The sequence below is a fragment of the Panthera leo genome, chromosome A1, assembly GCF_018350215.1.
Source record: "Panthera leo isolate Ple1 chromosome A1, P.leo_Ple1_pat1.1, whole genome shotgun sequence".
Lineage (NCBI taxonomy): Eukaryota > Metazoa > Chordata > Mammalia > Carnivora > Felidae > Panthera > Panthera leo.
The window spans coordinates 29,388,654-29,460,742 of record NC_056679.1 but is presented as its reverse complement, the minus strand read 5'-3'; the positions used below and the strand labels follow the sequence as shown (position 1 = coordinate 29,460,742).

Genomic DNA, 72,089 nt, shown 5'->3' with positions numbered 1-72,089 from the left:
TTTTTGCTATTATGATTGGTTCATCTATCCACCTGCTCTATTAAGTGTCAGTCAGATGAGACCTGGTTCTCAGCCTTGAGATTGGGATCAAAGACGGCCTTTTGGATGGGAAAGAACAGAAGTTCTGTAAGATTTCTGTAAGCACTCCCAAACTCATGGGAAATCCCAACAGGCAAGGAGGGGCCAGGTCCAGGGTGCGGGGAGGGGTTTGCCTTGTGCCGCCGTGCACTCAGTTGCAAGGTAGGAAAGGATGGGGGATTCCTGACGCGTATAGCTCTCTGCTGAGACAGGAGACACACTGGCACGAGCTTCTACATCTTGCCCACTGGTAATGGTAGTGTGACAGAAGAGAGTCAGTCGGCAGGACTTGTCTGGAGAGGTTTTCCGAGCAGGCCACGTAAGCCTAGAACAACAACCTTATTTATAGGCAAGTCCAACAGCATGAGCAATGGAGACTCAGCTCTGGAGACCGGATCCTGCCAACAATGCATCTGAGGCAGAAAAAAACCAGATGTAAGGTCGGTTCTGGAAAGAGCAGCAGTTACCAAGGTCAGAGCAAGCCAGGATGGATGCATGTTGTGTGTGGATTCTAAGAGCAAACTGAGAGCAACAGCATACCCTGTAACCAGAAGTAGGTTAGGAACCAAGCTGGGTGTGGAAGGACCTGGGTGTGCCTGCCTGAGGGGAGGGAGCACTGCAGGCGTCTGTTCCTGCCAGCTGCCTTGGGTATCGTCTCACCCTGCGAGAGCCGGGCCGGCTTCTAACACACCGTCAGAGTAACTCATAGCTTATTTGGGAGTTCTTACCACATGGCAGGCTCTGTGCCGACCACTTTGCACACATAATCCCAATTTAATCCTCCCTGAAACCCCACCAGGAAAGTGCTATTATTAGCCCCATTTTATAGATGAGAAAACTGAGGGACTCGGAACCTTACCTGAGGACATTTACTTAGGAAATGTTGAAGCTGCCAAACTCAAAAACTTTAATCTGGAGTCTCACACATAATCACTGCTGCTTCAGTAAAAGTTTGCTGACTTTCCTTGAACTGGAGAAGGAGAGATGTATAGGCGGGGAGAAAATGGTCAGAACCCAATTTGACCAAATTCACAAATATCCTGTTGAGGTTGGACCTGGGGAGAGGAGGGTGGACAGCGACAAGAACGACACCGTCAACATGGGCAGTGGCGCCCTCCCAGAGATGACTGCTTGTGCACACAGGGACCTCCCCCAGAGACCTGGGCTGGGGGGTGGGGGGCGAGGCTCACAGACGCTGCATTACTTCTGAGAGAAAGGAATCGTTCTTAGGTACAGAAGGTGCTGTTACCATGGCGACCACAAATCTTGGCCCAGTCCTAGGGCAATAGCTTGACTCCTAATTCAGAGAGGCTTGGTTTCCAGAAAAAAATTAAATTGAATTAGAAAGAATCTGAGCGTCTGTCCTCCACGGCAGCCTTGCACAAAAGGACAGTGTCTCTGCCGGGCTCAAAATCTAAACAGATAGACCGCAAATGCCCAGAGGCCAATGAAAAGCACCGTGCAGAAGGTGAAGCGCCCTTTCATAGCTGCCCGTGTCCCAGCTGGGGCTTAGCACGGATTTACCAACAAGCCTGCCAGAGTAAATACAACACCTCTGGGACAGGATCCACATTCCAGTTGTGGGCTTCCTGCAACAGCCTGCCGTTGGTCCCTCACAATGCTGGCTTTTTCCCTCCCAGTCAACCCTCATTTATGGGACCAAATGAAGCCCTAAGAACAGAGGCTGGGTTGTCATTCCTCTCCAATGATAGCTCATTTAGTCTGGAAGAATTCGGGGTCAGCATAAGGAATCCAGATGCCACCACCCTGTCCCCAGTGGTACTTGTTCCCGGACCCCACCCCACCACCAGGCACATGTACATGTACTATATATACCCCCAGGAGGGTACTGCGAAGTCTTAGGACCGGGAAACCAAATGCGGGGGCTTTCCTTCCCCATCAGGATGAAACACCACCACCACCACGCTGTTCCAGGACACAGCACTCCCAGAAACTACACAAACCGGGTCCTGTGTTTCCATCTTTTACCCCAGCACTGAGGTGCCAACAAAAGTACTTACGGCCTTGAATGGATAAAAAGCAAAAACAAAAGCAAACAAACAAACAAAAAACCTTGCCCAAGTCCTAAAATTTCCTGCACCTCAGAAGGACTCAAAAATAGTAGAGCCAGCTAGTTAGAATCCCTTGACAGCAGGCTCCATGTGCTTTATTTTATATTTCAGTCATGCAAGAATTATTGAAACATTAAGCAGAATTCTAAATAGGTACAAGAAAATCTTTATCTCATTTTTGGGTCCCAATGCAGTAAACTGCTCTCATTTGTCTGCATTCAGCTGCCGTTGCATTTTCGTCTTTCCAGAGAACATCTATTGTTATAGCTCATCTGAAGTTTAACTTAGCACATGAGGAGGGTAGGGCAGGCATTATTAGCCACCATTTTATAAAAGAAGCCCAGACATCCTAATCAAGGTGTGGGGCTCAGCTGTTCTCTCAAGGTCAAGATCAGAGCACAGTCTTAGCAAGTCTAGATCTAGGGCTCCGGCCAACTTTCCAGCCAACTTTCTAGAATCTCTTATGTATCAGCAGACTCTTGTCCTAAATTGAACCCAGGCTTGACTGGATTAGGGAGATAAGTTTTCTTTCATAACCAGTAACAGTGATTGCCTGTTAAGAGGGAGAACCACGTGGCTGAAGCCATGGGTAAGGGGAAGACTTTCCTTTCACTGTATACCTTCTGTGCCTTTGTTTTTTTTGTTTTGGTTTGGTTTGCTTTTCATTTCCATTTATTTATTTTAGAGGAAGAGAGAGAGAGCACACACAAGCAAGGGAGGGGGGCAGAGAGAGAGAAAGAGAAAGAAAGAGAGAATCTCAGTCATGCTCCACACTCAGCTCAGAGACCGATGCAAGACTCAATCCCATGACCCGGGGATCATGACCTTAGCCAAAATCAAGAGTTGGACGCTGAACCAGCTGAGCCACCCAGGAGCCCCAACCCTTCTGTGCCTTTGAATGTGTACCATATACATGACCCAGCTATTCAGAAAATAACTGACATTTAATTTTAAATGTAATTAGTTTAAATGTAAGTAAACTGTTACTTTTAACAGTAGTTAAACTGTTAACTAAAATTAGTTAAACTGTAAGTAGTTTAAATGTAATTTAAAATTTGGATGTAATTTTAAATTTCCTTTTATAAATTAACTTTATCCTTCCCCTAAATTAATGTCACTGAAACACACACTGTGATTACTGTGATCCTTGTCTTGTTAGAGCCATGTCTGGATAAGCCCACAGCCAAGTTAAAACGGAACAGACTTAGACGAGGGATGCTGGACACAGTCACTGCTCTACACCCAAAGCTGCAGAGTTCAGTGGAAGTGAAATAGCCAGCTTGCAATTATCTGTTAGTGAAGGAAAGTCATGGGGTAGGTACTTTAAAATGTGAGTAAAGATTAAAAGTTACATTTAATTTATAGTTAGCATTGCGATGTGTTTGTACACTTGGGGATATGGATCTGTTTTATTCCATGAACTTACAACACTGCAAACTAAATAAACCCCAAACATTGAAGTATTGGGAAACTGTCCATATTGTCTCTCTGTATCTGTTAGAATGCTTTTGGCTGCAGGAAACAAAAATCCTGACTGAAGCTGACTTAGACAGTAAGGAAATTGTCACACAAAACTGACAGGCCAGGGTGTCAGGGTTTGTTGGTCTAGCAGCTCAGCAATGCCATTGAGGTCCCAGGTCCTTCCAAGCCTCTATGCTGCTTGTTCTCAGCACTGGCTTCATCCTCAGGATCATGGCAATATGACAGCAGGGCTTCTAGGCACTTTCACCAGCCATGACAAATCCAAGCAGAAAAATAACTTTTTTTTTTTCCATAAAACAAGGGAGACTCGCAGAATTCTCTCACTTCTACCCCAACCGCAGACATCACTGCATGCCTTATTTCATCACCTGTCATTCCAGAACCTATCACTAGCCAGAGAGTGGTGTAACTGCAATGGACTGAGACTAATAAAAGGGAGGGGAATGGATATTAGCCAAACATAACATCCACTACATATACCATCATTCTCCCAAGAAGCACCTTCCGGCAGTCACTTGGTAAGAGGCATCACAGGAGAACAGACTGAGGGTTTTGACTAATCCTGAGCATGTCTTTACAGAGAGGTACCTGACTCCCACCTCCTTCCTTTTGAGTTTACTCCTGCTGAGAAGTGGTGAGAAACTAACTTTGTATTTTAGTTTCAGGTTCCTTCTACTTGTGTACCGTGTGTAATAGAAATAAGTATAAACAAAGATAATGCTCACGTCACTAAAAGACAACATAGACTGAGTAGGTGGGAGTTCAGTAAGCCATTCAAAGCAAGATTCACCATAAGGGAACACCATAATAATAAGCAGCCAGCCCATGTTCAAGGTGAATGTGTCTATTAGCATGGGTACTGTGTTCATTATTGTCCTTTCCAGAAATCTCCATGAGCCAAAGGTATTGTTCAAGGCTAACCATCAAACGAAGTGTGTAGGTTACAGGTGTCAGGGAAGAGTCTCATTGACTCACATGTTCCTTGTGCAGAGGTTTCACCCTTGGCTACTGCACCTGCCCCAGCAGCTCAGAAGTGGACACTCAAGGAGTGTTCTCATTAAAGATATACGATCCCACAAGGGAAGGGATGGATTGATGTCACTAACTTGCTGAGATAATAACCACCTCGGCTGCACAAAGCCCCAGTTGGAGGTTAAGAAGAGAATTGCCTACAAGCAATTTACACAGAGCAGCTAAGAAATAAAACAGTGTCAGATGGGCCACTGAAAACCAGCGTGGGAATCTGTTTCTTTCTCTTTTTTTTTTCTAGAAAGAAACAGAAGGTACAGCCACTGGCTACATTTATTTTTGGAACAGAGAAAAGGGAAAAAAAGATAAGTAGATAGAAAAAGATATAGACATATGGACTTATCTGATTCAGCCCTAGAGAAAAACATCCATCTCAGCATGTCAGGGTTAAGAAGGGCCATACACTTGTGACATTGCCATCAGAAATGCACAGTTTAATAGCAGAAAGGGCAAGAATGCCAGGATGGGATAATTCTAGAATCAAAAATTGAAAAAAGCAAATGCCTGATTCATCTTACATCTTACACAGCCACACTCTAGAGCAGTGTTGCTCAAGCTTCAGTGAATCACCTGGGGACCCTGTTCAAGTGCAGATTCTCACTCAGAAGCTCTGGGGTGAGTTCCAAGATCCTGTATTTCTATCAAGCTCCCAGATGTTGCTGCCAATCTGGGGACCACACTTTGAATAGCCAGATTCTAAGCTATCTATGACAGAGCATAAGGCTTATTGAGTTAATGGTTGGTATGGTTTTAATGTGGTTTTTTTAATGTTTATTTATTTATTTTGAGAGAGGGAGGGAGAGCGAGGGAAGGGCAGAGAGAGAGAGGGAAAGAGAGAATCCCAAGCAGGCTCCACACTGTCAGCACAGAGCCCAATGCAGGGCTCCATCTCACGAACCGTGAGATCATGACCTGAGCCAAAATCAAGAGTCAGACGCTTAACCGACCAAGCCACCCAGGCACCTCAGTGTGGTTTTAAGATGTACAAATGTTGGTGCGACTCTTGATCTCCGGGTCATGAATTCAAATCCTACATTGGGTGTAGAGATTACTTAAATAAATAAAACTTAAATAAAAATGATGTGTAAGTGTTAAGACAGAAAGGAACCTTAAAAGTCAGATAACAACAATTAATATCCAGAGCATATAAAGAACTACAACTCAACAACAAAAAGGACAATTTTAAAATGGCCAAAACATAAAAAAACATTTCTCCAAAGAAGAGATACAGATAGTAGATAAGCCTATGGAAAGATGTTGAACATCACTAACCATTAAGGAAACGCAAATCAAAACCACAATGAATACCACTTCACATCTATTAGGATGGATATTATAAAAAATAAGTAAATAACAAAGGTTGACAAGGATGTGGAGAAAGTGGACTTCGTGTGCATTGCTGTTGGGGATTCACAGAAAATAATTGGTAGTTCCTCAAAAATGAAACCTAAAGAGAGGATTCTGGGAAGATGGCAGGGCAGGAAGGACCAGGAATTTGTCTCCTCAGGTAGACAGCAATTTTACTGGCAGAATCTATGTGATACAACTATTTTTGGAAACTCTGGAGTCCATTGAAGGTTGGCAACTTTAGACTTAGATAATAAATTAATTAATTTCAGTCAATTCCAGCTTTTAGAGCAGTAGCGGCTACCCATACCCCTCACCCCCAGGAATGTGGCAAGAAGCTTTGTGTGTGTTCCTGGAGCAACTGAACACACAGCTTGCTGGAGCCATTGTAGGCCAAAAGAACCCTGTCCTTCAGATATCAAGGATCTGTGCTCCAATTGCCGGTTGCTGCTTCTGATCAGAGACCAACAAAGAGGCAGGCAGCCATTGTTGTTGCACCCGCCACCATTGCTCCAAGCCACTCCCCCTCCAACTAAAGTGATTTCAAGGGATTTAAAGTGTTGACATCCCCCCCGCTTTATTTTTCTCTTTTTCCCCTTTTAAGAGTCAGACTTCCAAAAGTTTATAGAAAATGTATAGAATTGCCATATCATCCAGCAATTCCGTGTATGGGTATACACCCAAAAGAACTGAAATCAGGGTCTCAAAGAGATATTTGTACACCCATGTTTATAGCAACATTATTCACAGTGGGTAAAATGTGGACACAACCCACCTCCCATTGACAAATGAACAGATAGGCAAAATGCGGTATAGACACACAATGAAATATCATTTAGCCTTATAAAGGAAGGCAATTCTGCAATATGTTACAACATGGATGAACATTGAGGACATTATGCTAACTGAAATAAGCCAGTCACAAAAAAAGACAAAAACAGTATAATTCCACTTATATGATGTACCTGGACTAGTCAAATTCATAGAAACAGAAAATAAGATGCAGGTTGTCAGAGGCTAGAGGGCGGGGAGGAATGGGGAGCTAGTGTTTCATGGGTACAGAGTTTCGGTTTGGGAAGATGGGGAAGTTCTGGAGGTGAAGGATGGTGATGGCTGCACAACACTGTGAATGTACTTAGTGCCACTGAACTGTACAACTAAGAGCAGGTTAAATGGTAAATTCTGTCGTATATAATTTACCACAATTTTTTTTCAAGTCAGCTAATTTAACCATCTGGTTTCATAGATGAAGAAGGTAAGACAAAGGATTACTGTGAGTGAATAAGCAGAGGGGCACAGCTGGCTGGTGATGGAGACCGGATAGAACCCCTGAAACTAAACTCCCGACTCCATGTTCTTTGACCTTGGAATTCTGACACGAGGCTGATCCGGAATGAGCTACAGATGCAAAATTGTATGGAGAAGAATGAAGAAAAAAACCTAGATCCTAAGCATAATTCTGTCACCCGTGGCTGTGACACTTTAGATGAATACTTAACTTTCCTAGGATTAGTCCTCTTGTCAGCAAAATGTGGAGATTGATGATACTCTCACCAGTAAAATAAAGAAGTTGACTCTCAAAATATTTTTCTTGGAATACTAGTCTCAAGAGAGATCTGTGGGAGCAGGGATATAGTTTTGTAGGCAATTATTTGGGAAATATTGCAGAGTGACTGTCCCTCTTAAATAGTCGCAAAGCACATTAGCATAGTAAAGGCTCTGGAAAGTTCTACAGTAAAAACATTTGTTCATTTTTTTTCTTTACTCAGTTATCTTACTTTGGGCTCCTGAAGCAGAAGCTGAGACAAGGATTTGAGTGCAAGTAATTGATTTGGGAAATGAAGGGAAACACAGCAAGGAAATTGGGAAGCAAGGCAGAGACGGGAAGGCAGCCTTGAAGAACGCACTATTAAGACAGCTGCCAGCGGGGGCAGCAGCTGGAACCCAGTCCCCCTAGGGAAACTGCAAGATCCAGCGGAGAGCACACGCCACAGTTATCCCACCTGAGGGGCAAGACTGCAGGGATGTTTATATGCCAGCTCTCACGAGCCAGAGTTTAAGGGCTGTTTTGGGTGGACGTCAAGCCTCTGCCACCCATGGCCCATGATGTGAGGACAGATGGGCCTTCCATGGCTTCAGGAAGAGTCTGAGACACGCTGACAAGAGTTGCTGGGAGTCAGTCTCTCGTGCTGAAGCAGGACACCGACAGCAGCTGCTACATCCAGCATTTCTCAGTCTTACACAGCCATGGAACGCCTCCCTCCTTATTTCTGAACACCTAAAAATATCCTGCAGAACTTTGGGAAACAAGACAATCTCTGAGATCCCTTCTGGACCTAATGTTCTAATGCGCTCTAATTTGAAATTACTTAAAAATTATTTACAATGCCTATTCAGAGCTGAATTGCCATTGCTATTTCTGAGCCTTGACCTTAACTCTCACACACTAGGCAAGGCTAGCCTCCTGCCAGGGCCGGTAGAGAGACAGACTCTGTCCAGGCCTGGCAGGTGGAAATCCCAAAGACTGGCTCTGCTCCCTGCCATCCCTCGGATCCATCCATGGATGTCTGTTTCTCAGTCTTTCCTCCCAAAAGTGAATGGAGAGAGCTGGCATTCTTTTTTTTTTTTTTTTTTTAATTTATTTGAGAGAGAGAGAGAGAGAGAGAGTAGAAGTGGGGGAGGGCCAGGGAGAGAGGGAGAGAGAATGAATCCCAAGCAGGCTCTGCACCAACAGCACAGAGCCAGATGTGAGGATCGAACTCATGAACTGTGAGATCATGACCTGAGCTGAGATGAAGGGTCAGACCCTTAACTGGCTGAGCCACCCAGGCACTCTACAGCATTCTTATCTTTATTATTTTTTTTAATGCTTATTTATTTTCGAGAGAGAGAGAGAGAGAGAGTATGAGCAGGGGAAGGGCAGAGAGAGGCAGACACAGAATCAGAAGCAGGCTCCAGGCTCTGAGCTGTCAGCACAGAGCCCAACACGGAGCTCAAACTCACGGACGGTGAGATCATGACCTGAGCCGAAGTCGGACGCTTAACCGACCGAGCCACCCAGGCTCCCCAAGCATTCTTATCTTTAAACACACCCATGCCTTTGAAACACAGAGTTCTAGAATAGGCTCCCAGGTTTGCACATTTGATTTTAATTTTTTCCAATAAGAAATAGACCACCTAAAATATTTTCTTGTGTTCAAAAAGAGAACCCTTGTCTGAACCTGCAGAAAATTTGAGGTCAGAGATTAATCACTCAGGTCTAATATCACAACTGTAATGAAGAAAAGAAAGAAGAACAAATCCTTAACCAAGAAGCTCGGCCAAGCCCTCCAGACAAATGGGTTGTCTTTAAAGAAGTATCCTGATGAAAAGTCCCCCAACCGTATGCTGCTGGCAGCGGTCTCTCTCAGAGCCACGCACTTTGAAGGCTTGCCTTGGGTGGAAAAAATTACATTGGCCTTGGTTCAAATCTCCTCACTCTCTTTAGTTGACACATCTTAAGAAGAAATCAAGAACCAGAAAGAATTAGAGGTTTGCCTATTTTTTTTTCCATGTCACAGGCTTTACTTCTTCTAGGATTCATCTTGAATTTCTACTTCCGATCTTTTCCCTTGTACAGACACATCAGTAGTTGTTCAATTATACACATGCCTGAGCTATCTTTACAAATATGAGCATGAATTATTAGGCGAATGGTATCAACAGTGTGAATAAATATAAGTTTCTAAATATAAGTGAAAAAATATATAAATACAATAAATATGTGTTCACGTGAAGCAGCAAATCAGCCAGTTTCTAAATACTGAATGCAGGGGCGCCTGGGTGGCTCAGTCAGTTGAGCGTCCGACTTCAGCTCAGGTCATGATCTCACAGTTTGTGAGTTCGAGCCCCGAGTCGGGCTTGCTGCTGTCAGCACAGAACCTGCTTTGGATCCTCTGTCCCCCTCTCTCTCTCTGCCCCTCCCCCCACACATTCTCTGTCACAAAAATAAATAAACCTTTAAGGTAAATTAATAAATACCAAATGCCAGTATGAATTCAAATCAATTCAAGTCGGTCCAGCCGCAAGCCAGGTACCATGCCGAGGACACAGTAGACCAGGCACAGTGGCACTGCCAGTTTTGCAGGCAAAACAGGATCAGATATTGCCATTTGAATATGATTCAACCTCATACAAAAATGAATGACAAGGGGTTTAGGGTTCAGGAGGAATGATTAATACATTAAACAATCAAATTGAAACAAGAACTTAAAAAGGTACAAGCAATGTGCTAAGGGGCTGAGGGGGGTAACCAGAGAGATGCCCCAAGGAAGCAGATTTCCAGCTTCCTGTAAAAAAAAAAAAAAAATCAAATATTACACATGCACCAGAAAAAGGAAAAGGTCGCTCATAGCCCTACCCTCCAAAGATAATTTACATTATCAATTGTTTAGTGTATTTCTACACTTTCCCTATGCTTATGCTTTTATTTTTTTCTATTTATGTTTTAAGGAAATTTGTTCATACGTTCCATATTGTTTTACAACCTGTTTTGGTTTTTTTCCCCCCCCATTTAACCATATATCGTGAATACCTTTCTGGTTAACCAATCAATCTCACTTATTTCAAACTGCTACATGGCATTCCATTGTGAGGAGCTATAATTTCTTTCCATCTCCCCAGTGAATGGACAATCAAGTTGTTTCCATTTTTTGACATTTCAAAGAAAGTTGCAATGAATGTCCTTGAACTTAAATCTTTGAATCCTTCATATCAGTGTTTTCTAGCTTATCCTACAAGTGGAATTGTTAAATTGAAAAATCCAAACCTTTTACATCTGACGAACATTGTCAGATTAGAGGAAATAAACTTTAAACTGGCCTTGAGGATCAGGAGGAAAAGGGGAATAGGATTTTCAGACTGAAGTCAGTGCATGAGAAAGGACGCAGAGCTGTAAGAGTAAAGCAGCAAGGTGTTTCCGGTAACCTACAATTTAGGTCAGTGGCAGATGAGGCCAAAATGTAGTTTGGGGACTGATGGTGTTTAGAAGGACCAGACAGCCAGAGCGCCTCATCACATCTCAGCTTCCATCCTTGTGATTTTTTTCTCAAACTCACACCCGTCATTGTTGTAGGTGACGGAGCTGCGATGGTGCTGAGGACAATGGATGTGGCTATAGCCCTGTGTGAAGTAGTGTCTCTCTACTTAAGGCCAAGTCATGAGGAGGGCACTTCCCCTTCCTGCTACCCAATTATGAGCCACCTGAAGACTGGTTCCGGGCTGCCCACCTGGAACCAGATGGCCGGGGCTTGAATCCAGCTACAACACTCATTCCCCAGTGTGATATTAGGGAAGCCCTCTACCTCTTCTGTGTCTCGACCGATAAGTGGGGACAACAGTAGCCTTACACCCATCGTGTTGCCATGAGGACGAAATGATGTCGTACTACAAAGCCTTCAGAAGAGGGCCCGGCAAGTACAAGAGCTCCAGGACTATCAGTTCATGTGATTATTATTATTCTGTGGTGGGTCATCTTCAGCCGCTCTCCTTTACAATGACAGTGATCGAACACCTCTCCATGTGTGAGAAAAGGAAGAGCATGGGCTTCAGCATCCAGTGGCTTCAAATGTAAAAGAGAGATAATACTGTCTACCTTCAGAGTTGTTGTGAGATTCAAGATGAGCTATGTGAAGGTCCTCGCGCCCAGCTGGAACTCAATAGCTACCGCTGATGTTATCAGAAATGCCAATACATTGGCATACGTGTGTCTCCTTCGTCTTCAAAGGGCATTATAATTCCTTGAGCCTCTTTAAGGTGGCAGACAGAACCAGAGTCCATATGGGATACCACTGATCAAGTAATAGAGCAGGAAGTGCTTAAGGTGGACAAGAGCAGTTTGGAGATCATGGAGGCCGTCATAGGAACAGAAGCAGGTTAATTTTTTGTGTCAGCCTGACTGGGCTAACCAAATAGCTGGTAAAACATTGTTGCTGGGTGTGTCTGTGAGGGTATCTCCAGAAGAGATTAGCATTTGAATTGGTACACTGAGTGAAAAAGACCACCCCCTCCAGTGAAGGTTGGTACTATTCAATCCCACAGCTTGAATAGAACAAAAAGGTAGAAGAAAGGTGAATTCCATCTCTCTGCTTGAGCTGAGACATCCCTCTTCTCCTGTCTTTGGACACTGGACGTTGGCACTTCTGGTTCATCAGATCTTCGGTCTCAGACCAGGATTCTTGGACTTGGACTTACATCATAGGCTTTCCTGGTTCTTCAGCTTGCAGAGAGCAGATCGTGGGACTTCTTAGCCTCCATAATCCCATGAGCCTGTTCTTATAATAAATATCCTTTTATAGCTGTCTGTATCTATATCTCTATCATACCGGTGTCGTTTCTTTGGAGAACCCTCACTAATACAAGAGCTATAGACAATAATGATAGAATTAACAGAGACAGGTGGAAACTTACTTTTGTTTTTGCCCTGTGTAAAGGGCGGTCCCTTAAATTTGAAGTCAGAGAAGGTGTTGGGAGAGAAGGAATGCCCTCAAAAGCAGAGAATTTGAGAGCCAAAGCATATGTGAAGAGCAGCAATCTTTAAACCTTCAAAGCCTTTAAATAAAGGCTTTCCAAAGGATGTGTGGGCACAGACAGTTCAGAGGGAATTAAGTCGCATGACCTCCATGTCCATGCAAAGTCTCTCCTAGACTATTCCCGAGAACATGTGGCCAAATGTCCTGGACATTTTCCTTCCCCACCTTACCTTTAACAAACACCCACCCCCTATTTTTAGCTATTACTTTCTTGTTCTTGTTGACCATTCCCTAAGTGCATAGATTTTCTACAGTGGGGTATGATTTTTCCCAGAGGGGAGTCTCACAAGATTCTCGTGGGGAGAGCAAGAAAAGGACACATTTGGTAAAGTCAAGAAACTGGGAAAGGTCTCCTAACCTCCTGCGTGTGGTGAAAGATAATCAGATCAGAGCTCTTTACACCCCGTCCAATCTGTGTATCAGAAGGGATCCCAAAACACAATGGGCTGTATTCTGTAATCGATGGGAAGTTGTCAAAAATGATTTTTTAAATGAATTGCTTAGACATTGTGCCTTGAGAAAAATGGCCCCGTATTCAGGGGGAAAAAATCTCATTTTTTAGAGAGGCAATTCTAGTAGCTAAATATTTGAATGTAGTTAAATATTTATAGATTCACAACGTTAAATATTCAGGTTACCTCTGGTAGGCAGATGTTTCATATCATCAGTCAGAGCCTCACAAATGCATGTATCTCTCATTACCTGCTTCTTTAGTTATTCTTTTAAGCCCTTTCAAGTCATCTAATTGCTCCAGCAGCCAGGACATTTTTATCAACTCCTGTTAATTAAAAGGCTTAGCTTCCAATGCTCCATGCCTAGAGCCAGAATTAGTCTGGAACGACAATCTTCCCTTTAGCTTGGTCCTTTGCCCACCCCATTCCCTACTCCCACCCATCACCAAAAGCACCACCGGCCCCAGCCCTCACCTGCCTGTGCTTTGCTCCTTCCAATGCTCCTGCTCTCCCCACAGCCCACCTGGAAAAGAAAGGGGCAGGCTGTCCCTGTGGGGCTGCTGGCTCTGCAGGAAGCAGAGGACACAATTAGGAAATGTCCTACAAATCTTACAGCTCGGGTCAGAAGTAATAGGACCGAGCTCTGTCGTCCACTTAATCATTTTCTGTGATCATACATGACCCAGATGAGTCCATGCTCCTTCATCTTTTTCACTGTTTATCCTCCCACCTTCCCTCCGAGTTAACTCCCAATAGAAACAGGTTGAGATGGAAACAGTTTCTGCACAACACACAGAGCTGTTGACCCCTGCCCCTGAGGTCCCTGGAACTGCCCCAGGTATCTCATCTTCCTCTTCGCTTCTGCAAACTTGTGTCCTTCCAATAAACCCCTTTGTTGTCTAAGCTGGATCGAGCTGGATTTTCATTCTCACATGTAATAATCAACGGACATTCATACAATATATAAATTTCTAATCCTTTATAATCACATTGGTAGAACATCTAAGGGCCCTGTTTGGGGCGCCTGGGTGGCTCAGTCGGTTAAGCGTCCGACTTCGGCTCAGGTCATGATCTTGCGGTCCGTGAGTTCGAGCCCCGTATCGGGCTCTGTGCTGACAGCTCAGAGCCTGGAGCCTGTTTCGGATTCTGTGTCTCCCTCTCTCTCTGACCCTCCCCCATTCATGCTCTGTCTCTCTCTGTCTCAAAAATAAATAAACGTTTAAAAAAAAATTAAGGGCCCTGTTTTATTTTTCTACAAAACAATAAGGCTGTTCTGGAGCACCTGGGTGGCTTAGTCAGTTGAGCATCCGACTTCAGCTCAGGTTATGATCTCATGGTTCATGTGTTCGAGTCCTGCATCAGGCTCTGTGCTGACAGCTCAGAGCCTGGAGCCTGCTTCAGAATCTGTGTCTCCCTCTCTCTCACACCGCCCCAGCTCACACTCTGTCTTCTCTCCCTCAAAACTAAATAAAGAAACATTAAAAACAAACAAACAATAAGGCTGTTCTGAGATGCCCTACAGGTCAGGAATGCACAGACAGATATGATGTCCACTCACCAGATTCAATGGACGTTTTGAGTTCCTGAATAAGTCACTGCCCTCACGAGCTTGCTACCCAAAGAAGGCACTCACCACTAATTCTGAAAACTGGCGTAAGACAAGGACAAAACTCTCGCCATGATGGTTCAAGATAGGAACAATGAGATCCGATTTGGGGACAGGAAAGGCTTTGTAAAAGAGGACCCATTTTCACGGCATTGTGAAGGACAATGAGAGTTCCAGCAGACTAAGATCCCAAAAAGGAACATTCAAGCCAGAGGACTAGAAGTGAAAGCAGAGAAGCCACAAAATACAGAGCAAGCTCGCAGCCCCCAATCTTGGCCGAAAAGCCAAGTGAGTGAGTGTGAGCCACAGAAGAAAACCCAGGACAAGAAGTTGTGGCCACTTGGTGTAGGCGGCTGCCTCGCCAGAGGCCAAAACAGTGTTCTCCTAATTTAGTAAACAATAGGAAGAAGTCACAAAATGTTTCTGAGTCAAAGAATGACATGATCTGAGCTACACTTTAAGAAGATTAATCCAGCAGCATTATGTGGGATGATTTCAAAGGCAGAGAGAATGCGGGCAGAGAAACTAGTAATAAAGCTGAGGAAATCATCTTAGGCAGGAGATAATGAGAGATTGAATTAGGACAGTGGGGATGGGAAGGAGGGAATTGATGGATAGAAGACACACGGCAGAGGTGGAAAACTGACAGGATTTGACAACTGCGAAGATGAAATCCTTCACAAAAGTGTGTATCGTTCTTATTTGGTGTTACTTAGGGTAGTCAAGATTGTAGACCATCTGTCATTGATGCTAAGAAGGAAGACAGATTTTATCCCCATTGAAAGCAGTTTGTTGGGCACTCAGAGGCCCCGTGCTTACAGGGCTGTGTGCAGCAGGGGAACGTCACAGAGCCTGGCATTTCCGGGGCCAACCGCCTACTAAGTGCAATGCCTGAGACTACATCAGGCCCCGAGACCCCCCACACCTCCCGGAGTGGAGCAGCCCAGTAGGTCCCTGAACTATCGCTGCAATGCTGAAGTGTTCAGGGGTCCAGTCTGGCTGCACCGCACTCAGGGACAAGCCTGCCTCAGAGTTCTGCCTGGTTATGCTCTCTGCCCAGGGCTCAGGTCAGGGACCACTGAGGAGATATACACTTTAGAGGACAGTGAGGAGGGCTGCCCGTTTCTCACTGGTATCCCTAGCACCTGGCAATCAGCCAGCTTCCATATCATATAGACACACGATAACTGAGTGCATTTGGATTTCTAGAATGTTCAACCACTTTGTGGAGGCCCCCAAAGCCACCACCCCTCTCCTTCCCCTGGCATCCTGGTGGCCCCTACTCTTCTTCTGAGGCACCCCAGAAAAGCCGAGCTCATCGTGGCTTCAGCCACAGGCAGAGAGGTGGCAGAGCATGACCCCAGCCCCACGGGAGAGGAGAAGCAGGGAGCAGCTGAGAGGGATGGAGGAGGAGGGGCTGTGGAGCCGGGAATCGAACGCTGCCTCACTCCCACCAGCCTGGAAGGCCATTACAATCACTCTCTCAGGAGCAGACAGAACAACTGAATACATTAAATAATCATTTTTTCATTTGAGTCGGGAAAGCATTTGGGAATATCCACAGTGTGAACAACCCTCACAACCAAACAACATTCCAGGCGGCCACCATGGCGACTGCTTATGTCTCAACATTTGTTCCCTCCCTTATCATCTCTCTATTGCTTCAAGCCACGATTTGATGAATCTCTGTGCCAGGAAAAAACAACACTTATTAAAATTATGCTGTCAAACTGTTATAATTTTCCTTTATCTTGTTCTCTGCTATTTAAAAATATATATATTCCTTCCCCAGGCCTGGAGCCCGAAGCTTGGAAGCAATACCTGTCTCAGGCCCTCCTCCTTCTTTCTTGCACAAACAATAGGGTCTCGTGTAATATTGGGGGTCTACAAGGGTCCAGAGAGAGAAATCACTTGCTGTTCCCCCCTCCTCTGTGTGTTGTCATTATATATGCATGAGGCATTTTGAAATTGAGACATTATAACGATCCGAATTCTGCCCTCACCCCCACCCCCACCCCCACCCCCACCCCCCCCCACACACACAAACACACACACGTTCAGGCAAAAAGTCTTGACCTCTACTGGGCTGTGGTCATGTCAGTGATCCTGGCCCTGCAGATGAGCTCAGTGGAAGCAACTCTGGAATTCCAAAGTTATCCTACATAATCTTGGACTGCAGAAGGTGTGGGGGCTGCCAATCTTCTTTGGGTGACAGAGGGCCTTCACCAAGGGCACCTTTCCTGGAGATCCTGTGGCCTGGTGAGCCTCAGCCTTTGTGCCCAATTAAATGAAGACTACAGAGGTAGGACCTGCCTCAAGAAGTTGCTGGTGAAAGCATCTCTGGGAAACACTTGCAGCCACGGACTGGGAAGAAAACCAGAGGCCTGGGGGCCTGGCAAGCAGTAGCAGCCATACTGGTGGGGGCCAGAACTTTACCGAAACTAAGATAAGGACTCAACTCCCTTTGATCCCATTCATATCCTCAGCTCTTGTATTTCTGCGTTGTTTGCTTTCGATTCGTGTTCCGTGCACTTCCTAAAAAGATTCTTTTGGGGACAGTCCAACCTCACTTTAGCTGAACTGAGGGAAGAAAGGATGCAGGCGGCTGGACTAATGTCACCAACAGGGATCAGGCCACTGCTTGTCCCCTTGGAGGAGCGGCAGCCTGTGGTGGAGGCAAGGAGGATGGGTAGGAGAGAAAAATGAAATGCAGGAGCTAGAGATCAGAGACCCCTGCCCCCTACATCCCTTCCCAGCTCTAGTCTCTTACCTCCATTGGCTGCACCGGAGAGTGTGGCTGGGGACAGGGGAGAGAGGGGCGTTGAAATCAGGGACTTGCATTTGGACAGAATGGGCTCAGTAACTCACTCTGCTGGGCTTGGCTGAGTGACGTTGGACATGATAGTGAATATCTCTAAGCCTCAATGTTTTCATTTGCTTAAAGGGAGTAACATTAGGACCTACCTCAGGGCAGGTTGTTGTTGGAATTAAGTGAGATACTCTACGTAAAAATTGAGCAGGATTTCACTGCCCACCTTCCCTGAGAAAAGCACCCCTCTTCTTTCAGGAAACTGCCTTTCCCCAACACTTTACTCTGGTGGCCACATGGGAGATGCTACCTTCTCCCACGACCTTGACCACAGTAACTGGTGGAGAAGCGATGGCCCTTTTCAGATATGCCATGCATAGCTGAGGTCCTACAACTAGTCTTTGGTCCAGGGAAGTGTCCTGAGCAAGTCACTGGGAGAACAGGGAATACAGATGTTGAAGTCCCTGGCTCTAGTCACCCCGCCCTTCTGTGAGTTGGCTATATGTTAATTCAAACCGTATCACATGCAACAAAAAGAATCCTATAAAAGCCAGAATTGGGACGTCTACAGTGACAGACCCTAAAAAGGGACACTGGCAGAGTGAATATCAGGATAGTGATTATGACATATGTCTGCAAATTCTTTGACACTCCTTCCATCGAGGGGTGGTATTTGCCCCCTCCCTTTGAAATTGGGCAGGCCTTGGTGACTGCCTAGATGAACAGAGTGGGGCGGAGATGACACTATGATTTCTGAGGTTAGGATAGAAAGAGCCATGGAGCTTCTGCCAGTTTATCTAGGGACACTCATCCCAGGAGCCTTCAGCTGCCATGTAAGGAGTCCAGATCCCTGAAGCGGACATATGGAGAGACCTTGAGGAAAGAGAACTGCCCAAGGAGCCCAGCCATTGGAGTCTTCCCAGCCAGGTGCCTTTTGTGGGATGAAAAAGCCTTTGAGAGGACCTGAGCCCCAGCTGCTGTCTAAGACCACAACTGAGAACTACCTGGCTGAACCCAGTAAGTCTCCAGAACCATGAGCAAAATAAATGATCATTATTGTTTTCACCACTAACAACTGAGGCAGTGTGTTGTGCAGCAACAGATTAAGCAGAACAGTAAACGGAAGGCAGTCAGGATCCCCTCACTCTGACAGAGATCTCTGGTAAGAGTCCCTTAAGCTGTTTGTTACATGATTATCTGCCATGTCTGGAGACTCAGCCCACTGAGACCAGAACTCTAGGGGCTTGGGTAAGTTGAGAAAGATTAACTGTTTGTATTACCTGTAAGTTTCAGAATCGTAAGAAGCTACATCTAGAACTAATGAACAGGAATGATATATAGGCATGGACCTGACTTTGGATCATTTTGGAACACTAAGGAAATAAGCATATCTGTGGTTTTGCACACACGGTGCATGCACACACTCTGGTACTGAATAGCCACCCCAAGGCCTTCCCCAGCTTTGTTCATACCTGAGCCGGGATGGACATAGTGGGGTTGAAGGGAAAGACTCTTCTTCTCTAGAATGGAATCTGTAAAGATGGAAGACTGTGTCTGACAGTAGTTATGGTTCTAGCCTCAAGAAGAACGAAGCCAGCCCACAGAGGAAAGATTTGCTGCAAGATTGGGGAAGCCCATCTGGTGCTTGAGTACCTGCTTTTCCCATCACTATTTATATTGGCCAAAAATTCACTGCCGAAGCTGTTTAACTCAATCATCTGCAACCAAAAGAATCTTTAACACAATTCCAGGGACATAGAAAGCAGCTAATAAACACTTTTCACACTTAGCCGCTGCCCACTGCTGTGCTTCTAGTAAAGAGAGAAGTCAACTACGCATGAGGAAAGTATTCAAGGCCACACTCCACTGGGACTCAGTGGGCCATGAAGTCAGCTCACCTCATCACCCTACCGGGAGCCCCTAAAATATAGGAATGCCTAGATCCCACCCTAGGCCCCTTAATGAGAATCTTTAGGGATGGGACTTGGGTGTCTGTACATTGTTAAAATTCCATGATTGGACTTCTGATTAAATAAACACAGGTGTTTATCTCTACTTCGTCCTAAAAGCTGATAAAATGACAGCAAAAGAATTAAAGAGCTAAAAATATACAAACAAACAACAAACAGAAGAAGACTCAACAAATGAAAAATGTCAATAACGTTTTGAAACATGGAAACTGTATGGGAGAGACAACAAAGAAAGCCAAATTGAAGTGCCTGCAGAAGAAGGCAACCAGAGGGAAACCTATTTGTACCCCAGGACCCCCGAAAGCTCAGGAATTAATAATACTAGGTAGTCCCGAAGGCAGAGGCACAAAGCAGGGCTGAAAAGACGAGGGTTGATTGAAGGTCCATATGAGGAGGTCTGTGTCCCAGGTGCCTGCTCGATCTACGTAGCCAGACAACAGCCCTTACACTGCCACGCAGAAGAGGGGGTTCGCTCAGAGAGGATCAACAAGCCAGGTGCTGGAGTATGAGGCTTAGGCACAGGTAAGGGCAAGATGAGCTACATCCAAGAAAAGAAGAATTAAAGAAAATACTGCACAGACTCTTAGATACAGAGAACAAACCAGTAATTGCCAGTGGGGAGGGGGTGGGGGCATGAGCAAAAAAGATGAAGGGGATTAGGAGGTACAGTCTTCCAGTTATAAAATAAATAAGGCATGGGGATGTAACGTACAACAAAGGGAATATAGTCAATAATACTGTAAATTGTGTCTGGTGATAGATGGTAACTGGACTTACCATGGTGATTATTTCTATGTTGTACGCTGAAACTAAAATAATACTGTATGTCAATTATGCCCAAAAAGTTTTAAATAAAAATAAAGAAAATACTACAGGTTGAAAGGAGAGAACCTTCTGCCTCTTTCTCTTCCTGCTCCCCAAATACTGGAATGTAATCGAAACACTCAGGACAAGAGTAGATAGAGGATTCCTCTCTGAGGAAACTACTAGGATCCAGGGAAAGACCAACAGATAAAAATATTTGTATATCCTGGGGCACCTGAGGGACTCAGTCGATTAAGTGCCTAACTCTGGCTCAGGTCATGATCTCATGGTTTGTGAGTTCAAGCCCTGTATCGGGCTCTGTGCTGACAGTTCAGACCTGGAGCCTGCTTCAGATTCTGTCTCCTTTTCTCTCTGCCCCTCCCCTGCTCTCTCTCTCTCTCTCTCTCTAAAAATAGACAAGCATTAAAAAAATTTTTTTTAAATATTTGTTTATTCGTGAATAAACACTTCTCCAAAGAAGACATCCAGATGGCCAACCAACACATGAAAAATGCTCAACATCACTCATCATCAAGGAAATACAAATCAAAACCACAATGAGATACCACCTTACACCTGTCAGAATGGCTAACATTAACAACTCGAGCAACAACAGATGTTGGCGAGGATGCGGAGAAAGAGGATCTCTTTTGCATTGTTGGTGGCAATGCAAGCTGGTGCAGCCACTCTGGAAAACAGTATGGAAGTTCCCCAAAAAATTAAAAATAGAACTACCCTATGACCCAGCAATTGCACTACTAGGCATTTATCCACAAGATACAGGTATGTTGTTTTGAAGGGACACATGCACCCCCATGTTTATAGCAGCACTATCAACAGTAGCCAAAGTATGGAAAGAGCCCAAGTGTCCATCGATGGATGAATGGATAAAGAAGATGTGGTATATATATACAATGGAGAATTACTCTGCAATCAAAAAGATTGAAATCTTGCAACTACGTGGATGGAACTGGAGGGTATTACACTAAGTGAAATTAGTCAGTCAGAGAAAGACAAAAATCATATGACTTCACTCATATGAGGACTTTAAGAGACAAAACAGATGAACATAAAGGAAGGGAAACAAAAATAATATAAAAACAGGGAGGGGGACAAAACAGAAGAGACTCAGAAATATGGAGAACACACTGAGGGTTATTGAAGGGGTCGTGGGAGGCGGGATGGGCTAAATGGGTAAGGGGCACTAAGGAATCTACTCCTGAAATCATTGTTGCACTATATGCTAACTACTTTGGATGTAAATTTTAAAAAATAAAAAATGAAATAAATTTAAAAAAAATAAAAAAAGAAAGTATTTGTATGTTTGAAACAAAAAGCCAAGTCCACATCTGTTGACCATACCAGCTCTCAGTCCTGCCATGCACACAGAGCTTCCATTTAGCTTTTCAGGGTCTCGCACTTAAGTATCAATGACAGCCAAGCATCTCAGTCAAATGAGGAAAACCACTACAGGAAAAGAGAGACCAGAAGCAATACACTGGACAAAGAAATCCGGAATAAATAAAGACAGTGCAGGGAAGAGAAGAAAACCTCTTTAAAAACTGCAATCAATATCCCTAAAGACATAAGAAAAGATATTATACCAGTGAAACTAGGAAAAATGTTATTTTTTAATGCTTTGTTTGTTTGTTTGTTTGTTGATAGAGATAGAGACGGCACAATCAGAGGAGGAGCAGGGAGACGGAAAGAGAGAATCTCAAGCAGTCTCCACAGTGTCAGTGCAGAGCCCAACACAGGGCTCCCACTCACAAACTGTGAAATCACGATCTAAGCTGAAATCAAGAGTCCAATGCTTAACCGATGAGCCACCCAGGTGCCCCCAAAAATGCTATTTTTAAGAGTTGTGAAAATCTCACAACTCTATCACAAAGAAAGTCAAACTGAAGTACCCGCAAGGGAAGGCAACCAGAAGCAAACCAATTATACTCCAGGACCTCGAAAAGCTCAGGAATTAATAATACTAGTCCTGAAGGCAGAGGCACAAAGCAGGGCTGAAAAGAGGAGGGCTGATTAAAGGTCCTAATTAAATCATTAGAATTTATTCATGGAAAATAAAGATCAACTGGCCATTCAAAAGATATTCTAAAAAGTGAACACATGGAGAAAGATATTGACCCCCCCCCAAAAAATAAGAACCATTTTTAGAACTAAAGGACCCACATTTCCCTTTTATAATGGTAGGAAGGGGAAAACCAAATCTCAAAGCCCCCCCCAAAACACTGGATGACTAATAATTTTGTAGTCACAATATTTCTATTCACAGGAAATACATGGGAATGATAAAATAGGGAGTACTTACTGAGGGCTTACTCTATACCAGAATTATATTTTCCATGTTTTAGATACCTTATTTGTCATTTGACCTTCATGGCAACCCTAGGAAGTAGGTACTGTTGTTTTTTCCACTTGCAGATGAGAAAACTAAGACTAACGAAGTAAAGTAATTTGGGGGCTATGATTCAAGCCAAGGCTGGCTGGCCTTCTAGCCATTAGGCCATTCTGCCTCTCATCTATCCATACCAACTGCACACACATGCACACTTGCACACACACACGACTCAGACCTTTACCCGCCCACTCCTTCCTCTCACTTCTTGGGTGGCTGCTAACAAGTTCTACTATCTGCTCTCCTTGGTTGTTATTTTACTTTTCAGAGAGACTTAGCCCTCTGTGCCACTTCACATTCTCAATTTTCAACTCAATTGGCCATTTTCTGCTTTTCACTTGGGAGCTTTGCACACATAAATGTGGAAAATAGGTCAGTCCTTGAGTCGGCCATACCAGCTCATATGGCCCTTTGACCTTCCCATCATTCTTTGGAAGTCAAAATCCTCTAGAAAAGAAATATCTTCTTTTGTCCCTGTTTAACTAGGTAAGGACCTGCTAAGGAGGACTCTGCAGGGATGTAGACAAGCACAAATGCTGATACCTGACATCCTCTGTGAAATGCAAAGACCAGCTTGGGAGCCAATATTGATAGATCTTGGGATAGGAACAAGACTGCCTTTCACCAAGGAATGTTTTATTTGAAATTGCAAAGATAATGTCAACAGTGCCTGTCCTTGGGCTTTTTCTAAAGAAAGAGTATATATTCAGCCGAGCTGAGCCAACCCTCTCTGAATAAAAGCAATGACAGAAACTTTCAAGACACGTTGGCTCTTATTCGAACAGTGCCTATCACACAGTGGCACTGAAAACCTCAAAAAGCACCCATAAAACGCCTCAAAGGCTACAATGTTGCTGCACAGCAAGAAGAGGATCTTCTTCAAAGATGCAGATTTATGCTATTTCTTAAATTCTATCTGTCCATCTACGTGTTCTCAACTTGTCAGTTTCCATAGTGTTTCTGAGGCTCCCCTCCTGCTCCACAAAGATTCTGCATAACTAATGCCCAACTTCTAGCAGAGATCACCCTTCCAAAAGAGCAATGAGGAAATTACTGTTGGCTCCAGGCCAACATGTGCCAGTTATATGTTGCTGAAGCAGACAATAGAGCGATTAGGAAATGGGGACGTAACTACCAAAAGGAGAAAAAGCAGATACAGTGATGGGCCAGCTTTCAAGAGGTGGTTGTCCTGGGAAGTAGTTGAAAACAACTCCGTGGTAACATGAGAACATAGTTTTCTTAAGCCACCAAATTATATTTAGGCCATAAACCACTTAAGAGATTATTAGAATATTAGAAATCATCTATAGATCGAATTAAACAAATGGCAACATTCAACAAGCAATAGAAATCATTAAATCATCCCAAAGTGGATAACACTCAAGCCATTTCACTTGGATATTTTGAAATTAATTTTTCTAAATTGCTAAAATAATAAAGTCTTTTGCCCTATGCCTAGTTTTTTTTCACATCATTTCATTTTGAGCTTTGCAATACCTTTAGGGAGTGAATAGGTCTGCCATTACTCTTCCCATATTACAAAGAAGGAAACTGAGGATCAGGAGAGCTAAGAGATTTGTCCAAGATCTCACAATTAGCAGGAATAGTGGCTAACTCAGTACAGTACTTTATAAGACACAAAGCACTTTCAAAAACATCACACCCCATGGAGACCTCCTAACAATCCTGTGAGAATAACGCTACTAGAAGGCTCATTTCTCAAGTAAACTGAGACTCTGATAGGTGAGAAAGTTTTCACATGTGTTAACACTGTCCATGTAAGACCCATACCCAGATCCCAATCTCACCCTCTTTCCACTTGATCTCAAACCCAGGTCTATTGACCACAAACCAATTGCACTTTCTGGTAAGTCATCTGCCCTTGAAGAAGATAAAGAAATAAATCTTCCTCCTACTTGACTGCCAATTGTTGAGCCAAATATTTTGAAAGCCTTAGCATCCTTCAGCCCTATGTAGATTCTTCCAGCTCAGTGATTACTGGAGCAATGGTCTACCCAGCAGTCATTTTAAACTGATTTACAAACAGAGGATGCCTGAGAACCTGTAGAAGTCTTAACATGTCCATGGATAGCACAATATTTGGCATTTTACATTCAGCCAAGAAAGGCCACGGCTTTAGAAGAGCTAAGTGTGTTACGCATCACCAAGCCCTAAACCAAGCCAATGTACTTGAAAAAGGGTGTGTGAGGCAACATCAATCAATGCAATATCAAGTGGCCACCTACAAAATGTCCACTTGTCTGTGTGCTCTAGACACCATCTCCTTTCACAGTAATCTAAATCAGGGGCCAGCTGGGAGACAAGAGTGTATCTACTAACAAATCCCAAAGGTTATTAGTCTTATCTTGGCATTTGGTCACCTATTTTTCATTCAAAGCTAATTTGGCACTGATTTTGGTGTCCAATGTATTTTCTTTTTTTTTTTTTAATGTTTATTTATTTTTGAGACAGAGAGAGACAGAGCGTGAGCAGGGGAGGGGCGGGGGCGGGGGGGGGGGGGAGACGCAGAATCTGAAGCAGGCTCCGAGCCATCAGCACAGAGCCCGATGCGGGGCTCAAACCCATGGACCGTGAGATCGTGACCTGAGCTGAAGTTGGACGCTTAACCGACTGAGCCACCCAGGTGCCCTGTATCTTCATTTTTCAAGCAAAATTTAAAGACTACCATTTCTAGGGCTGCCTGGGTGGCTCAGTAGGTTAAGCACCCAACTCCTGACTTCAGCTCAGGTCATGATCTCACAGTTCGTGAGTTCGAGCATTGGGCTGTCAGTGTGGAGCCTGCTTAGGATTCTCTTTCTCCCTCTCTCTCTCTGCCCCTCCCCACCCTCTCACTCTTTCTCAAAATAAATAAACTTTAATAATAATAATAATAATAATAATAATAATTTAAAAAGACTACCATTTCTATGCTCCTTGTCCCTAATGAGAAACAGCTTTGGTGACAACTTTTTAATGAAAGTTCCTCATGACCAAACAATAGTACTTCATTCATCTGAGTTGAAAGACAAGGTTGTCAGAAAATCTATAAGCTGTTTCCACACAAATCCCCAAGTGCTGTGAATAGTAGATCTGTCCAGCTCCAGCTTCCGCACAAAACTTGGCTCAGTGGATTTCATAAACCTAGTCTTCAGATGCCATAAATGCCCAGTGGGTTTTGTGTTGACTCTGAAAATACCATACACTGTATTTAATCTTTCCATGCGACATGCTCATTAGTTTAGTTTCCACATGCCTGAAATATCAGAAGCTCCTTGTGTATTCAGGGTACACTTTTGAGAAATCAAAACAGCTTATTGCTTTTTAAGTTTTGTGTAAATAATAAGTATTACTTCTCCTTTCAATATTTTTACTTTCCTACACAAAGTGAAGGCAAAAAAAAAAAAAAAAAAAGGAAAGAAAGAAAGAAAAAAAATCTTAATACTGGTTTGCAGAAAGTCCAAAGTTTTTCTGTTTTAGTTTATCGAATTCTGATGTAACTAGGGAAGTAGTCTTTGAATTAGTACTGAATCTCAATGTCAGTGGAAATCTTGGTCCCAAGAGAATTGCTGGGGATTTAAAACAGAAAATAGTTCACATGATACATGTAGTGGCATAAATCTGAGAAGCCAGCTTATTAGGGAAGCATCTCTTTGAATTGCAGCATGAAAGGCTGATCTAGTTAACAGAGAGATCTTGACTTAAGAGAGAGAAGGTAGAGCAGGTGCCTATGGTGATTCTCAGATTATGCATTTGATTTTTTTGCAATTAAATCAAAATTTAGGAGCCTCTTGATTGCTCACGTTTGCTTTAGTTACAGCTGCTCCCGGGAGAAACGGTGTTTTCGCCATCTGTAAATTGGCAGTAACTCCCAGCTTTTCTTTACGCTGTGGCATATGGGCATATGTTATCAGCAGTTTTCTGTTTCACGTGCACTGGATATGCTCCTTTAAATCCCTACTTAAAACTCACTTTTCCTGTGCTTCCATGTGTTAAAGCTCACCAGATTGCTTCAGTCTGTCACCAGTGTGCACCTCTATTTCCTTCTCATTTAATTCTGTACCTACTACATGCCCAATCATATCCGTGCTCTCAACAACCTTCGGGGATAGGTTTTGATGTCTCGATTTTACAGATTTTACAGAACTGAGGTCCAGAGAGATAACAAGTAACGCATCTACGGTCACACAGCTTGTCAGTGGGAACAGTGGGATTTGACCCCAGGGCTACTGACTGCAGAGCCTGCCTATCCATTCCAAACGTCTATATTTTAAAGGATGTGCCACATCATTCCTGGAGCAGGAAACAGCACGTGCACATCTAAGAGCCTCAACGACGACATGTATATAAAGGTCACGCCGGTCATGGGTGAGACTCATAGATTCAGCACATCTTTAAGACCATCCAGTTAAAACTTCTACCCCAAGTAGCAACTCCCTCTACAACAGTCCAGGTAAATGTTTCCCAGCCTGTGCTTGAGTTGTTTTTAAATGAAAAATAAAGTGGTAAATCGCTGTGGATATAATCAAATATATATATAAATATTCATCCAGTGGTTGAGTTTCCGCAGCAACGTTCTGCTTGGGAACAATGTGCAAACAGCCGTGCTCAGGTCGGATCTGAGTAATTCCCACCAGCAGAGCCAGGCACCCAGGAGAGACCCGGCAGTGGGGCATGATCGGGAATTGCACTCCTCATTGCTGTTTATGTGCCTTCCTGGGACCAACACTGTCGAAAATGGTCCCAAAAAGGGCTAAGCAGCATTCTTTCAAAACTGCACAAACAACGTGAAAAACACTAATTCCAGAAGATGAGGAATCCCCCCACAATCCCACCAGCCGAACTAATCATCTGTTTTCATTCTTCTTGCTTCCTGCTAGTCTTTGCCCACATGTAAACATGATTTTTAGAGCTGTAATCAAGTATATGTGCAATTTGCTCGGCGTGCTTGACATTATATCATAGGCATTTTCTGTTGCTACACAGTCTGCATAATTATAATTTTGAGTGACTGTACGATAGTCCATCAAATTGACACAACGTAATTTACTTAACTACTCACTCTTGTTTCTAGGTTTTCTTTATTATAAACTACTCCACAATGATCATCTTGATTTTTATTGACTTTTCCCCCTTCTTTTGGATTATTTCCTTGGAGTCAAAAATTAGCATACTCTTTAAAAAATAAAGTCAATGTGAATGGATTCTGTTTTGAATTTTGTGACAATCAAAAATATGCCCATCCTTAGCTGCATTAACAGCAGGTGTGGCTTTCATGTGTTAGTATTTAGGTGTCTAACAACTTTGTGTCCTAGAAAGATATTCTGCACTCAATGAGCAATACTTTCTCAAAGAAAATAAAAAGAGAACTTTTTAAGAAGAGTAAAATAATTTTCAAGTCCTCCCACTAAAAAAAGTTTTTAAAAATTTTTATCTTTCCCTTTTTAAATCTGCCACATTCACCTCATATACTCCACGGATATGGGTTTTTAAGTAGGAGGTTGGGATCATTGGATTTGTTACTCAAGCAGATCTCTTTGTCCCCAACATGGGGGACCTAGACAGAGTGGAGGCATAGCAGGGGTCTGGTTGGAAGACCCCAGCAATAGTGCAGGCAGAATGGCGTGAGGAGATGATGTATGCATGGCAGGTAGAGCAGGGATAGCCAGAAAGGAGTGAATGCAGGTGACACTTCTTAGATGATCAAGTAGGAGTGTGGATTAGACAGGTGCACCTGTTTGCCAACTCGTGGGAGATTTTCAGAAGAACGATCCTGGCCCAGGCTCAGGTGTAGGAAAGATAGACACTTGTCAGCTCGGAGTCATTTGAGGCACTCCCAAATCTCTGAGCTCACCTGCCCAAAATACCTCCAGAGAGAATTGTTCATGGAAGCTGACATCTACCTCTCCATCAGCCTCCAGTTTCAAGGCAACCTGCTCCTGAATGAATGAAACACCATGACATTTTCCACAGTGTGGTACTGAGGATGCTGAGTGGTCATGGTAAGTCAGTTGATCTTGCCAAGCCTCAGTTTACTTAGTTGTCAAATGGGATAACAAAGACCATCCTACCTGTTTCACAAGTTGTTTCTGAGTATCACGTGAAATCATGTACATGAGTCTCTTTGTAAACTCTGATACACTACACAGATATCGGATGGAGGGGGTAAGTAGAAAGGGGAGGCAGGAAGGGATCGAATCACCAGCTGTTGCTGACTGGTAGAAAGCAAAGCCTTAAATGAATGGGACATGGGACGGGTACATTTTGATGAGTGTGCCTGAAGGGTTGTCTTAATCTGCTTGGGCTGCCATAACAAAACACCACAGACTAGGTGTTTAAATGAAACATTTATTTCTGAAATTTCTAAAGGCTGGGAAATCCAAGGTCAAGCTACCAGCAGATTCAGTTCCTGGTGAACTTTCTTCCTTGCAGACAGCTACCTCTTGCTCTGTCCTCATAAGGTGGACAGAGTGGGCTTTGATGTCTCTTTCTCTTCTTTTAAGGACACTAATCCCATCATGAGAGCTCCACCCTCATGACTTCTTCCAAACCTAATTAATTACCTCCCAGAGCCTCTACTTCCAAATGCCATCACAATGGGGGGTCAGGGATTCAACATATGAATGTGAGGGGGACACAACATTCAGTGGAGGATAGAGCACTGACAGGAACACACCTAAACAGGGGGCTGACAGGGGGCTGAGAACAAGAGGATGCTGGAGGATGGTGAATGAGTGTGAGTCCTGCCTCTGTCACTTTCTAGAACTGTACAACACGGACAGGTTACTAACTTTGTCACACCTCAACTGCTTCATCTACAATGAAAACTCATTCATTCACCAAATATTTTATTGAGTAGCTACTATGTGTCAGGAACTGTTCTAGGTGCTAAGGATTGAAAGATGAACAAGACACGCCAAGTCTTGTGAAGCGTCCATCACTGTGGGATGTGTCCTGAGGAGTAAAATGGTCCTGTAGGGAGTGCCCTGAGGAGTGCATGGTATAACCTACATGGCATGGCAGGGTTTTTTATTTTTTTTAACGTTTATTCATTTTTGAGAGACAGAGACAGAGCATGAGTGGGAGAGGGGCAGAGAGAGGGAGACACAGAATCCAAAGCAGGCTCCAGGCTCTGAGCTGTCAGCAGAGCCCGACGCGGGGCTCGAACTCACAGACCGTGAGATCAAGACCTGAGCTGAAGCTGGAAGCTTAACCGACCGAGCCACAAAGGCACTCCTAGCATCATTAGCTTCTATTGTCATGTTTCATCACTTTTCCTGGAGTTGGTCCTCTTAAGACGTTATATGAATTGAACAAATGAGTAGAAATCAGGGGCATTAACCCAGAGGTCCATTCATACATTCCTCTGTTTGTATTTGCTGTTGTGGATAGAACTCGTAGGGTCACCCCCCATACCGCTCATTTCACTGGGTAGCCAATATCTGTGCTGTTTAACCATCCATTCTCCAGACTCCCTTCAATGAGTCCAGAAGGGCATTGCTTATTTAGGAAATGACATGTTCCGAGTTATTAATACATTCCAAATATTAAAATTTCAGTCGAAGCACTGGGAAAATCATGGCAGGATCATAATTTAGGAAGGCCAGGTGGCTAATGAATGCTTGGTGCCCAGGAATATCTTGATTCCTCTGCCCCTCTCTCCCAATTAACAAAGGCGCTGATGATCTCAGGGCTGCTTCTGGCCAGCTGGGATAAATCAGCCCGCTGGCAGCTGCCCAAATGATGTATTTTAAGGGCACGGGCCATGTGGCTCTCTATTGCAAAGCAATTGGGGTCACTGTGTTTGCATATGGATTAACTTGCTGTGCAGGGATCCTACCCACTTACTGTGCCCACTGTGAGTTGACACGCAATAGCTATTCAGCAATGATAAAGAGGAGGCAGACCTAATGACCCTTCAGAATGCCCCCATCTTCATTTCTCTCCATTCCTATTTTTGTGACTTTCAGCAAAGAGAATGCAATTGGCTTTCCCTATCTATTTTCTCAGCCCCTATTCTTAGAAAGACTTTCCCACAATTGACAGAAAAAGGTGTCTGGATGAGTATGGATGAAAAAAACCATAAAGATCCATACAGATAGGGCTTGAAAATTACCAGCCTGGCCCATTTTCCTTAGTGACTCCATGGCAAGATATGTTGAAGTTATAGTCATTTTGAATAAACTGTTAATTGGATGAGCCATTCTCCGGGGGGACCCCAGGGCAAATCCCAGTGGGCTCAAGTGGTAATTGCTCTGTTGTGAACAGTCTAGAAGTTCCTGAATATTTTGTCTCCATTCCCCTGAGCAATCAAGTGTGACACAGAGGAGATGACTAACTTAGACCTTATTTAGCCATTCAATAAACTTTTATCAAGGACTACTGTGTTCAACATACCATACTGAACATGGGAAAGGGCCCAAGTCTGTATAAGACAGTCCCTAGTAAGCCAGAAACTTGTTGTCTTATGAGAGGGATTAGGAATTCTTCACAAAATAACCAGAACACAAGGTCATACAGTTCATGTGCCAATCTTTCTATGATTCTTGGGATCTGTGATCATAGGTCCCAGATTTTCTGGCCTGGTTCTGATACTTCATGTTCTATGTCACTATCCCCCTAAATCTCCAATAGTCAGAACCCAAGCTACATATCTCAGACTACCTCTTCTATCTGGAAGTAAGGCAGAAATCCTCTGTTGAACCATGAGTTCAGATTTTTAGCTGAAAATGGCAGTCACTGAACACAGGAGTAGCTTATACCATAAGGTGACTGACCATTTATAATTCTGCAACAAGCAATTAATGAGGAGCGTGAGCCTTTTCAGCAAGGTTTTCTGAACCATGACTTAGCAAATGTTCTTGATATGGCCCTTGCACTGTTTTTCTTTTCATTTATTAATTAACTGTGCATCTGTCGAATGAACAACAGTGAATAAGACACAGTCCTGACCTCTCAGAGGCTTACGTGACAGTCTAGCAGAGAAAACAGACCAAAAAAATAGGCAACGATACAACTGGGGAAATGGCCAGAGCCTCATGTATGCTTTAAAGGAGTTTAGACCTTGCTCTGATGGCATTGACAGCCACTGCGAGGGCCCTATGCAGAGGTGTGAAGGGTTAGGAGTTGCCCTTTGCAAAAGCTGATCTCCAGACGGTACAGAGGTACAGAGAGATGGATGAAGGCGGGGTTGGAGGGAGGCAGGCCGACAAGGAGGACCGTCTCATGTTCTCCCAGGGATTACTGCCACATAAAGCTCCATTGGGAGGGGCCTCAGTTCATGACATTGGGAGGCTGAGATGGAGCTAACAATCCAAGAAATAGCCACCTGGAGGGATGCAGGAGGCTGTAGCTCCAATGATGTATACACAGTTCTGTACCATTACCCTCTGCGCACTTTCTGTACACTTTGACATTTGGCTGAGGAGAAGGAGGCAGCATAGGGATGAGCAGTTAAAGATAACTTGGATGCTCAGTCGGTTAAGCGTCCGACTTCAGCTCAGGTCATGATCTCACGGTCCGTGAGTTCGAGCCCCGTGTGGGGCTCTGTGCTGACAGCTCGGAGCCTGGAGCCTGCTTCGGATTCTGTGTCTCCCTCTCTCTCTGCCCCTCCCCTGCTCATGCTCTGTCTCTCTCTGTCTCAAAAATAAATAAAAACATTTTAAAAAATGTAAAGATAACTTGGATGGAGGGGAGCTGGGTGGCTCAGTTGGTTAAGCATCCAATTTCAATTCAGGTCATGATCTCGCAGTTCGTGGGCTCGAGCCCCGTGTCGGGGTCTGTGCTGACAGCTCAAAGCCTGGAGCCTGCTTCAGATTCTGTGTGTGTGAGTCTTTCTCTCATAACTAAATAAACATTAAAAAAAAACTTTAATAAAGTCAACTTGAAAATTAACCTATCTGTGTGGACTGACACAAATTTGTAAGGCTCAAAATTGGCTAAGCTAAAGGGAAAAAAGCCTGCTTTGATAATCCGAAAAGGCAGATAATAACTTAATCCCTGGTATTTAGCATTGGAAGAGGACATTTTTTTTCTGCAGTGCATCTACCATCAATGCGATGTTTTTATTATGCCAACAAGAAGACATTTGCTATATTAACTCCAAACTGGTTGGATAGCAGAAAGTGAGAAAGGAGAAGTAAACAGGACCCATGGGCCAATCAGTTCATGAGCACAGGGATGTAGGGACTCTGGAATAATGCACAAAAAATTAATTGCTTATGATAGCTTTACATCAATGTCCTCTTAGTCTCCCTAAGTTGTGGACGTCAGTGTCACCATCAGAAAATTCTACAGAGACTCCCCACTGCCCGTGTGAAGTAATTCTGTGTTAGTGGCACTGTGGGACCCCCTCTTTTATCTTTAACTAGTTGTCCCTAAGTCTCCCACCTTCTCCTCCTAAATGCCAGTGTAAAGAAAGAAGTAGTGGCAGAAAGCTGTGTGTCAAAGCAGCACGGGGCGGGGGGGGGGGGGGGGGGGGGGAGGGGTGCCTGGGTGGCTCAGTCGATTGAGCATCTGACTCTTGGTTTCAGTTCAGGTCGTGATACTGTGGTTTGTGAGATCAGGCCCCACATCAGGCTCTGCAGTGACAGCTTGGAGCCTGCTTGGGATTCTCTCTCCCTCTCTCTCTGCTCCTCCCCAACTCGTGCAGCACATGCACACTCTCCCTCTCTCTCTCTCTAAATAAACATTAAAAAAAATAAAAGCAGTTGTGGTAACAGTGCTAATATTGGAGCTCTCTGCGGCTCTACATCCCTCTCCTGGAACAGGGAGTCTCTGTACATCTCCATTCCCTGCAGACAAGAGCTCTTTCCAGATCTCCATTGTCCATTCCAGGAATTTGTCTCACCACGCTCTTGGAACACAGTGTTTTTTTCTGAAGTTCACACATCCATCCATACCCCCTTTTTCACTCCCTCACCCCTGGCTAGGGAGCTGCATGCAGAACATTCTCCCACTTGCTTTAACCACCTCTGCAACTCCCTCTCCATTTTTCGTTGTCACATCCCTACTGGGCGTACTTACAAATTCAAAACCAACACTGATTCTGATGCCCTGACCTCAATATCTTCAAATCCTGGAAGTCATCACCCCCAACCCCGTTTTGTCATTAGGCCCACACTTTAGACCATGTTCCCACCGGTCCATCTCCAGGATCTCTGGTCCTGAGAACTGGTCCACCTCTAGGATCTCAAAGTCTCAGTTCTCCCTCTCTGATTTTCTCCAGAGTTCCTCCTTCTCCTGCCCCTCAAGCCTCTGCCATCACGTCAGGTCTCCCCTTTTCTCCCAGTTCATCAGCCCCTCCCCACTTCCCAGACCTCCCTTCCCAGCCCCTGACCTTTGGCCCTTCCGAAGGCCATCTTCCACACCCAGTGTGATTTTTTTTTTTCAGCTCTACTGAGGTATAGTTGACACATAAAACTGTAGGCTATTTAAAGTGTACCTTGTGGTGATTTGATACGTGTATACATTGTGAAAGGATCCCCCTACCCCATCCAGTTAATTAACATGCTGTGATGGATAATTTTAGGTATCAGCTTGACTGAGCTTAGGGATGCTGAAGTGGCTAGTAAACATTTCTGCGTGTGTCTATCAGGGTATTTATGTAAGAGATTAGTATTTGAATGGGTAGACTGAGTAAAGATCAACCCTCTCCAATATGGGTGGGTGTCATCCAATCTGTGGAGGCCCAAATAGAACACGTGGATGGAAACTGAGCCAAGACACCCATCTTCTCCTGCCCTTGGACATCTGCACTCAGGGTTCTCCAGCCTTCAGGACTCCAAACAGGACTTAGACCTGCTTCTCTGGGCCTCCAGGTTGTAGATAGAGAAGTTGGCACCCCTTCTCGGCCTCCATAATTATGGGAACCAATACCTCATGATGATCTCTTTCTATATACCTATACATATCTTATTGACTCTGTTTCTCTGGAGAACGCTGGCGAATACACCCAATTACCCCAGCACCATCCAGTGCCCTCAGTTCCGCTCTGAGTTTGTTCGGTGCTGATGGAGAGTCTTGGCACCTTCATGCTCCCCAGCCCCAAATGATCATTGCTTTTGTACTCCATGTTGTATTTCTCATACACATGCTATCAATGTCTCCCATACTTCACAAGCCCTGCTCAGTCCCCCACCTTTCCATCTCAGCAGATGGCTCTCTCAGCCTCTTTACTGACACTAAGTGCATCTCTCCTTGAATTTTCAAAGCTCTTAAGCTTACTGGGCCCCAGACTCAGCCAGTGCTCCCTACATCTAACCAGTTGTTTGTGCTCAAAATATGGGGGTCATCCTGACATCTCCTTCTCCCACGCACCTCACACTCATCAATCTCCAGAGCTTGTCCATTCTAATATGAAACAAATCTCAAGTCCCTTCCTTCCTTCTTTCTCAGCTCCATCATATATGACTTTTTTAGTCCTGACCACCATCATCTCACTTGGATATCCAAATGATGTTTTTTAAAATGCAAACCCCATCATGCCCATTCCACTGTTTCAACCCCTAATGACCTCCCTGTACTAAGAGGAAAACGCCCTTAGAAGACCTCATTTGCTCCTGGATCCTCATCTTCTGCCATTCTTTCCTTCACTCTCTACGATCCACGCTTTTCTTCTTTCAAATGGCAAACTCTTCACCACCTCATGGTAACATGCTGTCTTCCCACACTCCTACACCCATCTCCACCTAGAACATTCCTGTTTGTCTTTCAGTTCTCAGCTTAAATGTCACCTCCTCAGGTGCTGCCCCCCTTCTTCATTCAATGTAAAATAGATGTTTTAGTATCTTAGGAGACCCTGTACTTTTCTCTCATATTGTTTATCACAAATGCAGTGACACCATTATTTTGTAATTACCTGCTTAATGACTATCTTTTCCACTCCACTATAAGCAACTCAAGAGCAGGGACCCTAGCTCATTTGCCCATTGCTGTGTCCCCAAAGCTGGCACAGGGCAGAGTTGGGTCCTAATCTCCAAGGAATGAGCCTCTGAATCTGGTGAAGCAGGAGCGGGGGAGAGGGGAACAAGTCTGTGAAGTGAGGACCCCTTTGATCCCCTTCTCCACAAGCCTCCCACCCGGCTACTCCTCCTACTGTCGTCTCATCACTGCCCACCATCCTCACGGAAATATATTACTTTAAAATTGTTGAAAATATGCCACTTTAAGAGAATGTGCTCAGAGGATGCCATGGTCTCCCCGTGCACCCCTCACTCCCATCCCTCAAGCCTCAATCAGCCACTTCCTGTGTTCTGCCTGGCACATGGTGCGTCATTTGTTGTATGAATGAGATAGAAAGCTGCATTTCTCCCTCTCCTCACCCTTCCCTCTGGGTGCCTCTCCTCAGAGTCCACATGTCCCCAAACCGTCCAGATTAGTCCCATTAGTCTCTCTCTCCTTCTCAAGGTTTATCTTGCTGCTTGCCCCATCTTTCTGTCCTCTCTGCCCCGTCCCTGTGGCCTTCAAAGGTCTTCCCAGCTGGGGAGCAGGGGGAGCAGGGAGAACTTCCTTGATCCTCCAGCTCCCTTGATCCAGCCTCCTTATTTCATTTTCCCCTCAATGCCAAAGTTCTTGAAAGAACAGTCTCCAGGCGTTGCATGCCCTTCCTCCCCACCCCACTCCCGACTCACTGTTATTTATTATTTTATTCACTCATGTTTTGGAGAGTTAATACGTGTTCACAATACAGAATTCAAAACATTCCAGAAGGCACACAACCAAGTATCTTCCTTCCATGGTGTCCCCAAGCCACATGGCTCTCCTCAGAGGCAACCCCCACTGTCAGTACCTTGTCTATCTTTCTGGAGAGCATATGCATACATATATTCTTGTTTGCATTTTTTATACAAATGGAGGCATTTATGCATATTTTCCATCCTTTGCTTTTTTTTCACGTAAAATATGTTAGGGGGTGTTCTACATCAGGAAATCCAAAGCTGCTCCCTTCTTTTAAATAGCTGCCAAGAGCCCTCTGTGAGGATGTACCACAAATTCTCTGCTGTGGACACCCAAGATGTTTCTAGTCCTTTGTTCTAATGAGCATGCTGCAATGAGTATCCTTGCATATCTAGGATTTTTCCACCCTTGCAAGTGCATGTGTGGGATAGATCCACAGAAATGAAATTGGATTTTGCATTTGGGAGTTAAATTGCTTTCCATAAGGGCTGTACCAGTTCACCCACCCACAGCACTGTATGGGAGGCCCTCTCTCTCCCCAGCCCAGCAGCTGCCAAATCCTACAGATTCTTCGTGGGCGTCTCTTCCATTCTTGCCACCTTCCCAGCCCTGCTGAGCCATGCTGACAAGCACTTCCTCCTGCTGCAGCTGGGCCCATCCAGTCTCCCTTGGCTCGGGAAACCTCAGTTCCTCCCTTGCACCCTCGCATGCGTTGCTCCCAGCAGAGGACTATGCACAAAGCTAGAACTCCATATGAATTAATGAAGCCTGGCTCCAAATGAGGCACTGTCATCCTAGTACTGGCAGATGGCATTTCCAAAGTGAAAAAATACTCTCCCCGTTCTGCTTCTTTAAAAAATACATGTTTTAGTTATTCCTTTGGACATAATGTTTTTTTTTTGGGGGGGGGGGTATCCACGTTGCCATTGTTGATTTGTTTGTTCTTTAACTTAGTCAACCAAATAGAAGGCACTCTTACTCTGATCTCCCCAGCTCCTTCCCCCGAGTCCCCTCTGCTTGGCTTTCACCTTTGCTACCGCTGTACCCTCCTGCTAGACCTTCTCCTAGACCTCCTAGAGACAGGGGTGGCAAGGGCCATCTCCAAGGCCCTGCTCCATGCTCTAGTCCCAGGGGCCCTCCAGCGATGCCAAACTCTGCTCTCCATTCTGTCCTGTTCCACCAGCTCCCAGGGCACACACAAAGGCAGGAAATGGGCCTCCAGCTGGGTATCACAGTAGAGTCCTCTGACATTTTAGGAGATGCTTGGATGTTAAAAAGAGTCCTCGCATTTTCCCATTTCTTGAGATCGCAGGACTCAGCATTCCCGGTCTACCCATCCCTCCCCATCTCCACCCCACCGTGCCACACTCAGGGTGTTTGGGGCGGGGGCGCAGTAGACCGGAGAGAGCGGGAAGGGGGGACATCCGGAATGCAGGACTAGTTCACACTGCTGTTGGGGCGGGAGAGGGAAGGGAGGAGAGAGGGCGAGGCGCTGGAAGGGGTGGGAACCGCGGGGCTGGCCCGGGCGGGACGGGGCACGCTGTGTGCACGCGCGTGTGCGCGGCGTTGAAATGCCCGGCGCTTTGGGGCAGCGGGACAGAGCCCAGGGCGCGCGCGGAGCCTCCCAGCGTCTCGCACCTCCGGCCACAGCCATGACAGAAAACTCCGACAAAGTTCCCATCGCCCTAGTGGGGCCTGACGACGTCGAGTTTTGTAGTCCCCCGGTGAGTACAGCTCCGAATCCCCGGTCCCGCTGCCGGGTCAGTGGACACGCAGGGCTGGGCCTTTGCGCGGGTGCCTGGATCGACTGCCCGGAGTCAGGGATTTGTGCCACCGAATGTGGGAGGTGGGTCCCCAAATATGCGCGTGTGCAGGGGGCCCGGGATCCGCAGACCAGTGGGAAGGGGAGCGTGGGCCGGGACCCAGGAGCAGGCGTACCGTGGCCGGCGGAGGGTGCAGAGCCGCGGGGCGATGGCCCTGCTCCGCCAAAAGTTTGCTTATCGTACATCCACGCTGAGTTCAAGGGACCTTCGGGAGGGAGCGCCGCGAAAGGGGGCGCGCCGTCCCCCACCCCAGCCCCGAGTCCCAGGCGGCGCGGCTCAGACGTGACCTGTGCTCCCCCCACCCCGGCCCCGGTCCTCAGGCGTACGCCACGGTGACCGTGAAGCCCTCCAGCCCCGCGCGGCTGCTCAAGCTCGGAGCTGTGGTTCTCATTTCGGGGGCGGTGCTGCTGCTCTTCGGGACCATCGGGGCCTTCTACTTCTGGAAGGGGAGCGACAATCACGTAAGTCCAGAGGGCGTCGCTCAGGAGTGTGGACCCGAGAGCAAGGGCGAGTGCGGGTGCGCGGGGCGGGGAGGCGCGCGGGGCCGGGAGGCGCGCGGGGCGGCGGGGTCCTCACTGTCACCCGCACGTTCACCTCTAGGTGGAGCCAGAGCGCAGGGCCGGAGCAGGCGGCTCGCCCCAGCTCGAGCTTTCCTCTGGGTCCCCTCGGGGCACCTTCTCCCTTCTTCCCTCCCACACGGCCGCGCTGCTCTCTGCTCTTGGCTACTTTGTGGAAAAGCAAGTCAGGGTTTTAACAGAGAATATTAAAAGGTAGAGTAGCGGGGAAATCCATGCACAGGTAGGGGAAAGCCGTTTTCTGCCGGTCTCAGCGGATCGCTTGCAGTCGTGTGACTGTGTGTGGGTGAGGCACCGCACCCCTCTGGCCTCATCCCTTGGGTTAGAAATGGAATTCAATGATCTGTAGGACCTCTCCCAGCTGAGAAGGGCTGTGACTTTAAGAACCTAGGACAAAGATAGTGGAGTAACATTCAGACCCAGTATTGGGGATGAATTTGAATTTTCAGGAGTTTTTGTCTGTTTATTGCGTATGACCTATCCATGAATGCTCCCTTCTCTCTTGCCCTAAGGAAAAGAAATTCCTTAAAGGTGGCAAATCTCTTTAAAAATCAAGTCTGGCCTAGTCACGTGTGATTTAGCGGTAAATGTTTCACTAACTGCTGTCCCACTTTCTTTGTATGTAACTATTTTATAGCTCCACCATCTCTCAAGGAGTATAAAAACTGCTTGTAGCTTGACTGGGCAGAGTTCCAGGGTGTTCTCTAAATACTCTGAATTTTGTTCACCTATGTAAAGGGGGACATTTTATCTTGATGACCATTGCCAGGCCTGGTATAAGCTTATTTCGACTAATGGAAAAGAATTCCATCTCCAGGGTGCACACAAAGGGCTGTTTCTTAATCACTTCCCTCAGAGGAGCTGTGGCTGCTGTTTGCGGGGGAACAACCCCCCCAACCATGAAACTCAAAGCATGAACGAATTCCAGTACTTAGAGAAAATGGTGCTGAAAGCAATTCAACCATTTTACACATCACATCTTCCGCAGTCACTGCATAATTTGTATTTTTAACTCAAATGCCTACTGTAGATAATCATGCCATTTAGCGCTGAGTCTGTTTTAGAGACTATATCAAATTTACAAGCATCGATTTGTAAGATCAGAATTGCACAGTATTTTTGTGTGTATTTGAAAAGTGCTGTAATGTATTTGTATTTTAAATAGAAAAGTTAGGCCAAATGCTCATGTTTGAAAGCAGCAAATCTGAACAGGAGAACAATTTCAAGATCTACATCTCCATTAATAGCAGGGTTTCTGATTGTCACCCTTTGGGAAATTGTATGGTATTCGAATGTAAAAGCTGTCTTTTCGATGACAGAACCTCAGTGGTACAGGTTATTTGGAGATAAAAATAGCTTTGCTTTTTGGAGGGTAAATATTTTAGGCATGATGTATATTAAAATGAATACCATTTGGCATTTAATTATTCAAGGCAAACACAACTAACTGACAAGCTTCTAAAAAGAGAGATGGAATGATCATACTGACTAAGTAGGGCTCCCTCTTTTCATCTTCTACTTTACCCCAAGAGTCTGGTCCAAGAGAGCAAGCAGTATTAAATTCTAAGAATACAGACGAATAGTGAATCACATTTTCTGGCCAAAAATGAAGTTATTGCTATTTCCTCTACAGGCAGAAGAATGAATAAAATCATGGTAGACATTTTTTACTCCCAAAATTTTTGGCGCTGATCTATCTCACCCAAGTCTGAAAAACAAATCACAAAACACAAAATAGAGTATGTGTGGCACCATCTATGCATAGTACATGCACAGGGCCACTTTCCCTAGAAGTGTAAATAGCCCAGACATAATGTAATCCAGAAAGGTAAGTCTCTGTCAAACAAAAAGATATCCCCCACCAAATGGACTGCCCACTCTTTGGGGATTATCCATGCCTCTGTTCTTCTATATTAGCTTATAGAGGAGAACCAGCTGTAATTCACCTCCTATCCCTTTCATATGGGTAAATCCCCTTAGGACAGGTTTACTGGAAGTCAGCTGCAGGACTGTGGAAACATCAGAGTGCTAATAACTGGGAACAAGGGACGGAGCTCAAATTTCAAAGCCAGGTCTCACCCACGTTATCGAAACGGAACAGGCATTGAAATCTGGGATAGCCTCGCCAATATGAGATAGCTGACCATCCTACCTTGTGGGATGAGGGGATGAGATCATTGCTTGGGGCCTTTGTTCTCAGACTGATTTTTCTAGATATTGTCCCAAATGTTATGTAATTCATCTTATAGAACCCAGACGTCATTAGAAACTCATTAGCAAATATTCTTGGCTGTAAAAAGCACCATATTGAGCAGAATTTTGGCAAACAATAAACTTCATTGTACTTAGAAAATGCCCCACAGCTCCACCGGCTCAGAGCAGACAAGGTGATTCCTGCTCCACCAGCCCAGTCTCCTTCGGAGCGTAGGGCCCAGTACTTTGGAAATAACTGTGGACTATTTACCCTCCCGCCATTCCCTTCAGGAGGGCACAGACCTCTCACTGCTGCCCCATGGAGACAGTGTGCTCCTCATAAAGAATGGGCTAGGGGCGCCTGGGTGGCGCAGTCGGTTAAGCGTCCGACTTCAGCCAGGTCACGATCTCGCGGTCCGTGAGTTCGAGCCCCGCGTCAGGCTCTGGGCTGATGGCTCGGAGCCTGGAGCCTGTTTCCAATTCTGTGTGTCTCCCTCTCTCTCTGCCCCTCCCCCGTTCATGCTCTGTCTCTCTCTGTCCCAAAAATAAATAAAAAATGTTGAAAAAAAAAATTTTTAAATAAAAAAAAAAAAGAATGGGCTAAAGCTACATTACAAATGATGCAATACCCGGGACACCTGGGTGGCTCAGTTGGTTAAGCGTCCCAACTCTTGATTTCGGCTCAGGTCATGATCTCACCGTTGTGAGATTGAGCCCTGCATGGGGCTCAGTGTGGAGTGCAGAGCCTGCTTGGGATATTCTCTCTCTCTCTCTCTCTCTCTCTCTCTGTCTCCCTCCCTCTGCCCCTCCCCCTCACTCTCTCTCTCCCTGTCAATTAATTAATTAACCTAAATAAATAATAAGAAAAAAACAAATGATGCAATACCTGTGTCTAGTTAGGGAGCTTCTGCTGGCACAAAGGTAGTGGGGTGGTGGTGGAGGGAAATAAAATTAGGACCACAAACCACTCTCCTACTGTTAGAATTTTGTCTCCTTAAGATCTGCTAAGAACTTACAAACTGTTCATTTCTGAGATCTTGCATTGCCTTAATAGTAAAAGCTTATGTGCAATGCTTTCTCTCTCTCCCTCTCCCTCTCTCTCTCACACACATGCACACACACACACACACACAGCCTCTTACTGCATGAGTGAAGGATGCTTGTGGCTGGAACTCCAACAAATGTTGTCTGCCATACTCCTTTTGACAGTCATCCTTAGCCCATGTGAACAGTGGCTGCTCAGAGAGCACAGGGACAGAACAGAACCTGCTTTCTAAATCTTACCTGCAAAAAGCACGGACCCAGCCAAAGAAAACAGGTTTCCCAAACTGGGCTGATCAGAAGGACCACCTGAGATGCAAAGTGAACACAGGCTGGTGGGCGCTGCTCCAGCCCCCCTAAATCAGAAACTCCAGAAGTGGTTCTCAGGATCAGGCAAGCCCGGAGGACAGTGTGCTGCAGGGATCGAAGTTCACCAGGACGGAAGGAAGGGCACTGACCCACAGTTAGCTGAAACAGTGTGCTGGTATCTTCTGTTCCGCTGAATGAAGGCCGGTGCCCGAAAGGGTACTGGCTAGCCAAGCCATTTCTATTTCTCTGCTGGTAAAATAAAACTGTGCTCCATGGGTCTTGTGATAATGAGTTTTCTACAAGCAATGCTCCAGTAATATCAAATACTTCTTCCAGTGTTTGTCCATGTAGCCCTCTTTCTTCATAATGACGGAGAAAATTGGACTTGAATTGAATCTGAGCTATTTGCAGTTCTGACCTACTGACCTGACACTAAATAGCAAGTGGCTCTCATCAGTTCTTAGTCCTTCCTCTTTAAAGATTTTATATCTTGTATGTTATATATAAGATATATGTGTATGTATACACACACACACACACACATATGCTTCTAAGTCAGAAAAATAAAGAGGAAAGATAGGGGAAGGGGAGGAGAGGGAAGGGGGAGGAAGGGAAGACAAGACCCACCCACTACACCACAACACAGAGAAAGTTCTAGCATGGCAGCAGCATACTGAGCAGGAGCAGTGTGTAAATTATTTTTTAAGTTAGTATACTAACAAGTTGTCTAAACTAAGAGAGCCCTTTGGACCATGTAATTTAGTCATAAACTAAAAATATGTATATTTCATGGAATTATTTTTCTTAAGATCTTACTTAAAAATCCAAAACATAAAAGAGACAACAAGCAGAGCCACCTAGTTAAATTGCAGATGAACAGGAGAGAAAGGACCACATCACAGCCCCACCTGCTCTGCCACCCTCACCTGTGGGCCACCGCTGTGAAACCTCAGAGCTCCAAGGACATAAACGAGAACTGTCTATGAGGGCCAACTTCTTTATTTTATGCCCAAAGCAACTCTCAAGACCCAGGGATAAGTGGGGTGGCCACTTGTTTTTCTGATTCCTGGGCCAGTGCTCTTTGCTGAGGCCAAGTCTCCGTCCCTTCTTCCCCGACACGTCTCATAACATAATGCCCTACAACACCATATGCCTGTCCCATAGTCATTAAAATGACTAACTCCCACTTTGAGCTGAAACAGATGTGCACACTGACCTTGCACTCCACAAATGCTGCTCTGCCTGTATCAGGCATATCCCAGTCCTGCCTGCAGTCCTGACTATATACCATACTCCGTGCCCAATCTTAACCAATGGATTTTTAAAAACCTTTCAAATTGGGGCACGTGGGTGACTCAGTCGGTTAAGCAACTCAGGTCATGATCTCACTGTTCGTGAGTTGGAGCCCCGCGTCAGGCTCTGTGCCGACAGCTTGGAGCCTGGAGCCTGCTTTGGATTCTGTGTCTCCTTCTCTCTCTGCCCCTCCCTCGCTCACACTCTGTCTGTCTGTCTGTCTCTCTCTCTCAAAAATAAATAAACATTAAAAAAAATTTTTTTAAACTTTCAAATTGAGGTGCCAGCTACAGACTTGTTAACAATCCAGTTAACCATTTATCCATCGATGGGTCTTAACTCTGGCTGCAAAGTAGAGTTGACTCAGAAAAAGAAAGATCTGTGTCCAAGCCCCACCCCCACAGGTTTTGATTTGATTCTTTCAGGGGAAATGCGTGCATGGTAGGTGGAGACTCTCCTCAGATACTTTTATATGCAGCCAGGACTGCAAATCACTGAGCTATTTGAATTAGTATTAGAGACTACCAAAGATTTTACTTTGAAGGTATTTTTAAAGAAATCATTGTATTAAGTGATGGGTGTATGGATGAAGTCCTCATATCTAAATCTGTTACTATTAGCGATGATTCAGTGTATCTCTAACAAATATGATAGCTACTTCATATACTGCAGGTCTAAAGATAAGCCCTGAATTGCCCTAAAAGGAAAGCATCACTGACTCCTATGTTCACTTCCAGATTTACAATGTCCATTATACCATGAGTATCAATGGGAAATTACAAGACGGGTCAATGGAAATAGATGCTGGGAACAACCTGGAGACCTTTAAAATGGGAAGTGGAGCTGAAGAAGCAATAGAAGTTAATGATTTCCAGAATGTAAGTATATTTCACACATTTAGAGAGTTAAACCAGGCAAGTCCAGAAGACTTTCCTAATCCCCAGAGAAGCAGCATCTCACACACATCCCAATGTAACCGTTCTTTATGGCAGTCATGGTGCCACTGACCCCTATGCATATTCCCTCTGAGAAAGGCCCACTCTTTGTCCTTTGTATTTTCAGAATGAAAAACACAACACCTTGGCACTGAAAAGAACAAGTTCTTGGAACTATATAAAGTCTTGGCAGAAGGACTTGAAAGAGCTATTTCTTTCCAAGCAGCTTTCTATAACATGATGAATAAAAGACTCAGTATCCTAGAATGTTGCAAAGTCTGAAATGTGAACTTAGAGACAAGAGGCAAACTGTAATGACTTAACAATCTTATCAACAACAGGTGGGATCTATTTACATACTTTGCTCAATTCTTCAGATTTCCCATTTCACCCAGAAAATTAGCGTGGAGTAATTCCCCTATTATAATCCTATGTTTTCTGACCGTGGCCAATTACTGATAAAACATTCGCGTCTGCTTTGAAAGGGGAGAACACATTTGTTTTCAAAAGTTCAATTTGCAGGCAATTTAGCCCTCACGCTTTGTGCTTCAGTGGACATCTGCATCACAATATCGCTCCTGGCCCTCTTTCCTGTTGGCCATAAATATCTTCTTCTCTTCCTGTTCTAAGACGGGGAAGAGGCATCACTGTTTGTGTTCTCCCGTTAAATCTGCAGATGGAGTAGGTGAGACTCCATAATGAAAAAAGGCACTTGAAAATAATGTCTCTTCTGATAGTTTATTGGCCTGCACACATCTCATCGACCCACCTCGTGCCGATTGATGAGAAAAACCAGAGATGCTTTTCATTTGAATGAAAGAACTCCCTTTGCTGATGCCAAAAGGCATTTCACAAGTCCTACTGAATACCAAACAGATGCTAACCTTTGGACTCCCATGCTGTTAGGTATTGCTCATGACAGGGACTGGCTCTGCTCTGCCTGGGGAAGGGGGAGGGGCGGGCTCTGCAGCCCTGTATGTGACCGGTGTACTTCGTTTAATCAGAGCTTTGCAAATGGTTCTGGTCAGTGCAGAAAGATAATTTCTCTGGGCCTATTAAAGGCTTTTACTGCCAGACCCAGGACAAGGCAAAAGCATTTTTTCTTTGTACTACTCAATGTAAAATGATAAAATGTGACTCCCACACACACATCATTCAATCCAGAACAAAATTGAATACCTGTGATGTGCCACAGTATCAAGATATGCAAAGGTAGCTTCACAGATGAATGAGAAAAGATCCATCTCTCTCAAAGGGGCATGAATCAGGAGTATACTTTTAAAATATTTTAATCCCAGGCCTATATTTCTGTTTTATAATCCTCTGGTTCTAATAATGGTATTGATTGTGTTTTGTTCTCATAAGCCAACAGGGCCACAAATATTTTATAAGCTGATCAATTCTCTTTGATAGCTTCCACATTTCTCTAAGTCAGAACTGGTGAGCAGGACATTTTTTTGATGGATAGAACCTGTTATGGGTTTAAACAAGCCTGGACTTTTGAAAACACATGAATCAGCCACTATGGTACCGGCACTATTAACTTTCTCCTATACATTAAACCAACAGTCAGATCCAAGAGGTGTTTATTTTTCAGGGCCAACTGTGTGCATGGGACAGTATGAAGCATGAGGGATGCAAAGATGACTGATACTTGCTCCCTCCCTCCTGGACCTTACAGTCCAGGCCAGGGTGCGGGGGGTGGGGGTGGGGGGGTTGGGGGGCGCAGACATTCTTCACAGAAGTGACTTCGGGTCAACCTGGGAGATGTGCTGCCACAGAGCTATAAACGCAGTGCTGTGGGTCACAGAAGGGAGCAGTTGCGTGCACTGAGGGCATTGAAGCAGGTTTTACAGAGGTTGTGACAGTTGAATCAGGTCTTGAAGAATGATTAGGATTTCAACCAGCAGAGAAGTAGAGACTCAGAGGAATACTGAATACAAATGCACAGGCCTGCTCTTGAGTTCTAAGTAGCCCAACATGGCAGAATGGTGGGGAAGGGGAGTAGAGGCAGGGGCCAGATGAGGAAAGGCTCTGAACTGTAAGGGAACAGTGTCCCCTGGTAACCTAGGACCACACCAAGGTTTTAGTAGAGCCAATAGGAAGAAAACCCTCCTGAGAGGGAATAGCACTGAACAAAGGACTCCAGTCTCCATACTGTGAAAGAAAAATCATTCAGGGCACTTATTAAAGAAGGGAAGAGGACCATGTTCAAGGGAAGCTACTACAGTGGGGTTTTATAGCAAGGGAGAGAGATTGCGTTCAACTCTGAATATAGTAAGGAAAAGGGGCAATTTATAGCCAAGGAGCAGAGTGGGGATATCAGTGGATAGAAAGTTACTAAGAGGTACAGTAGTTCTTTACTAAACCGAACCAACAGGATTTTTCTGAAGCCAAGCCAAGGTGATCAGATATCAAGGCAGACTCAGGAGGATACTTGCTAAAACTGGAATAAACTGGCCAAGACAGAGCCCACAGTCAGGGCCTAGGCAAAAAGAGGACTCAGAGGAACCTGACTAGAGTTGGGTCAAGGAAGGTCTTCGTCAGTACCCCAAGGAATACAAAAAGGGGTTTGTTCAGAGTGCGTGAGTTACGTTCTAAAAAGTTTTGCCCTCAAAAGTGTCAATGCTTTTGGTTTAAGCCAACCCTTTCAGACTTAATGACTCATTTATATAATAACAACCCTGGTTAGAAATTAAGATAGAATAAACTGATATGTATATACAAGTGTTCACTACACAATTTCTTTTAACTTTGTGTATATTTGAAAGTTTTAATTTACAAAGCTAGAGAAAAATAAAATAGCATAACCTACCTCACAGATAGGTAGGTTAGTGATTTCAAAAATCAACATAACCCTTCCTCAAAAAAATTAAAAATAGAAATACCATATGATGCAATAATTCTCATGCTGAGTATTTACCCAAAGAATATGAAAACACTAATTCGAGAAGATACATGCACCTCTGTGTTCATTGCAGCAGTATTTACAATAGCCAAGATATGGAAGGAACCCAAATGTCCATCATTAGATGAATAAAGAAGATGTGGTACAGATAAATAGGCAGATTAGACAGACAGACAGACAGATAGATAGATAGATAGATAGATAGATATAAAGTGGAATATTACTCAGCCATAAAAAGGATAACACCTTGCTATTTTCTACAACATAGATAGATACCTAAAGAGTATTATGCTAAGTGAAATAAGTCAGACAGAGAAAAACAAACACCATATGATTTCACTTACACATAGAATCTAAAAAACAAATGAATAAACAAAAAGTAAAAAACAAACAAAAAGCAGAATCAGACCTATAACTACAAAGAACAAACTGATGGTTTCCAAAGGGAAGAGGGATGAGGGGTTGGGCAAAATGGGTGAAGGGGAGTGGGAGATTCAGGCTTCCAGTTATGGCATGAATAAGTCATGGGGATGAAAGGCACAGCATAGGGAGTAGAGTCAATGGTATCGTAATAGGTTGTATGGTGACAGATGGTAGCTATGCCTGTGGTGAGCACTGTATAACATATGGACTTGTTGAATCGCTATGTTGTACACCTGAAACTAATGTCACATTGCGTGTCAACCATACTCAAAAAAAGTTTACAAAGTCAACATGGCTCCCAACTAAAACAGAAAAGTAAAACCAGAGTAACTTACAATCTAACTTGGACTTCAATATGTTAATGCTCAGCCTGACATACTCAAAAACATCCTGAAGTCAGATGCTTGCTCCCATAGGTGAATTGCTGTCAGTGCCGCAGCCTAAAATGCAGACTGACTTAAGGGTGTGTTGGCAGATTAAATACCAGCCTATTTTCTCAAACAGTGAGCAAAACTACCATCTTCTCTCTATTTTCATAGTAATTGCATTGCTAAGAATGTCATCATCATACATGGAAACTTTGCCAAAAGTCGCTTTGTCTTTATATGTAAAAGGGTGTTCGAGTGTAGGCACAGATACTTACAATCAGGTTTTTCCCCCAGGCCCCAGGGCAGTCAGGTCTTCAGGGCTTCCCTGGGCTCTCTGGGGCCCAGCATCCCTGGGCTCTGCCTGAGGAAGCCCAGGAGAGCCCCAGTCTTTGTGACAACTCAGAACTCCCTGAACGATTTCTAAAGTGCCCTCTTGGGAACTTGTTGGGAGCTTCTGGTTGAAGCCACAGAAATCCTATGAGATCCTCTAGAAAGAAAAACTGTGCAGCTACAATGAGATTGCCTGACTCTAATTATTAAAAGAATGTGAGAGCATTGGACTCTTCCCTCATTATCTTTGTTAGCAAATTTCTTCATTATCACCAGCTTCTGAGGCCTTGTTTGTTTGCAGAAGCAGGAGGTTTGCTTGGCTTTCTTGTGCTTTTCCATTCCTGCTGTTTAATCTCTTCAAAGATCTGGCTGCGTGATATGGATTTGTAGCCAGACAAGGTGTTTCAGACGTGTGAATTCCTTCCCACAGGACCCATCCCTATGGGGCTTCGGCTCTCTTTGCAGTGTGTAGACTGTCAGAACTAACTCAACACAAGATTCACATCGGGGCTGTGAATCCTTTGACAGAATCAGCTCTCTCCTTGGGGGATATGGTGACGGTTATATGGTGTTTCCCCCTCGCGCCTCACATTCAGAGGATATAAGGGTGTGAAGTGAAAAGGACATATGGCACAGGGGCAGCAGTACTCTCCCCCCACTGCCTTCTGTTTTTCAAACCATGAGCCCTAGATGTGCATGCAGAATACGAGCAGCAGGTCTGCAGGAGAGAGCAGAGAGCAGTGGTTCTCAAAACGTGTTCCCCTGGGGCGCCTGGATGGCTCAGTCGGTTAGGCGGCCGACTTCAGCTCAGGTCACGATCTCACGGTCCGTGAGTTCGAGCCCTGCGTCGGGCTCTGTGCTGACAGCTCGGAGCCTGGAGCCTGTTTCAGATTCTGTGTCTCTGTCTCTCTGACCCTCCCCCGTTCATGTTCTGTCTCTCTCTGTCTCAAAAATAAATAAACGTTAAAAAAAATTTAAAAAAAAAAAAACAAAAAAAAAAAACGTGTTCCCTAGGCCACCAGCAGCGGCAGTACCTAAGAGCTTATTGGAAGTGCAGAGTTCAGTCCCCACTCCAGACCTGGATCCAGGGGCGGGGCCCAACACTATTTTATTTATCAAGTCATCCAGGTGATTTTGATGCAAGGGAAAATTGGTGAGCTGGTGGTATAGAAGAATCCTGGATTCAAAGGCTGTGTCTTAGCTCACGCACGCTGCTGTAACAAAGTATCATAGACGGAGTGACTTCTAAACCGCAGGAACCTCTCACAGTTCTGGAGGCTGGTTGGTCCAAAATTAAGGCACTAGCTGATGAGGGTCTACGGTGGCCCTAGTTTCTGGTTCATAGTTGGCCTGTCTTCTCACTGTGTCCTCACGTGGCAGAAGGGGGGTGAGGGAGCTCTCTGGGGTCCCTTTTATGAGGCACTAATCCCACTCACGAGGGCTCTGCCTTTAACTTCCCAAAGGCCTTACCTCCAGATACCACCGCATTGGGCGTTAGGTTTCAACATAGGTACTCGGGTGAGGGGACAAAAACAGTCAGTCTACAGCAGGTGGTTTCAGTCATTTAAGAACGTTGTCACCTTGAACAAGTTGTTTTTGCCCTAACCCGATGGTCCACGACCCCAGGTTTACATTGTAACGACACAGGGAGCTTTGAAGCTTCCCACTGCCTGGGCACTGCCCCAGGCCAGTGAAACGGGAATCTCTGGGGAGAGCCCCAGGCATCCATGGTTTTAAAATCTGTCCAGGTGGCTTCAGTGCAGTGAGTTGAGAAGTCGCACGGTAAACCTGGAGTCCCTCCTCCTGGAGAGTGTGAGGATGTTCTACCACCGCTCTCTGGGTGAGAGGTGATGCTAAAACGAATGTGTCACATGTGCAATCATGGCCAATTAGGCCACAGGGGAGAGCACAAGGAGCTTCGGGAAGAACGAGCCTTTCCTTCTCTGCTGTCTGCTCTGTCACCAGCGTTTGCAGGGCTGCTGGCTCTCAGATTACAAACGGTGTGACTTGCCACGAGTGTCCTCTAGCATGACTTACATTTGACTCTGTTCTTCACCGAGGAGGGCAGTGTCCTGAGCCAAGCCCTGGAGGTTTCTAAATGCTCTTCCTCCCCCACTGTGCAGCACTGATGCTGGAACAAGGTCCTTATCTTCCTGACATTTGTCCCAACTGAACAGATTGACAAGTTGAGGGGTTTGGGTTTCTGTTGGTGTCTATATTGTTTGGGCATAAAATCTGTAGGCCTTTCATACTGCTTTTGGCCACTCACTCATCATGAAATTCACCAGCAGGGTGAAAGGAAACACTCTTGGGACAGAATGTACTGTTGTGCCTGATGCACCCGAGGTAGCATCGGCACCGAGCTGTCAGCCAAGACCGGATCCCCGTGGATGAGGTTTCCCTTAAGGCCAGTCCCTAGGCTGACAAGGAGGAGACACTGTTTGTGTCTCACAGGGGACAAGAACAAAACATCTGAGCCCTCAGGTAAGGTCTAGGAACAAAGGTCAGTTCCTGGTGTTGTCGAAGTGTTGCTATTTCCCTGGCTGGATGACCTGGGAAAAATCGGAATCCGTGGAATTAATTAATTGGGCCCCCATCTTTTGAGAACCTTCGTGGGATCACCAGAAAGATAAAAGATTCCGATACCAATGTCAAAGAGGCTTATCATTGAGTGGGGCCAGGACCTTGACCAGGAGTGACCGCACAGGCACTGAGAACTAAGTGCCACAGGAGGGAATGAAGACTGGAGGGCTTACGGGAAATCAGGGTCAGAGAAAGCTGCCTGGACGAGGCAGCATTTCATCTGAGCCTGCTTGGGTTAACGGAGCAATGACCATACTCCGTGTCAGTTCACATGCCCCTGACTGGGGCCTCCCCGACCACACTGTCAAAAGTACCACCTCTGTCATTCCTGTCTCACACTCTGCTGTATTTTTCTCCATAGCACTTACCACCACCTGACTTCCCCTCTGCCTTTTATTTTTGGTAAACAACACAATGAGGCAAGCTCCGTGAGTGCAGACGTGCCATCTGTTCTGTTCATGCCCATACCCAGCGCCTGGAACAGTGCCCGGTTCGCAGTAGACACTCAACACATTGAGTAAATGAACCAATGGATAGATGGATGGATAAAATTTTATTTCCTAGGGCATCACCGGAATCCGTTTTGCTGGAGGAGAAAAGTGCTACATCAAAGCACAGGTGAAGGCTCGTGTTCCTGAAGTGGGCACCGTGACCAAACAGAGCATCTCCTCCGAATTGGTGGGTACCGCCCGCGTGCTTCAGACAGCAAGGGGGTCTGGTAGGCATCATTTGAATCCACAACCCTTTCCGTCTCTCATTCCTGTATAGCTTTGTGACCAGAATATAAATTCTATTCCTTCTCTGCCAAAGGAGTTGGAACTATTTTGGTCCTCCTTGGCGATTCCAAGTGGTCATTCTTGTATGACATGGTATACCATATATTTTTTAATGTTATTTATTTTGAGAAAGAGAGAGCATGTGTAGGGGATTTGCAGAGAAAGAGAGAGAAGGAGAATCGCAAGCAGGCTCCACACTGTCTCTGTGCAGAGCCCAATGCAGGGCTCAATCCTATGAACTGTGAGATCGTGACCTGGGGCGAGATGAGAGCCAGACGCTTAACCAACTGAGCCACCGAGGTGCCCCAGTAAACCGTATTTTAAAGTGCATAAAAGGGCTCGGTCTTCACATGGCTCTCATTTGCCTAATGTTGGGGAACTATCCGATTAGTAATGAAAACAATACAAAGGACGTCTCATAACAGAATCTTCATTAGGGGCCTCAGGAGCCTTCTAGCCTCACTTCCAATCAGTGTGGGGTTCCTCCTGAAAATCTCCAGTGGCTGTGCTGGAAAGCAGTGACAGGGTGCTCCCTTCCCTGGGTGCCAGGCAACTTCCTGGGGAGGGGGACAGTTCAAACCATTGTGCTCTACACTGAGTTGAGCTGGCTTCCCCTGGTTTCTTTCCCTTGGCTTGAGTTCAGCCCAGTGAAGCTCCTTAACATGTATTGAATTCCTTTCCTACATGTCAGACTTGTGAGCATTTTAAGTATAATTTTCCCTTTTATTATTAACAACTTGCCTCTGAGCCTGATTTTATAAAAATTTACTTTAAGAATTGCACAGAGTTCTAAAGACACATCTGATGTGTTACATTTATTTGATACTTTAGGGCTTATGAAGTGGTTCCACGTGTTATTGCCTTCCATGTGAGTTGTGGCAGGATATAGTGGGAAGAAAATAGACTTTAGAGTTAGAAAAATGTGGGTTCGAATCCCAGCTCTGACACTTGCTGTGGATGTGGCTTCAATTCCTTGGACCTCGGTTTTGCCATCTACAAACTAAGGGTCTGCATCCTGTCCTCGTGGCCCCAGAACCTACCGGATAATGACTACACGGCTGCTGCTCTAAATCACTAATTCCATTATGATCAGCTTTGGTCATTCCTGTGTCCCCGAGAGGGAGGGAAAGCAAGCATCAGCTCCCTTAAGGCAAAAGCGGAAAACTAAGGGTAAGCAGAGGTGCCTGGAAACTGCCGGGTTGCCGTCATAGGAGCAGCAGGCATCTCACAACAAAACAAAACAAAAGCTAAAACAAACCGGTGACTTTCTAAAGCTGGCTATCATGTCCCCAGTTTTCTACTCTGCTCCCAGTTTCCCCATTCATCCTGTGAGACGGTTTCCAGACTTTCATTGCTGTAGTCATTTGGCTGTGACCATATTCCAGTTTGTTCCTCAGGAGCTGTGCCATTCAGAACAGAATGCCATGCTCAGTGTGAACCCACTAGTACGAAGTATAAAAATGAGACCAAGAGCTCCTTTGTTCTGACCCTTGAAATTTTTTAAAATTTTTTAAAATGTTTATTTATATTTGAGAGAGACAGAGCACGGTTGGGGGAGGAGCAGAGAGCAAGGGAGACACAGAATCTGAAGCAGGCTCCAGGCTCTTGACCTGTCAGCACAGAGCCCGACGCCAGGCTTGAAACCCATGAACCGCCAGATCATGACCTGAGCTGAAGTGCGATGCTTAATTGACTGAGCCACCCAGGCACCCGGACCCTTGAACTTCTTATTGCATTACCATTTTTTATAGTCCTGTGACTCAGTTTCTGTAATGCATAAGCCTTTACATTTCCTCCTTAAGTGGACATAGAGCTGGTTCTTTTCTTCTGCCTTCCAGAAGGGCCAGCTCTCTTAACATAGCTGATGGAGATCTAATCATAAGTTTGCAGTACATTTCTGGGGTTCTTTAAAAACAAGGTTATTTTTTTTCCTGATATTTAGAAACAATACGTAGCCATGGTAGAAAATTGGGGAATTACATAGAATGGAGAAGAAAATCATCCACAATTGCATAATCCACAGATAGCTAATGTTAATGTTTTGGTGAATTTTTTTTAATGCACGGGGATGTGTGGTTTCCTTTTCATAACTGAAGTTATATTGCTCTACATTCTTATTAATTTCACCTAACTTTAGTTATTATAAAATGTAGATGATAATGGAGGTATTATATGTCATCAGATGATTATAATTTAAGTCTTTTGCTCTTGAATACTTCAGCCATCTTTAATTTTTCACTATTTCAAATAATAATTCAAAGTAATTATTTGAATATAGAAATAATTCAGTGATGACCAGTTTAGCCTTTTACAGCTTTGCCTGCATCTGATTCTTTTCTTAGACCGTAAAGCTGAATTATTTTTTCTGTGTTTTAGTTGCTTATATTGTGCTTGGTGGACCCTCTGGTGGACAAGTCAAATGCAGGCAACATGTTTGTGTGGATTAGGAATGTCAGTGGCAGAAAACTACACCCAGAGTGACTGAAACAAAAAGGATTTGTTTTTCTGCACCATAGCCGATATGGAAGGAGGTGGCTGCAGGCACTGGCTCGGTGGCCAGCATCGCTGATTTTTTTTGGCCTTTCCTTCCAGCTCCAAACCATCAACCGTGCATTCGAGTACGGAAGTCAGAAGGGGTTGAGCAGTGCCAAGCACGACTTCCCTTTAATTAGGAAAAGCAGGAGGTTTCTCAGCCCCCCAGTAGACTTCAGTGTGAATCGCATAGTCTAGGGCACCCCAAGCCACTGGAGGGTCTGAGAAAGCAAGCAGCCAGCCTCTCTCCTGGGGCGGGGACACTGCTGCCTCACACAGAAGCGGGACTGTGTTGCAAGGGCAGGGAGAGACGAGGTTGGATGGGCAGCTGAGACCATGTGCCATAAGTTGATTTAACATTCCTAGCTTGTAAGATGCATATGTATGCGTTATCCCCATCGCCCCCCTCTTTCCCCACACGCTTTAGATTATGATGGAGTAGGTTTATGTACCACTTGCTCTTATAAAATTTTCATCAGTTTTGTAGAACTTTAAAAAGCTGCTATACCCAAAGAGTATTCATTTCCTGGACGGAGCCATTTAATTTAAGGTAAATAACTGGATTACCTGAGTGTTAACTTCCTCCAATGACTTTAAGTTGTTTTCATGCAACCATAAGCCTCGGGGAGAAAGCACAAATGAAGTGCTGCTTTTAGCTGAAAATATGGAGAAAACATTTTAATTTCTCCAACATATTGCAAACTAATAAATATATGAAAGGAACAACCTGGCAAAATAAATTTGTCTCCTGGGTTATCAGATCATTCTCAGTATCTCGCTGTAGAAGAAAATTCAGGGTTTAACTTTGAAATCTCAGTGGTGTGCTTGATGTGAGGAACATCTGAAATGTGTTTTGTTATAGCTGGGAAATGTAGAAATGGTTTATGTTAAATAATACTTTGAACTGAAGACATTAAAGAACCAATCGCTTGCTTTTTCCATTGTTGTTCGGAGGCTGCAGAACAAAACCCCAAAGGATTTTCACTTCAAATGAAGGGCTCCTCTATCCCTTTACAGGATTTCAGAGTCCGTTCAATTGCTTTTCCTCAAAAAAATCTTTGATCAGCAACATCAGATTAACCTAAATCTCAAAGTTGGTAGCAAGTAATTTTCACTTCCACTCAGGACACTCAATATTCACACATTTCAGTTATGCAAGGCAGGGCGACAAGCAGGGCAAAGACAATGTTGTAAAGAGAGCTACAGAGACAAGACACACACACCGCACCCCACACATGCCCCCTTACACACACCACACACCCCCATCCCATACTCCCCTACACGCATCACACACACACACACACACACACACACACGCACCCACACACTCACACCCCACAACGCTATACAACCCCCCCCACATACACACCCCATACTCACCCCACACACACTGTATACCTCCCACTGACACCCCCCGACAACCCCACACATACCCCCTACCCCACTCATCCCACACACACTACCTGCCCCCCACCGACATCTGACACACACACCACAAAACCCCACAATACCCCCTACACTCACATCTCCACACTCACCCCACACACACGACATACCCCCGCCTACACCCCGCCACACGCACACCACACACACCTCACATCCCCTCACACACACGCACAATTCTCATTAAGTTTTTAGTATGCGAAATAATGTTTTACCAGCACGTGACTCTTAATACGCATGTTTCACCGTCCACTCTGCTCAATGCATTTCATTTTTACTGAACTTACAGGAAGGCAAGATCATGCCAGTCAAGTATGAAGAAAATTCTCTTATCTGGGTGGCTGTCGACCAGCCCGTGAAGGACAACAGCTTCTTGAGTTCTAAGGTCTTAGAACTCTGTGGTGACCTTCCTATCTTCTGGCTTAAGCCAACATACCCAAAAGGTAACATTTTAAATTCTTTTAATGCTGCTAATATGTTTTCTGAGCCCCTCCACAGGCCTGAGCATGTAACAAGGAAGACTTATCAGGATGCAAGTCACAGTGTCTCAGTAATTGGGAAGAGAGATCAAAGAGAAGGAAGGTGACAACCATGAATGTTTTAGGGAAGGGACTGAGTGGCAGGGTTAACAGGAAGCAGATCAGGGAGACTCACCATCACTGCATCATCTGCCATTTTTATTTATGAGACTCCCCCTTCTTTCTGCTCTGCTCCTTAATCTAAGTTGTTTGCACTTTCCAATTTTACATGTTTTTTATTCCGAGGACAGAGAATCAAGGGCCTAAGAAGCTGTCATACTGCTGAATCTTTATTATACTCATACCTAGAATTATGAGGCAGCCAAAAGCTGCTGTGGCCATAGGCTGAGATTCTTCAAGTTCAGGGCTTGAGCATCAGCTCCTAAGTCTGGTGAAAAGAAATGAAGGGCCCCTAGTTGGAGCATACCTTTGAGCCATCAGTGGGTGAAGGGCAGGTGAGCCCCGAGGGCCAAGTTTCTCCGTCCCCAGGGCACCTTCACTCGTCACTGCCACCAGTCACCCCACTGGCCCCCCAAAGGCCTACTCAGTAGTTCCGGCTCAAGTGTGGGAAAAAGGCCTTTCTCTCAACACAGCTGAGATATACTGTTTTCTGAAAGATTTTATTGGACACAGAGAGAGCAGCATGGAAATAAAATACAGGCATTAAGACCACCAGGCTTAGGAGGGGGAGATGGGCAGTTATTTTTGAAAGGGTGCGGTTACAATTCCGCAAAACCGAAGAAGTTATGGAGACAGACGTTTGCACAGCAATGTGAATGCACTCAACTGTACAATCATAAAAATGGCTAAAATGGTAAATTTTGATGTATATTTTACCGTAATTAAAAAAACAAACAAACACAAAACCTGACCGGGTTTAGAAAGTTCAGGCTTCCGGTTCTGCCATGGCTAATTCATTCCTCTGGATCACAAATATTATGTCCCAAAGCTTGGATAAGATGGTTCCTTTCTGGCCCAGGCAAAGCAAATAGGATTCAATTGTTAAGCCACTGGAAGAGAGAGTTGAGAAGGATCCTGAGGCCACAGGCATGAGCAGTGTCTGTCACCCCCTAGGGGCCAGAGAGGGGGCTGCCAAATGGGCGGTCACTTTTGCCCTCCCTGTTCTTGCTCCAGGGGGTGCTGGCAACTCACAATTCTGTGGCCGTTTGCCGAGGTCTAGCTTTCGATTGCTCACCTCCATCCACGCGGAATGGGCTTCTTGCTTCCCACCCCCAGGAACTACTCCTCCAATACCTGTCACCTTGCCGTGTCGGAGCCTCAGCCGATGCTCCCATGTAGAGCTCTCTCTAATCACTTCCCGTTAGTGAGGACAAGCCTCTTACCCAGTGAGTTCGTTCATTTGTTCCACAAACATTTTTTGAAGGCTTATTACGTGCCATTTACTTGTGCCGGGTAATTGGGATGCACTGAATAGAAGTTTACATTGTAGCAAGCGAACACGCCCTGTTAGGGAAACCTAACACAGCAGGGCAAAGAGGGCAGGGGTGGCCGTGCGAAGGCGGTGCTGGTCTGGCTGACTGAGCGCTTTCACCCTTTGGGAAAGAGCATGTACCCTACCTCTGCGATGGAGCTTGGCCCCTCACAGCCCACAGGCAGGACTACCTCTTCAGTATTCAATCATCACCAGACCCATCCCAGAATTACATGTTATGCACAACACCAGAAAAGTGGAAATGCCCCCAGCTATGAAAAGGTTTAAGTAATTGTTGGTACAGCCACGGGGCGGATTATACACATTAAAGATGAAGGATTTTTTGTTTTTCAGTCTTTCATAAATGTCACATTTAACAATAAAATCAAGAAAGTAAACCGCCTCTGAGGATGTCGGTCCCAACCACCTAATTCTAAAAAAAGCTCCCCAGGGGCGCCTGGGTGGCTCAGCCGGTTAAGCGTCCGACTTGGGCTCAGGTCATGATGTCACAGTCCGTGAGTTCGAGCCCCGCGTCAGGCTCTGTGCTGACAGCTCAGGGCCCGGAGCCTGCTTCGGATTCTGTGTCTCCCTCTCTCTCTGACCCTCCCCTGCTCATGTTCTCTGTCTCAAAAATAAACAAAAACACGAAAAAAACAAAAACAAACTCCCCAACTCCAGCAACCTCTGTCTTGGATCTTTAAGCTGGCAGGTCACAGAGCTGTATTATCAAGAGACAATGGTGGCTGGGCAAGGTCACAGGGAAGGGTGAGGGTCGCTGAGCTCTGGCTTTGTGCCAGCCATTGTGCTACAGCTTTCTATTTTGTCCTCAGTTACTTTTTGCCAACAACTGTCCTAGTAACTACAAATAGTCCCATTTTATACATGAAGAAACCAAGGTTCACAGAAATTAAACAGCTTGCCTGAGGTCATTCAGTTAGTTAAAAGAAGTGGTATTGAGATTTGAATCCAGGTCTCCCTGATGCCTCTCCAACCATGAACTCAGAAACCCAGAAGCTGTCTATGGAAGTTCTCCATGGCTCTAAAGCACATCTAAGTTCTCAGAAATAATACAGCATGCTATAATCATCATTACCTAACATTTGAGTGCTTATTATATGCCAAATGCTATAGTAAAACCCTTAGGCACAACTCTATCTTCTGTCACCATTCGGTGAATTAGATACATTATCCCCCTTTTACAGATGAAGAAAGACTCCGAGAGACACCAAAGCCCACATTGGGTGGTTACTTTCCATGTCTGTTATTCAGCAACCATGGGACCCGTGTGGCTGTGTGATCAACTAGAGCACTGGGCTGGGAGCCAGAGAAGGTCACGTTTGGCTCCTGTCTCTGCCACCCATTCTGTGATCTTGGCCAAGTCACTTGGTCTTTCTGAGCCTCGATGCCCTCACATATAAAAGTTACTGCCTTTTCTATCCCACCCATAGGATTTTTAAAAGAATCAACTAAGACAACAAATCTCCTAAAAATTGTAAAGCTTTATACATATATAGTCAACCTGTTAAGAACACAGAGGGCTGGAGTGCCTGGCTGGCTCAGCTGGTAAAGCATGTGAATCTAGATATCTGCTTGGGGAGTTCCAGCCCCATGCCAGGCGTGGAGCTTACTTAAAAACAAACAAACAGCGAGGAGTCACGATGGTGGAACAGCATGGAAGTTTTTTTTTGCGTCTCACGTCCATGAAATACAGCCAAATCAACACAAATCAACCAAATCCTGATTTGAGGATCACACAACAATCTGCACAACCTGAACCACGGAATTCAGCAGGTACGCGGCGCAGAAAGGTAAAGTGAGGGAGAGAGAAGCTGAGGAGGGCAGGGAGCTGTTTTTTCTTGTGGAGAGACGATGGAGATGGGGGGGGGGGGGAAGTATGGGAAAAGTACATCCCCCCCCCCCCAAAAGCAGCTGGAGAGAAAGTGGAAAAGTGGAAACAGCTGCAGGGACCGAACAAAACAGGCAGAAAGGAGAAAGGAGAACGGCGAGGGTTTAAATTCCATTAAGACTCTATAAAGAGGGGGAGCACAGAGTCTGAAACTCCACAGCTCGTTACCTGGAGAAGCTCTGGTGGGAAGGGCGAATCCCCAGGAGCAGAGTGAAGTCCAGGGGTTCTCAGGCCACGGGCAGAGGCGGCTTCCCTGCTGGGAGGACATTTGGTAGAATCTGTAGCCACCCCAGCAGACCCCGGAGAACAACCACATTCGCTGCTTCTGGAACAGGACGTTAAGGGTGAAGCCTGGTGCCAGATGCATGTTGTGATTTTCCATATCCCTGAAACGCTGCTACACGATGGCGTGAACCTTTTCTGGGGTGTGCTGGCACCCAGCCAGTCTCTGGGTATCGGCAGCAGCAGGGTCCCACAAACGTTCCTGGGTGCGGGCAGCGCCTGGCCATTGCTCAGTGAGACCCTCCCCCAGAGGATCTGAACGGGTCAAAGTCATAGTCCCTCAGAAGTGAGGGGTTGGGAAACACAGCTGCATCCGAGAGGGAGCCACACCCTAGGAGGGACGTGCCGCCTTTAACCTGATGGCTTGGTCACGAACAATGTAAAAGCGGGGAGTGGACGGAAGCTGGAGACAAAGGACGGGTGTGCGACAGCTGACCGGAGAGAATGGAGTTTGGATAGTAGAGACTGGTCAACTGGGTGACGCCATTTTCGCCCTTCCCGCGCATGCGCATACGGACCAGCCAGCGCAGCAACAATCCACCCCAGTAAACTAAACAGCGCCATCTAGTGGAGAATAGAGCCATTACACTAAGCCCTGCCCAACTGAGCAAACTTCGCTCTTCAGGAGCACCTCAAGTTTCTCAGCCTGCTTAGTTTGCAGACTATAAAGCGCTTCAGAGTTTGACTTCTAGGGGAGAACGATGTAATTTCAATTCTATTTCAGTCTGTTTGCTGGTCCATCTATCACTTTTTTTTTCTTTTCTTTTTCTTGAATACAGAAAGAGAAAAAATTTATTTTCATTTTCAATTTTTATTAAAATTATTTTTCTACTATATTTTTACTTTTTTGTAAATTTTTCAAATTCTATTTTACTTCCATCATTTCATTTTATTCTACTTCATTGTATTTTTTCAAATTTTCAAATATTTTTCTCCCCCTAATCTATCAAGCTCCTTTCAACACCCAGACTAAAACACATCTAGGATCTAGCATCATTTATTTGACTTTTGTGTGTATGTGTGTTGTTTTTAATTTTTTAATTTTAATTTTTTTACTTTAATTCCTTTTCTTCCTTCAAAATGACGAAACAAAGGAAATCACCCCAAAGAAAGAGCAGGAAGAAACGACAGGCAGGAACTTAATCAACACAGATATAAGCAAGATGTCTGAACCAGAATTTAGAATCACAATAAGAATACTTCTGGGGTCGAAAATAGATTAGAATCCCTTTCTGCAGAGATAAAAGAAGTAAAAGCTAGTCAAGATGAAATAAAAAATGCTATAACTGAGCTGCAATCTCGAATGGATGCCACGGTGGCCACGGTGGCAAAGATGGATGAGGCAGAGCAGCCAATCAGCGATATAGAGGACAAACTACTGGAGAATAATGAAGCAGAAAAAAAGAGCAGACAAAGCAAAAGAGCACGGTTTAAGAATTAGGGAAATCAGTGACTGATTAAAAAGGAACAGCATCAGAATCATAAGGGTCCCAGAAGATGAAGACAGAGAAAAAGGGGTGGAAGGTTTATGTCAACAAATCATAGCAGAAAACTTTCCTAACCTGGGGAAAGACACAGACATCAAAATACAGGAAGCACAGAGGACTCCCATTAGATTCAACAAAAACCGACCATCAACAAGGCATATCACAGTCAAATTCACAAAATACTCAGGCAAGGAAAGACTCATGAAAGCAGCAAGAGAAAAAAAAGTACATAACCTACAAGGGAAGACAGATCAGGTTCAGAGCAGACCTATCCACAGAAACGTGGCAGGCCAGAAAGGAGTGGCAGGATATATTCAATGTGCTGAATCAGAAAAATATTCAGCCAAGAATTCTTTATCCAGCAAGGCTGTCATTCTAAATAAAAGGTGACATAAAAGTTTCCCAAACAACAATTAAAGGAGTTCGTGACCACTAAACAAGCCCTCCAATAAATTTTAAGGGGGACTCTCTGAAGGGAGAAAAGACAAGAAAAAAAAGACCAAAAGCAACAAGACTAGAAAGGACCAGAGAACACCACCAGAACCTCCAACTTACAAGCAACATAATTGCAATAAATTCATATCTCTCAGTACTCACTCTAAATGGCAATGGACTAAATGCTCCAATCAAAAGACATGGGGTAACTGAATGAATAAGAAAACATGATCCATAGATATGCTGTTTACAAGAGACCCACTTCAGACCTAAAGACACCTTCAGATTGAAAGTAAGGGGATGGAGAACCATCTATAGTGCTAACGGTAGACAAAAGAAAGCCAGAGTAGCCATACTTATATCAATCTAGACTTTAAAATAAAGACTGTAACAAGAGATGAAGAAGGGCTTTATATCATAATTAAGGTGTCTATCCACCAAGAAGGCCTAACAATTGCAAACATTTACGTTCCAAATGTGGCAGCACCCAAATACATATAAATCAATTAATCATAAACATAAAGAAACTCATTGATAATAATACCATAATAGTAGGGGACTTCAACACCCCACTTACAGCAATGGACAGATCATCTAAAGAGAAAATCAACCAAGAAACAATGGCTTTGAATGACACACTGGACCAGACGGACTTAACAGATATATTCAGAACATTTCATCCTAAAGCAGCAGAATACACATTCTTCTCCAGTGCACATGGAAAGTTCTCCAGAATAGATCACATACTGGGACACAAATCAGCCCTCAACAAGTACAAAAAGAACGAGTTCATACTGTGCATATTTTCAGACCACAATGCTATGAAACTCGAAATCAACCACAAGAAAAAATTTGGAAAGGTAGTAAATACTTGGAGACTAAAGACCATCCTACTAAATAATGAATGGGCCAACCAAGAAGTTAAAAGGAAATTAAAAAGTACATGGAAGCCAATGAAAATGATAACACCACAGCCCAAAACCTCTGGGTTGCAGCAAAGGCAGTCATAAGAAGGAAGTATATAGCAATCCAGGCCTTCCAAAAGAAGGAAGAAAGGTCTCAGATACACGACCTAACCTTACACTTTAAAAAGCTGGAAAAAGAACAGCAAATAAAACCCCAAACGAGCAGAAGACAGGAAATAATAAAGATCAGAGCAGAAATCAATGCTATTGAAACCAAAAAACCCCCAGCAGAACAGATCAATGAAACCAGAAGCTGGTTATTTGAAATAATTAACCAAACTGATAAACCCCTAGCCAGTTTTATCAAAAAGTAAAGGACCCAAATAAATAAAATCAAGAATGAAAGAGGAGATCACAACCAACACAGCAAAAAATACAAACAATAATAAGAGAATATTAAAATCAATTATACGCCAATAAAATGGGCAATCTGAAAGAAATGGACAAATTCCTAGAAACATATACACTACCAAGGCTGAAACAGGAAGAAATAGAAAATTTGAACAGACCCATAACCAGTAAAGAAATTGAATTAGTAATCAAAAATCTCCCAAAAAACAAGAGTCCGGGGCCAGATGGCTTTCCAGGGGAATTCTACCAAACATTTAAAGAAGAGTTAACACCTATTCTCTTGAAGCTATTTCAAAAAATAGAAATGGATAGAAAACTTCCCAACTCTTTCTATGAAGTCAGCATTACCTTGATTCCAAAACCAGACAAAGACCCCACTAAAAAGGAGAACTATAAACCAATTTTCCTGATGAACATGGATGCAAAAATCCTCAACAAGATATTATTAGCCAACTAGATCTAACAATACATTAAAAAAATATTCACCACGACCAAGTGGTATTTATACCTGGGATGCAGGGCTGATTCAATATCCACAAAGCAATCAATGTGATTCATCACATCAGTAAAAGATAGGACAAGAAGCACACGATCTTCTCAACAGATGCAGAGAAAGCATTTGACAAAATACAGCATCCTTTCTTGATAAAATCCTCAAGAAAGGGATAGAAGGATCATATCTCAAGATCATAAAAGCCATATATGAAAGACCCAATGCTTATATCATCCTCAATGGGAAAAACTGAGAGCTTTCCCCTTAAGGTCAGAAAAAGACAGGGATGTCCACTCTCGCCACTATTATTCAACATAGTTTGGAAGTCTTAGCCTCAGGAATCAGACAACACAAAGAAATAAAAGGCATCCAAATCGGCCAGGAGTTCAAATTTTCACTCTTCGCAGATGACATGATACTCTATATGGAAAACCCAAAAGACTCCACCAAAAACTGCTAGAACTGATCCATGTCAGCAAAGTCGCAGGATATAAAATCAATGCACAGAAATCAGTTGCATTCCCATATGCCAATAATGAAGCAACAGAAAGGGAAATCAAGGAATCAATCCCATTTACAATTGTACCAAAAACCATAAAATAGCTAGGAATAAATGTAACCAAAGAGGTGAAAAATCTATACACAGAAAACTACAGAAAGCTTATGAAAGAAAACTGAAGAAAACACACACACACACACACACACACACACACACACACACACACACGGAAAAATATTCCATGCTCCTGGATAGGAAGAATATCGTTTAGATGTCAATACTAACCAAGCAGTCTACATATTCAACGCAATCCCTATCAAAATAACACCAGCATTCTTCACAGAGCTAGAACAAACAATCCTAAAATGTGTATGGAACCAGAAAAGACCCCGAATAGCCAAAGCAGTCTTGAAAAAGAAAACCAAAGCTGGAGGCATCACAATCCCGGACTTTAAGGTGTATTACAAAGTTGTAATCATCAAGACAGTATGGTACTGGTGTAAAAACAGACACTCAGATCAATGGAACAGAATAGAGAACCCAGAAATAGACCCACAAACGTATGGCCAACTCATCTTTGACAAAGCAGGAAAGAATATCCAATGGAATAAAGACAATCTCTTCAGCAAGTGGTGTGGGAAAACTGGACAGTGACATGCAGAAAAATGAACCTGGACCACTTTCTTACACCATATACAAAAATAAACTCAAAATGGATGAAAGACCTCAATGTAAGACAGGAAGCCATCAAAATCCCCGAGAAGAAAGCAGGCAAAAACCTCTTTGACCTTGGCCGCAGCAACTTCTTACTCAACACGTCTCCGGAGGCAAGGGCAAAAATGAACTATGGGACCTCATCAAAATAAAAGCTTCTGCACAGCAAAGGAAACAATCAGCAAAACTAAAAGGCAACTGATGGAATGGGAGAAGATATTTGCAAATGACGTATCAGACAAAGGGTCAGTATCCAAAATCTATAAAGAACTTATCAAACTCAACACCCAGAAAACAAATAATCCAGCGAAGAAATGGGCAAAAACATGAATAGACACTTCTCCAAGGAAAACATCCAGATGGCCAACACATTAAAAAATGCTCACCATCACTCATCACCAGGGAAATACAAATCAAAACCACAATGAGATGCCACCTCATACCTGTCAGAATGGCTAACATTAACAACTCAGACAACAACAGATGTTGGCGGGGATGCAGAGAATGTGGATCTCTTTTGCACTGCTGGTGGGAATGCAAACTTGTGCAGCTACTCTGGAAAACAGAATGCAGGTTCCTCAAAAAATTAAAAATAGAACTACCCTGTGACCCAGCAATTGCACTACTAGGTATTTATCCAAGGGATACAGGTATACTGTTTCAAAGGGGCATATGCACCTCAATGTTTATAGCAGCACTATCAACAATAGCCAAAGTATGGAAAGAGCCCAAATGTCCATTGATGGATGAATGGATGGATAAAGATGTGGTGTGTGTGTGTGTATGTGTGTGTTTATATACATACACACAATGGAGTATTACTCAGCAATCAAAAAGAATGAAATCTTGCCATTTGCAGCTATGTGGATGGAACTAGAGGGTATTATGCTAAGCAAAATTAGAGAAAGACAAATACCATATGACTTCACTCAAATGAGGACTTTAAGATACAAAAGATGAACATAAAGGAAGGGAAGAAAAAATAATATAAAAACAGGGAGGGGGACAAAACATGAGACTCTTAAATATGGAGAACAAACAGGGTTACTGGAGTGGTTTTGGGGGGGGGCGGTTAATGGGTAAGGGGCATTAAGGAATCTACTCCTGAAATCACTGTTGTACTATATGCTAACTTGGATGCAAGTTTAAAAAACAAACTAAATAAAAATAAATAAAGACAAAAAATGCACAGGGCTGAAAGTTAACAGAATACCTGTTCACCAGTGGTTTCAATAGATACAGGTTGACTTTTTTTCATACAATCAAAAGTGTGGAGGGAGGTTTCTGGCATTATCAGCTACTCAGCTATATCACAAGGCTCTTTCTATCTTACCATTTTGCTACCCATCGCATACTGGTTTATCATCCTTGTGCCTATCCCTTCTGGTCACAAATTGGCTCTCATAACCCACATATATGTATGCTCAAGAAAAGAAGACAAGACAGAGAAAGCTGTACCAGTCCTCTTTTACCAAGAAAGCAAAAGCTTTCCCAGAAACTGCGCCAATATATTCTGCTTACGTCTCACTGGCCCAAAATGTTTCATCTGGTCTCTCTTACTTTCTCAGCGCCTATAGTAGAGGTAAGTGAAGAAGAAGGATTGAGAATGGATTTTCGTCAGCTACCTTAGAATACCTGTCTCAGGACTGTAAAACCAAATTCTGGTTATCTGTTTGTTTACTAACCCAAGACTCTGAAATATGCTTTATTATTTAAAAAATCATCAATACAAATTTCCATGTTTAGTCCAATGTTTTTGATATCCATTTATGCTTCTACCCTGATACAGTACTTCCTTAATTATCCAAATAAATGGATTAACTTAGTTTTGTTTTTTGTTTTTTGCAGAAATCCAGAGAGAAAGAAGAGAGTTGGTAAGAAAAATTGTTACAACTACCACAAGGAGACCACCTAGTGCACCACGGGGCAACCCAGGCCCTAGAGAACCAAATAATGAAACCAGACCCAGTGTTCAAGAGGATTCAGAACCCTTCAATCCAGACAACCCTTACCATGTACGTACTGATGTTTTCGTGACATGCTCAGACAAATCCGTTGAACATAACATTGAAGTGGCGGTATGTCTACTTGAACTTTCAAATAAATGAGGGTAAGATTACACTGAAGCATGGTCTCTGTAGTGTGAGATCCAGATTGTTTGTAACCGTTACTCAAAGTTGTTTTCTGTGCTCTCCTTTTTTTGAGTCACAGGCAAATCCATAAAGACAAATTCGTATCAGGAATTTGATTATTCAAAAAATGTTTCTAAGAATGTGCCCTAGAGACAACATCCAGAAAGAAAGTATTCTCTTTCCCCCTTCTTATCCACTTTATTCATCCATTCAACAGACATTTTTGAGAAATTGCTCTTTTCCAAGCCCTGTGCACACAGCCAGGAGATAACTTCTGCCCTCGGGAGCTCTCAGTCCAGGAGGGAGACAGACTCATACACAGATAAAACACCTTAGACTGAAACACTGGGAATTGGTGTTTATAAGGATGAAACTAACGTCCTAAAAATTTCCAATCTTCAATAAAATATTATTTACCATTACTATACTCTGAAGGGAGTAAAAGTAGAGTAGTAAATTTTTGTAACTAATTTTTTAATTGAAAAAATACATGCATATATATATTTCTTTAAGTATAAAGGATATACAATGAAATGTGTTTCTCTTCCACCTCAGACACCTTCCCCAGAGCAATGTATTAACAATAGCTATTTGCCCAATTTCTTTGTATAAGAAAGTGTACCACACACTTTTAACACAAAAGAGCATACAATACTTCTGTACCTTGCTTTCTTTCCAGTTACAACACAGTATTTTGGAGACTGGTCTGTATCTTCTACATACATCTACATCATTCATTTTATTACTTTTTATTATTTTTTAGAAGTTTTTATTTATTTTGAGAGAGAGAGAATGAGCAGGAGAGGGGCTGAGAGAGAGGGAGACAGAGGATCCCAAGTGGGGCCCAACATGGGACTTGATCTTACCAATCATGAGATCATGACCTGAGCCAAAATCAAGAGTCAGACACTTAACCAACTGAGCCACCCATGTGCCCCAAATTCTTTTAATTTGGAAAAAAAAAATTTAGAGCAAGCAGGGAAAGGGGAAGAGGGAGGGAGATGGAGGGAGGGAGAGAGGGAGGGGGAGAGAGAGAGAGAGAGAGAGAGAGAGAGAGAGAGAGAGAGAGAATGAATCTTAAGCAAGCTCCACACTCAATGCAGAGCCCAGTGAGAGGCTCGATCCCATGACCCCAGGATCATGACCTGAGCTGGAATCAAGAGTTGGGTTATTCAGCCGAGCCAACCAGGCACCCCTTGCCTCATTCATTTAAATGGCTGCATCACAGTCCATTGTGTGGATGGATAGATGCACAGAAATCTAACTAGTTCTACTTTGATGGACACGTAAATTATTTCCCTATCTTTTGTTCTTATACTCTTAATAGTATACAACCTTGTACATGTCCTATAGGCTTATGGGAAGGAGTAAATGAGGTAATGCAGGTGAAGTTCTTAGCACAGTGCTTGGCACAGTAGGTATGAACTTGCTCAACGTTAATTACTAGTCTTATTATGCCTCTTGTACACATGTGGGAATGTATTTTTAGCATAAATACTGATGTATGGGTTGACTGGGTCAAAGAAGATGAGAATTTTACTTTAATGGGAGGATGCCAAATTGTTTCCCAAGGAATTATGCCAGCTACGTATCTTCACGTGGTAAAGAGAGGGACTAATTTATTTTCAAACTTTAAAAAAATCTTCACCAGTCTCTTGGCTGTAAAAATGTATCTTCTCATTGTTTTAGCTCGCCTGTCTTTAATTATGTGTAAGGTTGAGCATCTTTTCATAGACAGGCAATTAATTTGCATATTTTTCCTATCTAGCCTATTCAGTCTTTATTTTCTAGTCTATCATTTTAGATTAATAAATTTTAGAATGATTTAGAGCAAAATGTATTTTTTAAATAACCCACGGCCTATTGGAAAATTCAGGACACCATAGTACTTCATTCCCTGAAGCTCAAATAATTAGAAAGAAATAAAATCTGAATAGGCCAACAGAAAATTTAATATAGTTTATTCCCCAGGTAGCTGGGCTAGCTAAATCTGGTTCAGGCGATGAGGGCATCAGCCCCATCACAGAAGGGCAGGATGTGACTCTGTCTGCCTTGCCTCCAGACTTGAGTGATCCAAATTCCTTGAAAACTCCAATTGTATCAGTTTTTTCCTTTTATCTCATGCTCAGGTTTAAGCAGAAACATCTCCCCATGACCTCAATCCTTCACAAGTTTCTTTAAGGAAATATCCTTGGAGAGGAAGTATCTTTGAGAGATCCTCCCAGCTTTTAAATTCTAACACACCTTTGTTCAACTATTAGATGAGGAAATGCCACAACCAACAGGCTTTTGACTCCCCCTGCCCTGGAAGAGTCAGCTACAATCAATTAATTAGGTGGTTTTCTTTTTGCAGTCCCTGATGAACCCAGTTCAAGAAATAAGAGAAACAAATGAGAAGAGCCTGAATAATTAAAAAAAAAAAAAAAAAAAAAAAAAGGTTTAAGAGAGTAAGACAAATATTTTGGTGACAAAATTTGAACATAGGGTATATCAAATGGTGTTAAGGAATTGTTAATTTTGTTAGGTACGGTAATGGCAGTGTAGCTGTGTAGGGACAATATTGTTTTGGAGGTGCATTCTAATGTATTTATGGGTGAAATGTCATAATACCTTCAATTCTAAGGTCACTTCCAAATTTAAAATACTTCGGAAAAGAAAAAGCCAAGCAAATCTGACAAAAGGTTAACAGCTATGAAAACTAGATGATGTTTTTGGTACACAGTTTTCTCCACTTTCCAGTATGTTTGATATACTGTAAAATAGTAAAAAGTACCCCCCCTTCCCCCCAAAAAAATTCAAGACTTTTTTGTATACCAGAAGAGGTGATAGGCTTGCTAGGTTCACTCAGCTCAAGCCTAACCTGTGTTTGGTGCTGCATCTGCCCAAGTTCAGTGGAGACTTCAACTGAATCAAGAATATACATTAAGGGCTTTTTGGCAATGTAATTCAATACTATATTACACAATCTGTACCCCTAGAAATCCATGAAAAGGAAAACCAGATACATAAATTTGGCAGAAGGCAAGTTGCTTCTAGTTCTGTGAGCTCTTCAGCAGTGAAAATGGGAACTCTGCAGGTGATTTTTACTCCATCCATGATTTTATGTAATTATAATAATGGCACATAGAAATTAGAAAGTCAAGTTTAAGGTCTTGAATTTTTCCATATTTTATGGTGCCTTTTCCTGAGTGTTACAGACCCCTTATGTGGAAATGAAGGCAGAATCTAAAGACGTCAGCGTTTTCAGCTAGTGCAGTTAGAACAGCAATCTGTTGGCTTAGCAATGAGTTTCAAAAGATGCTCCAAGAGTGTGGAGGCCATCAGTACAAAATGGCACTAGTGTTCCACTAAAATTAGCAGTGGCAGAAACGCCACTCTTGAATCATGCTTTCCTTTTTGTTAGTCTATTTAAAATGAGGCACTACTGAGTTACGGTTCATTAAAGGTATGGAGAAACTTCATGACATTAAAAAAAAAAAAAAAATCAAAACCACCTTCCTGCCAGTGACAGATGGAGGTTGAGTTTTTAGAAGGAATTCTGAATTATCAGGTTAGAAGACTGAAAAACTTATTACGGAAAATGATACTTATTTCTTGTACCAGTGAAATATTCAGGATCTTATTTTAAAATAATGTGCATGCTATAGAATTCTCGTTATGAAGAAAACACAATTACCTTTTATTTCACAGCAGCAGGAAGGGGAAGGCATGACATTCGACCCTAGACTGGATCACGAAGGAATCTGCTGCATAGAATGTAGGCGGAGCTACACTCATTGCCAGAAGATCTGTGAGCCCCTGGGGGGCTACTATCCGTGGCCCTACAACTATCAAGGTTGCCGCTCCGCCTGCAGAGTTGTCATGCCATGCAGCTGGTGGGTGGCCCGCATCCTGGGCATGGTGTGAAATCACTCCATACAGCAGGTGCTGAAACATGAGAACTAACTCAAGAGACCACCAGAGTGTGAGGCATCTTGATGCTGAAGGGACCACAAAGTATTTTATATTCAATTTGAATGATGTTATTCGAGACACTTTTAACAGAATCTCTCAATTGCTTCATAGAAAAACTTTATCCAGAATGTGCAAATGTACTGAAAGGGTAAAGTAAAAAACGCCGTAACAATTCTTTTATTACTTGTTTTTTATTTGCTTTGCATTCCCTATAAAGCCTGCTTATAAGACTAACTTCCCAAGCTACTTTGAAATAAACATGAAAAATCATTTACAATGTCAAAGATCTCAATTGTACACTTGTTCCTTTTAATCAAGTTGCTAAAATAATTAAGTTTTGGTTGTTATTTATGCAGAATTCCTCCCTTGTTTTTTTTAATTTATTATTTAGATAGAGAGCAAGCAAGTGTGAGCAGGCAGTGGGGAGAGAGCAAGAGTGAGAATGAATCTCAAGGAGGCTCCACACTCAGCATGGAGCCCCACACGGGCCTTGACCCCATGACCCTGATCCTGGGATCATCACCTGAGCCAAAATCAGGAGTCAGACACTCATCCGATCGAGCCACCCAGGTGCCCTTCCTCCACTGTTCTTAACGTTTACTGTTCTTCCCAGTCTTGCAACTGTGCCCCAAAGTTCCCACATAAAAACACAAACAAAAAAGTAAGACAGGACTTATAATGTAATTTACCTGAGAGCAAACATTATAAAGTTGAAAGTGGCAGCTCACAGAAAATGTGTTATTTATAGTTTGTGCTGCTATGTGATTAATAGGTGGGTGCCCTATGTTAGGAGTCACCTCATACGAAAGAGCATTAGGATAAAGAAGGAAAATGAAGTCAAAGATAAATCAGACTTGTGGGGAAGGACTTTCACTGACATTCTGAAAAGCAGGTCTTCATACCCTTTTCAATCTGTTTTCAGTAAGTGGTCACTGCGCATGAAGCAGCAGAGTGATTTCTATCTTTGTAGTACAAATCAGGCTGTTGATGTAGTCCAATTACCAATAAGCTACTCTCATAGTAATAGGACTCACAGTACTGCTTGGCAGATCTGGCTGAGAGGAATGGCTTATTTATTTAAAATGACATA

The 72,089-nt window shown here is 44.0% G+C and overlaps 1 protein-coding gene across 2 annotated transcripts; it reads left to right on the top strand.

The window, feature by feature from the left end:
• Positions 1-37,849: 37,849 nt before the first annotated feature.
• On the top strand, positions 37,850-71,307 carry CNMD (chondromodulin). 2 transcript variants are annotated; one of them, XM_042927346.1, is made up of 7 exons: positions 37,850-38,023; positions 38,443-38,583; positions 44,271-44,411; positions 51,645-51,758; positions 56,121-56,274; positions 66,762-66,928; positions 70,739-71,307. In XM_042927346.1, the coding sequence occupies exons 1-7, from the start codon at positions 37,871-37,873 to the stop codon at positions 70,949-70,951; spliced, it is 1,083 nt and encodes a 360-aa protein (XP_042783280.1). In that variant the 5' UTR covers positions 37,850-37,870; the 3' UTR covers positions 70,952-71,307. The 2 variants fall into 2 exon arrangements, with proteins under 2 accessions (XP_042783280.1, XP_042783277.1); XM_042927343.1 differs by having other exon boundaries at positions 37,851-38,023; positions 70,736-71,307.
• Positions 71,308-72,089: the final 782 nt, after the last annotated feature.

Coding starts and splice junctions, on each gene's coding strand:
- CNMD (XM_042927343.1), top strand. CDS start 37,871: ATGCCCGGCGCTTTGGGGCAGCGGGACAGAGCCCAGGGCGCGCGCGGA. Junction 38,024..38,442: donor TCGAGTTTTGTAGTCCCCCG/GTGAGTACAGCT, acceptor CCCGGTCCTCAG/GCGTACGCCACGGTGACCGT. Junction 38,584..44,270: donor GGAAGGGGAGCGACAATCAC/GTAAGTCCAGAG, acceptor GTTCACTTCCAG/ATTTACAATGTCCATTATAC.